General features: G+C 36.8%; 3 protein-coding genes across 7 annotated transcripts in view; 2 read left to right on the top strand and 1 right to left on the bottom strand.

Annotated features, from left to right (window-relative positions):
* Positions 1–12,864, top strand: part of LOC107793927 (zinc protease PQQL-like) — a 13,360-nt gene extending 496 nt beyond the window's left edge. Inside the window, 21 exon segments of the mRNA XM_016616376.2 lie at positions 2,593–2,716; positions 2,718–2,840; positions 2,916–3,041; positions 3,832–3,969; positions 4,414–4,548; positions 4,647–4,904; positions 4,970–5,107; positions 5,258–5,327; positions 5,483–5,696; positions 6,891–6,996; positions 7,525–7,758; positions 8,831–8,995; positions 9,086–9,235; positions 9,316–9,407; positions 9,881–9,962; positions 10,054–10,137; positions 10,217–10,333; positions 10,407–10,517; positions 10,720–10,800; positions 11,656–11,850; positions 12,380–12,864. Of these exon segments, the coding sequence (XP_016471862.2) occupies positions 2,593–2,716; positions 2,718–2,840; positions 2,916–3,041; positions 3,832–3,969; positions 4,414–4,548; positions 4,647–4,904; positions 4,970–5,107; positions 5,258–5,327; positions 5,483–5,696; positions 6,891–6,996; positions 7,525–7,758; positions 8,831–8,995; positions 9,086–9,235; positions 9,316–9,407; positions 9,881–9,962; positions 10,054–10,137; positions 10,217–10,333; positions 10,407–10,517; positions 10,720–10,800; positions 11,656–11,850; positions 12,380–12,457 (2,821 nt within the window). The 3' untranslated portion in view covers positions 12,458–12,864.
* A 7,293-nt stretch (positions 12,865–20,157) lies between these two features.
* Positions 20,158–55,431, bottom strand: LOC107793926 (uncharacterized). Of its 5 annotated transcripts, XM_075220051.1 has the most exons (6): positions 55,224–55,430; positions 52,869–52,956; positions 23,719–23,812; positions 20,967–21,159; positions 20,795–20,897; positions 20,158–20,639 (listed from the first exon to the last, which is right to left on the bottom strand). In XM_075220051.1, exons 4-6 carry the CDS (start codon positions 21,084–21,086, stop codon positions 20,572–20,574), a joined length of 291 nt encoding a protein of 96 aa, XP_075076152.1. In that variant the 5' UTR covers positions 21,087–21,159; positions 23,719–23,812; positions 52,869–52,956; positions 55,224–55,430; the 3' UTR covers positions 20,158–20,571. The 5 variants fall into 5 exon arrangements, with proteins under 5 accessions (XP_075076152.1, XP_075076149.1, XP_075076150.1 ...); XM_075220048.1 differs by lacking the exon at positions 52,869–52,956 and having other exon boundaries at positions 20,967–21,178; positions 55,224–55,431; XM_075220049.1 differs by lacking the exon at positions 52,869–52,956 and having other exon boundaries at positions 20,722–20,897; positions 55,224–55,429.
* Positions 55,432–59,748: 4,317 nt separating this feature from the next.
* On the top strand, positions 59,749–61,911 carry LOC107794303 (large ribosomal subunit protein eL31). The gene is made up of 3 exons (XM_016616786.2): positions 59,749–59,868; positions 60,001–60,123; positions 61,421–61,911. Exons 2-3 carry the CDS (start codon positions 60,041–60,043, stop codon positions 61,698–61,700), a joined length of 363 nt encoding a protein of 120 aa, XP_016472272.1. The 5' UTR covers positions 59,749–59,868; positions 60,001–60,040; the 3' UTR covers positions 61,701–61,911.
* The last annotated feature ends 10,178 nt before the right edge of the window (positions 61,912–72,089 follow it).

Below are 72,089 nucleotides of genomic sequence, written 5' to 3'. Positions count from 1 at the left end.
GCATCTTTCGGAAACAACCTCTCTACCTCCCATGGGTAGGGGTATCGTCTGCGCACACACTAGCCTCCCCAAACCTCACTTGTGGGGTTTGTTGTTGTTGTTGTTGTCTAAATTACCGGAGCTAATGCCAACCCCTATGAACAATATTATATTGGATTAAGTTATGCAAACTGACACCGTAAATAATACACTATGGAGTCGTTTGGTTCACTTACTATACAGGGGGCTTATAATGCAGGCATTTTCCATGCTATGACTAATAATGCAGAGATTGTTATGCGGTGATTAATAATGAAGGGATGGTTATATATGAAATACTTACTTTAAAAGGACGTTTTTGTCTTTAAATAATTTGACCCCGACATTGCTAATATGCATATTCTTATTCAACATTCGCTCCTGCATAAAATGATACCTACATTCCTGCAAAACTTATTACGTATATCATTTAATACCATCAACCAAACTCTCCATTAGAGTTATACGGAGATTATTATTCTTTATGTGGCCAACCAAACACTATGTTATCTTATGCATAAGTTTATGGCGGGATCGATTATTCCAATACATCAACCAAACTACTTCTATCAGTGTATCAGTATAGTGTAACTAACATGTTATAGCATGTTAATTACTGCATTTTATAAATCTAGTAACATAATAATGGTAAAATCATTTGCACATTCAGTGTACAGAAAGTAAACCCTGTTAAGTCTTGCTATTTCAGGAGAGCATAAAGCTAACTGCTTTTATTGCTTTGAGACTTTTTCAACCAAGATAAAATCGGAAGGAGCTTTCGATCTATATATCTCACAAGTAAGGGGTAGTGCAACTAATCCGTAGTGGCATATGAGAAGTTATAGTTCTTGGTAAATTAGCTATAGATAATGGTTAAAAAGGAATGCTAGTACGTTGCAGCTTGCTTGATTGTTACTCAACCATTTTGTATCACTCTGGCACGGGAGACCTCTCTGGTTGTTAAATCGCCCGCATATCATGCTACATAAAGAAAAACTCGACCTAGTATCACCAAGAAGTTGCATAGTCAAAATTGACCCCAAAATTCTTTGTGCAGTCTTGCAAATATTAACTCCAATCTGACCCTCGGGGATTTCTCGGTTATCAAAATATAAAAGTTAAATCCAGTCTGGTGTTTCTGTATACTGTATTGGCTGCCACCACTAGGCTGTGGGCTTTTTCTAATTTCAAACAGCAATGTGCAAGCATAGAGTGATTCGGCTGAAAATTAGGGTAGAAAATTGTGTTATCACGTTCAATTATTTGAAAGTTAACTTGTGTGCTGTTAAATTTTGAAGTGCTATTTGTGATATACTCTATGACTAGGATACACCTAGATGTGTTGACTTGCTTAATGAATAATTTGTCCTTTAATATTGTCTTTGAGGTATCGTGTTCGTCACTGATGAGAAAGAAATCATATAGATTAAAAAAAAAACATAATAAGGCAGCTGAACTGCATATCTTTTCATTCTTGTCACTTACTTTTTCCTTAACTACTTGCACAAGTCCTTTTTCCCCTTTCTATGGTAACTACTCCCTCTGTTTCAATATACGTGATGTAGTTTGACTCGGCATCGAGTTTAAGAAAAATAATTAGACTTTTGAAACTTGTGGTCTTAAATGCTTAAAGGTAAAAGCTTTGTGGGGGTGGGCCATAACATTTGTATAGTTATAAGAGCTTCTCATTAGGGTAAAATTGGTAAAATGAAAAGTTTAAAGTTAAATTGTTTCCAAATATAGAAATATGTCATTCTTTTTGAAATGGATTAATAAAGAAAGTGTGTCTTATAAATTGAAATGGAGGGATACTACTTTAACAAGTTTGTCCGTTTCTGCTGATTCAAGCCTCATAGAGCACTTGATGGAACTGATATCCCGACACCCCGGGAAAAAAAACGAGAAAGAAATGCACATCATGGGACATCAAAATTAGGTCCCATAATTTATTAAAAGAAAAGCAACAGAACTTCTATTGGGAAGAAAATTGCTCGACTCTAGAACAATTTCGAGACGGCAATATTGTAGAATCACATTCGTTTGCTAGTAAATGAAGAGGAGGACCTGTGATTTTCTCAAAAGGAGGAATACCTGTTATTGGTTGGTGTTGCAAATACTTCTTCACTTAACTGATAAAGGGACCAGGATATTCAAAATGAATTGCGTAAGCATGAACGGTATCCTATAAGATTTTGAAGGGAAATAATTTTCTGGGGACACGATGCGAGGGAACTCTACAAGCATGATTATGTATGTGTTGAGAGAAAAAGTGTGGGAGGAAAATTAGGAATGAAATTGAAGTTACTGACATTCTCAACTGAGCTATCAAAAACTTGCCTTTAAGTGTTTACTCTTATTTTTGATAAGTAGCACTTGCCTCTGTAAGTGTGAACTTCCATGCCCTTGAGTATTTCCTTAGCTTGTTTGATTTTCTCTTCGGCAGTGGTTTGACATTGACTTTGCTTCATTGTTGCCTATTTAAGCAGTGCCTTCTTCCTTTACGATAGCTGACGTGCTAACTCCTTAAGGGATAGTTGACGTGCTAATTAAGTTCAAGGTCTTAATTCATGGCAGCTCAGTTTTAGAAGAAGAGGAGGAACGTGGAGTTGCTCACATAGTTGAGCATCTTGCTTTTAGTGCCACAGAGAAATACACAAATCATGATATTGTCAAGTTTCTAGAGAGTATTGGGGCAGAAGTTTGGTGCTTGCCAGAATGCAATGACTTCTGCTGATGAAACTGTTTATGAGCTATTTGTCCCTGTAGACAAACCTGAACTATTGTCTCAAGCGATCTCGGTGTTGGCTGAGTTCAGTTCAGAGGTGCTTCTAGTGCCTTTCTAGTTGTACTATCATTTAGATCATATCAAGTTTTCTTATTTACTTTGCCACGTATAGGTCAGAGTGTCACCTGATGACTTGGAAAAGGAAAGAGGAGCAGTAATGGAAGAGTATAGAGGAACCAGGAATGCCAATGGAAGGATGCAGGATGCCCACTGGGTTCTCATGATGGAAGGTTCAAAGGTAACTTTCCTAGTTCTTCTTTGTCCTTTTGTCCGCTGATCCACAGTGATTTTTCTGTGAATGCACTGTACTAAGGAGAAACATAAGGCACAATAAGATGGCTATTTATATTACATTGGCTTTTAACAAGATAGAAATGAATTCATATAAAGGTATGTGCTGTTTTCATTTTTCTATATTTTATTTTATTGTTGTTTGTAATAAGAAAATAGTACTATGAGTTTTTTTTTATTTGGTTTCGGGTCAAGCATTGTTCATGAATTGAAGAACTCATGAATACATGATAAAATAATTGAAAGAGCTCATATCTTGACATTGAAGCTGCTAATTTGTGTTAGCCCAGGCGTGGACCTACCCCCTGTTGTTTTGGTTGCACATCGACGAAAAAGTTGAATTTCATAAAAACCAGCGAACATCAAGGCTGAATAGACCCACTTTTAAACTGCCAAACTCATCTTTACACTTCCTAAAACTTAATCATTCCAATATAGCTCCCTTTTTGGTCCTGTGTGATAAAACTGTGCATATTTGGTAAATTTTCTTCTCTCTCCATTTATACATTTAATGCTAGACTAGTAAAGACAAAATGTCACAACTTTTTTGTGATTTAATAAGAAATATTGGTTATTAAGCGGTAGTAATTGGTTTCCTTTATGTTCAAAAGTATAATAGAATCCTGAGCTTCAGTGTGAAGTTTCTTAAACGCCAATTGCTTTAGTTGCTGATTTTAAACCATGTTGGAGTTATTTCCTCAACTGAATGCCCTCCTCCTGATCTCCTTCTTAATTAGTATGCTGAGCGGCTGCCTATTGGACTCGAGAGGGTGATCCGAACAGTTTCTCCTCAGACGGTGAAGCAATTTTACAGGAAGTGGTACCATTTGCAGAATATGGCTGTGATTGCTGTTGGGGACTTTCCTGACACGCAGGTTCGAAGACTGTTATTGTCCCCTTCCTGAAATACTGCATGTTTTCTAATTGTATGTCCCAATTAATCTGATATATTTCCATCAATGGCAATATCAATCATGCAACTCATTGTTGCGATATATGTTTATATATAACTTTAGGATTATCACATCATTACACACCCAAATTGTGTTGGATCTATTTCTCAATTTCTCGACATCATAGAATTTCTCTAATCGTTAATCATCATAATAAACAATTCAAAATCATTTCTCAGTTTCTGACGTAGTCAAAGGGGATAAACAATACATGCTATCTTTGTGATCTGATCTTACACTGCTGCCCAAGACTTTAGTGGATCGACTCACAAATGAGATGGAGTCAAACTAAATCTTATTTTTACATAAAGTTTTGGAGTTAAGACTCTATCGACTATATTAGCCGCTTGTCTTTATCTGTGACAGAGTGTTGTTGAGTTGATAAAAGCCCACTTTGGACATAAGATTTCAGCAGTTGATCCTCCTCTTTTACCATACTATTCGGTTCCATCACACAATGAACCACGATTTTCATGCTTTGTGGAATCCGAGGCAGCTGGGGTTAGTATTCTGCAGATCTTTCATCAATCTCAGCAGTACATTGTGCCTTTTGCTCTGGATTTCCTTTAAGACATTTCTTTTGAAATGGGTTGTAACAGTCAGCGGTGATGATTAGCTGCAAAATGCCTGTGGAAGAGCTTAGGACTGTGAAAGATTACCGGGAATTGCTCACTGAATCCATGTTTTTCCATGCTCTAAACCAGAGATTTTTTAAAATATCTCGTAAGAAAGATCCTCCTTATTATTCTTGTTCGGCTGCAGCAGATATCCTAGTTCGTCCGGTTAAGGCCTACATTATGACATCATCCTGTAAAGAGAAGGGGACTGTCGAGGCCTTAGAATCCATGCTTACTGAGGTGTGCATCCACATCCGTATGAATTATATTCTGCTTTCTAGCTGTTTCTGATACCTTGGTTCCAGGTTGCTAGAGTAAGAATTCATGGCTTTTCTGAACGTGAAATATCTGTTGTTCGGGCTTTGCTGATGTCAGAGATTGAATCTGCATATTTGGAGCGAGATCAAATGCAATCAACCAGCTTACGTGATGAATATTTGCAGGTACATAAAAATTACTTTCCTCCCTTTCCCTCAAGTTGCTTTACACCAAAGCTCAAGTTCAGTTGGGTGAAACAAAGCGTATATAAAATTTTGTAAAAGCTGAATATACCTGTTACACAATGAGGCTCAAGTGATGTTTTTGCTTTGTAGCATTTTCTTCGAAATGAACCCGTTGTTGGGATTGAGTATGAGGCACAGCTCCAGAAAACTCTGCTACCCCGTGAGTGTCCGCTAGTGTTTCTTTTTCATTTATGAGTTTTTATATTTCTGAACAGTGTTATATGCTGGAGGGGAAAAGAAACGAAAGAGACTTTTGTTATCATTTCACCAGGTGAAGGGAATCTTAATATTGCTAAATCTTTTTTGATTGAATAGATATTTCAGCATCTGAGGTGTCCAAATACTGTGAGAAGTTTCAGACTTCAAGTAGCTGCGTTATAAAAACAATTGAGCCCCGAGCAACTGCTGCAGTGGATGATTTGAAAGCTGTCGTAGTGAGGATCAATTCTCTTGAAAGAGAAAAAAGCCTTCCTCCTTGGGATGACGAAAACATCCCTGAAGAAATTGTCTGTGCGAAACCAAATCCAGGGTAACATATGTCACATTTAACGTTCATAATCTCTTACATACCTACTGCATGTGTGATGGAAAACGTGTGGCAACTCAATATATTGTTTAAACATGTGGATACTATAAAATTTGAAATGCAGTTCATTGGTGTTTATGCCTTTGTTTTGCTTTTGATACTTGTAATGTGATCTGCAAGGCAATGCGTCATTCTTAGCAGATGTCCGTTGATAACTTTTTCTCTGGCGCTATTTGCTACTATGCTCTTTAAATAAAATAAGCATGTGTATTTTGGAGAAACTATCATTTCTTCTTCCCAAATAGAGATCAAATGCTGGACGGTTAAGCATGACCAATGAGTTGTGACATAATGTTCACATTGTATGCTTATATATTTTACTAAGGCATATGGTGAGGCCCGTGTCTTAATCTTGTGTTTTCCAGGCACACATTGACTTCTATTAAATATTTTTAGCTCACAGAAACATCTTAACTGAACTTTGTCCCTAATATTTTTGGCTATTTTTTAATAAATAAGTTAAAATTGTGTCTTAATTATGTAAAAGAAGTGTCTTTTTCATGCAATTATTCTAACTGGCTATGACTTTCTCGCAAACTAGGTTTTTGAGTAATATTTATGACTAGGATGTCAAAGAGAACTATTGAGCCTGACCTATTCCCAAAAAAGAGCAAGAAGAATAAAGTAATAGAAGAACTATTGTGCAATGAGCTACTGTAGTGATCCATTGTATGTTCAAGGCAAAAAAGAGTATGTTCGTATCATCGGTTGTTACTTCATTTATCTGCATCCTTTGCACTCTCAGATTTTTTACTAAGTGGGATTAATTCACTTTCCTGAATTAGTCTTTGAGACTGTAAGTATTCTTAAAGGTAAAAGACCAAATAGGAAATATCTGTTGTTCCACCTACATCTAAAGTAAATACTCTATGATGATAGTTACCTGCAAAGAGAGCAACACTACCTTTGTACCTATAATACTATTACCAGAAGCCCGGATGATTTTCTCTAAGCAGACAATTTGCTCTCACTGACTTAGAATAGGCACCTTCTGTCACTCCAACATTTTCCTTAACATTTTCCTTAGACTTGGTCATCAGGTTTACGGATGTGCTCACTGAAAGCAATCATGTGGCAGTTTCTGTCTCATTTTTGTAATGATGTATGCTGAAACTGATCCCAAATTTCTTGTTTCAGGCATATAGTACAGCAGCTTGAATATTCCACTATTGGAGCTACTGAGTTGATTTTATCAAATGGAATGCGAGTGTGCTATAAATCTACTGACTTCCTTGATGACCAGGTAAAAATTTCCTATGCATGGAGGTTAAGCTGGAGAGTTTTTTGTGAATTTCCTATGCAGCGGTCTCTCTGTCTTATTTCTGTTTGGAGATACAGTTCCTCATCATCTTTCCTTTGGGCTTCTGTCATAGACTAGTGAACAAATGCTGCAGATAATCATTCTTGTTGTTGAAGATGGTACTTTGGTAATAAAATACCTTGTGGATACTCATGAAACATAAGAAATACTGTTTTGGCTGCTGCCTTTAAAGAGGGAATAATAACGTGCCACAGCAGACGTTTTTGTTTTCTTTCTAGTTACTAGGATGATCTTCTGCTTTCTTTACCAATCCAAACTTTCTATCCAAGATTCCTATGAGTTATGAAAACTAGCTTTTATTGCTCACTAAAGAGATTCCTCTTTTTTATTTTAAAGATATTCATTTAAAAAAACCCACCTCTTGGAATAGTAATTCTGAGAAAACACATTGTTTTTTGGGTCTAAGTTGATGCGGTACTTGTTATTCGTATTAACATCTTGTTTAAATAGGTTTTATTCACAGGGTTCTCATATGGTGGTTTGTCTGAACTCCCGGAAAGTGAATACTTTTCATGTTCAATGGGTTCAACCATTGCTGGAGAAATTGGTATATTTGGTTACAGACCAACAATACTCATGGATATGCTTGCTGGAAAAAGAGCAGAAGTTGGTACAAAACTTGGAGCTTATATGAGAACTTTTTCTGGTGATTGTTCACCTACGGACCTAGAAACTGCATTGCAGGTTAGATTTTTCTAGAAGTGCATGGGCATCTGATTTTGTTATCTATTACAGCTCTCTCTACATACATGTCTGTCTATGGTTATGTATATCATATAAGAAAACAAAAATCATTGCAACACTAAACGATAGATCCTCCATATGGGCTATGTCTCAAGGATAGATACTGCCAAATTGGGACGAGTTGGTTGGATTCTATAAAGAATTGAGCGAGCTTTAAGATTATGAAGATTCTTAGAATCCTTTGCAAATGATTCATGAAGATTCCTATTCAAAGAGCAGTTAGAAAATTATCTTGATTGAGTATTCTCTACGTCCATGAAGTAACAATATTACATGGTATTGTGCGGGGTTGTCCTATAAGAGTATGAATCTTGTCATCACCTAAATATTGGAGTTCGGATATACTAATAGATTACGAGTATGGGTGTTGCTAGAGCTAAACTTTTCGTAAAACTCCTAAAACATAGAGCTTATGAAATGTAGCTATAAAATAAATATCATGTGATGGTTGATCTCACTCCAAATCTTCCCGGAGTGAACCCATATGTTTCTTTAACTTTGTTTCAAGTGAGCGCTATTAATGAAATTTCAACAACATTGAAGCAGAAACAAGCAACAATGGCAGACAGCACGTCTGCCATCTGCCCATGGTGGTTTACTTCCAGTAAGAGTGGCTATTCCTAAGTCAGAATATTTTTAGAGAACTACCTATCAGAATTGTGGTCCTCTCAGATTTTCAAAATAAGTGCGCTCAGCTATTGAGTAGCTGTGAACGTCAATGGTCGGAATTTCAAATTGAAGCTACTTCTAACATTTACTGTTTTGTAAATTTAGTTGAAAACCAGTTTCTTTTGGTGACTTTTCATGGAAAGTTCTTTCCCATCTATTGCAAAATATTATTTTTACATAATAGTAGAAAAATTCTTTAAATATAAATAGTGAAAAATAATAGTATTAAAAAAGAACATTACTTTAATTAAGAAATTGTGAAGTGGCTGTTTGGTCCTTAACCTTAATTTCGTTTGTGCTACTTGTATGTGATGTTTACCTCTTGCCTTCTGCGACTTCTCAGCTTGTATATCAACTTTTCACAACAACCGTTGAGCCAGGGGAAGAAGATGTCAAAATAGTGATGCAAATGGCAGAAGAAGCCATACGTGCTCAGGAGAGAGATCCTTACACTGCATTCGCGAACCGAGTGAGAGAGCTCAATTATGGGAACTCCTACTTCTTCAGGGTAAGATGACTTTCGATCTGCATAGTCAACTTTGTAGTGCCGGACTGCCGGGTGTATTCATGAGTTACATAGTTGCGTATTGTCTTGCAGCCGATCAAATTTGGTGACCTTCGAAAAGTCAACCCATATAAAGCTTGTGAATATTTCAATAGTTGCTTCAAGGACCCCTCAACTTTTACAGTGGTGATTGTTGGGAATATTGACCCTTCTATAGCATGTCCGTTGATGTTACAGTACTTGGTAGGTACTACACTTTCTAATGGTGTTGGGCCCTAGCACTATTTAGCGTTTCTGTCATTAGTTTCTTCTTCACTATGCAGGGTGGAATTCCAAGACCTCCTGAACCAGTTCTACATTTCAGCCGTGATGACCTCAAAGGCTTGCCTTTCCAATTTCCTACGACAATAACTAGGTAATCTCAGTGTTATTTTCTCTCCAATTAATAATTTACTAAGCTATTCTCTTTCTCTTAATGAAGCTGAAGAAGCTGATTGATTGCAGGATCCCTTAGCTTCAATGATTTTTCCGTTACACCTTGCCCCTTTTCATTGTTCATTTTTTACCCCTGATGCCTTGGATTTTTGAGTTGGGGGTTTGGTGAGGGAGTCCTAATGATATGATTTCTATTATATTGGTTTTCAGAAACTAGCAAATTATACACACACAGAGGCACATACACACTCTCATGCACATACACAAAGTTGGTTGCACTTTGTCATAACTCATTACCATCACCCCAAAAAAAACAAGAAGGAAAGATTCCAACTTGACTAGGGCCCCCAGTGTTACTGTTCATTTCCTTCTATGTGATAAACTATTGAAGTTCTATGATGTCCTTGATGTGCTAAGACTCATCCCCATTTAACGCGTTGCATGTGATTGTAGAGAAGTTGTTCGGAGCCCAATGGTGGAAGCACAATGTTCGGTGCAGTTATGTTTCCCTGTTGAGTTAAAGAATGAAAAAATGGTGTGTATTTTAGATACTTAAGAAAACTATTTCTTAAGCTTTTTACTTTTACACATACATTGACTTATACACTATCTCACCTTATTTACAGATGGAAGATGTTCATTTTGTTGGATTCTTGAGCAAGCTTCTGGAAACAAAGATAGTACAGGTTCTCCGCTTCAAGTATGGACAGGTGTGTTCTTGAGTAGTCTGTCAGATTTTCTTTAATGCATTTTGATAAGTTGTTATTCTTGGAACTCTTTGTGCCTTAGATTTATTCTGCTGGAGTTTCCGTCTTTCTTGGTGGCAATAAGCCTTCCAGACTTGGCAATATCCGTGGAGATATTAGTATAAATTTCTCCTGTGATCCAGACATTTCATCGACACTGGTATGTTTGCAAATTTTGATCCGCATGTTACAGGAAAAGGTTACAAAGCCTAACATCACAAATTTTTGACAAGGTTGATCTTGCTTTGGACGAAATATTACATCTTCAAGAGGAAGGACCTTCAAATGACGATGTTATGGCCGTACTAGAAATCGAGCAAAGGGCACATGAAAATGGGTTACAGGTGATGTTTACTGGAATCTTCCTCTCAGAGGCTCAAAGTTTCATTTGATTGCTAACATTATGAGAAGACAGCTATGAAATGTTGCATATTCTAATTCATAGTACTAAAGTTCTAAATTTCTGCTTATTGAATATCTTCTATTACCTAAACCTTAAGTTGAATATCCATTTGATCCGCTGCTGATTCCTGTTTGCTCTTTCAGGAGAATTACTATTGGTTAGATAGAATATTGCGTAGCTACCAGTCACGGATCTATTCTGGCGACGTTGGTAATTCCTTTGAGGTTAGTTTTTAGTTCAGTGCTTGTACAATTCTTTAAAAGCAGTCTGCTCCTCTTACTTAAAAACAAATGCAGTCTGTTCCTTGTTCCTCATGCATGTCGAACTTATTCCATTATATGTCATCTAACGCCTATCTGAAATTAAAAAAAACGCTAGTCATTTTGGGATTGTAGACTAGTGCGCCGGATATGCACAAACAATTGTAAATCGGGGTTTCCTCAAAAAATTTGGTTCCACTTGGTGGTATATGTGTTATACGCATCTAAAGAGTTTGAACCAACATGCTCATGAATATTCTCTAGTTTGACTCCTTTTTATTTTTGTGCTCCTGGTTTTTCCTTCTGTGAAAAAAGGGGAAGAGCGAATATGCCAAAGTACCTTTATTATATCACCGTGGTGTCCAGGCCAGCGTGTGGCGCACCTCGACTTATTCCATGGGGTACCTGATACCTCCCACCAGCACAGGTACCGGGTAACTTTGTCCGCCAAGAATTGGACAGATAAGAAGAAATCACCTAGTGTTTTGCTTCCGCTAGGATGAGATTTGAACCCGAAACCTCATGGTTCTCAACCCACTTCATTGATCACTAGGCCACACCCTTGTGTGCAATATGCCAAAGTACCTTGTCCAAAAAAAAAAAAAAAAGAATATGTCAAAGTCAAAGATAAGGAGCTGTTTGGAAATTTTACATCCAACAAAGTAAATGTTATACTCTCATTCTGTAAAAGCTCCCTCTACTTCTCTGCCACAGTCAGACTGCATTTGCTATATAGTTCTTCCATGGAACTGTAATTTCAATTAAGTATAGAGATCCTATGAGATGACGTCTTTCTAATTGCTTAAAGCTCTTATGCAGGTCCAAGATGCTGCACGGTCCAAAGTGAGAAGTATCTTGACACCATTAACTGCCCAACTAGCCTTGCAAAGAATTCTGCCATTTCCTTGTAAAAAGCAGTATACTGTAGTAATTTTGATGCCTCAGGCATCACGTATAAAAAAATTGAAGTCATTGATGCAGTCAGTATCCAAGAGTTATTCAAGAGATGCAAAGGTTAGTCTCATGTAGTTCTCATCTTTCCTCTTCCGGCATCATGATCTAGTGGATGTGAATCTTTATACTTGCTTCCCTCTTCAAATGACCCTTGCCACGAAAAGAAAGAAGTCAAGAATCTAATCCCATCCCCCCCCGCGGCCCGCGAAAAGCTACATATACGTTAATCTTTTGTGCCTATTCCTGTGTAACACTGACAGTCCACTTACGTTGTTTCAGTGTCCGAGGCATTGTACTCTATGCTTGCACAATATTCCAGTAATATGGATTAATAAACATAAACTGATAAACATGTTGTAGTGTCTTTGTCTAATATATTCAAGTTACGTGCAATCTAAATCTATGTCTAGTAGCACTGAGATTGTTAAGCATGCATGAATATAAAATTGACTCCTAGATTTCTTGCCTTGTATAGCCTGACAGTCTTCTCAATGTGTGCTCTATACATCCATTAGCGTTCATCCTTGTAACTTCATTGTTCACTCTCCTTTTTATATACTGTTACTTTATATCTTTCCTACTATTTCAGATATTGGCTGGAATTGCTGGTGTAACAGTTTTGTCCCTCAGTTTATGGAAATACTCCCGAAGTACACTGAAATCGTAGTAGAGATCTTTGCTGAAATAGAACTTGGAGGAAACTGTTGCTCAAGGGCGCTGTGTTCGTCCACTTATCCAACCCAACAATAGTACAGTCAAATGGATTGCATGAGAGATATCATTGAATTCTTTGCCAAAAGATCTGATCGTACTCAGCTCTGGCCTCCTTGTACCATAGATAGATGCGCCATTATTATCAGCAAGTGTTACAAATGTTAGGTTGTGCCAAGACTAAGAAGCTTAGAAAGTTGATAATTCGTTGTGCTTGTACTAATGTATTAACATTAGGTTGTGCCAAGATTAATAAGCTTAAAAAATTGATGATTCATTGTGCTTGTACTAATATATGAACAAAGTATCTTCTATGGTTTGATCCTTACCTTATTATTGAGAAAGTATAAGGTTTATTTTTCCTCCTTGGGCTACGTGCTATTTTTCGGCTCTTTGGTTTGGAGATTCCCATTTTCATTCTTCTTTCAGTCGTTGCTTTGGTAGCAATGGAATTTGAATGTGTAGGATCCCGCAGGAGGACAACCTGCAGCGAAGCAACGTTCGAACGTAGTATTCTGCTACTATACGGGGGTTGCGTAAAAATTGTGTGATTATTTTTACACTACTACATCAACTAAAAGATAACTATATGAAACCATTAGCGAAATTTGTTACCTAGAAAAACAAAGAGGGTAACTTGCTGCAACCTTGTTAGTTGTTACAATATTCAATAGTACAAAAGTTCTTACAATGTTTGTGCATGTATATAAAAGTCATAATTCTTTGGAATGGTTACTGATGATTCAAATAACATATTCTAACTAATCTGAGATTGAGCTATAGTTGTTATTGTTGTTGAAAGAATAATCCAAAGACTGAACGGGTGATGTTAAGGAAAGTGTGGGTCTGGCTTAGAGACATCCAAGCTAAATGTTAAGGGAAATATGGTTTGGTCAGACATTAATTTGCAACTTTAGTCCATCAGTTATTGATAAATTTTGTTTTTGGTTCTCATTATATTTATCTAAATTTATTTCACCTTCATATTTTGAAGGTGACACTTTTGTGGCACTGTTAATTTTTTTTTTTATCCCAGTAATAGAAGATTTAAAATAAAGCTTGGTAATAGAATTTTAAAGCACAATCCTAACGATCGCCCGAATTTCTAGTCAAATTCGGGTTATCACTATATGGGTCAAAATTTCGAGGCGACGACGAGGAAGGCATTTCGAAGTTAAGCATGAGCAGGTGAGAATACAAGTTAGCAAGTTCATTGCTCGACCTCACTATGTGCGTGCCTTGTCACGAGCACCCTCGAACTCAACCTCAGTAACTCTCCCTGCCGCCATCAAGTCCCTAAATATGTCTAGCTGGGCCTTGACATCGATCCACTTCTCATACGAATCCCCCGCAACGTCAGGATAAGTGGAAGTGTGAGAGAAAGATGGTCGAGCCAATAGCTGCGTCTTTTCAGCCTCAAGAGCGGCAACCTGATCATTTAAATTCGAAACCTCTCCCTCAAGCTCGCCAACCCGCTCCTCAAGACTTGCCTCCCTAAGCACAGCCGCCTCCGCTTCACTTGCCCGTTCAAATTTGAGGACGCGGATGACCTCCTCTGATGTCGCCACCCTTGCCAAAGCCGTCATCCTGGCCTCCTCGTCTTTCCCCAACTCTGCCGTCTTTCCAATCAACTCATCACTCAAATCATCGGCCCTGGTCGAGCTCTGCTCAAGCTCGGCCCGCTGAGATGCCACTTGAGCCTGAAGATCGTCACACTCAGCCCTGACCCCCCTGCTTACCTCAAGCTCATCCTCCTTGGCTCTAAGCGCTCCCTCGAGCTCGCTACATTTGCCTATGACCCTCACGAGTTCATCGTCCTTCTGCCTCAACTCATCTCTAAGAGACTGGAAATTATCGTACGTGCAGAATCGGATGCATATCTCACGGTACTTGGCACGGTACTCGCGAAACTTCAAAACCATTTTCTTAGAAACCACCTTCCGCTTCTCCTCTCGGCGGGCGTTCTTGATCTCCAAAATGAGAGTCTAGTGAAAAAGGAAGAGCCAAAAAGAGTTATTAAAAACAAAAAGGAGAAATGACATAAGGTACAAGAACAAAAAAACAAAAAAAATACAAACTTACCCTCAAAGCCATTCCGGATATGCCTAACGACAAATTGGCATCCTTAAACGTCCGTAAAGTCATGTTCTCGGCGCTAGAGCAGAGAGGAACCAAAGAAGGAACTACGCTCTCTGTATTTACCAACAAGTCGAAGTTCAAGGGAATGACTATGGTACGAGTAGATCTCTCTGTCCTCACTTCTACCCGAGTAAACCCCTCATCGAACATCCGCACCTCTTCGGGATCGATGTCGGAATGGACTCATAGCCATCTATGACCACACCTTTCCCCTTCTTCTCGACAGAGGAAGGAACGTCGGCCTGCCCCGACGGCGACGGATCACTCCTCGGAATGACCTTGGCAGCCTCGGGTAAGGGAGCAATTTCTACATCTAAAGGGGGCGAAGTCTCAGTGTTCGAAGCCACGCCGCCCTCGGATGCGGTCGTGGCCAGCTCGGGATCACCCCTTGTTAACCCTTCACTTCCTCCTGTCTCACCGCCAACTTCTATTCTCTGACTTTTTAACGGAACTGCTTCCTCCTCGCTCGGCAACAACTCATCCACTAAGTGCAATATAAGAGAAGCCAGAGTCTCCACCGAAGTGCCTGCCGGGGTCTGAGAAGAAGCAACAATCAATACGGATTTGCTTGCAGTCGCAACGAGTAGAGACCCGGTCGATGCACCCGACTGACGAAAAGCGGGGATAGAAACCTTTACTCTTCTCGCAGCCCTCCGACTTGACAACAAAAACAGAAGTTAAAACTGACCCTACTACATGAAGGGGAGAAGTAAAGAAAAAAAAGGCCATGAAAGTCGAAGCAACAGAAGATCGAAATGAATAACTTATCGGTCGAAAGGTTTACGTCCAAACTTCTTATTGAATGACGACCATTCGCGAATCCCCAGAGTGTGGTAAAATTTGACTCACCCAGTCGCGAATGTCGACGACCAACGTAGGAGGCCTCTTCTTGGCTGCACAAAAGAGGAAGAAGAATGATTAAGTCACCAAAGAGAGACAACAAGCAATCAGTTAGCAATAACACTTACGGGCGAAGTTCCACGCCTCAGGGAATCCACTGGGGTTCGCTACCACGTGCTCGGTCTTAATGTAGAAGAAGTTAAACCAGACCCGACGATTTGCCTTATCGTTCATATTTACCACTAATCCCTTGGTCCTACAGTGGCGGAGGTGTATCATCGTACCTCGATGAAAGCTTGACGCGAAAAGGTGTAGCAGATGGCGGATGGAAATTCCATGGTTGGCCAGCTCCACGTACTTTATCAACATAAGGAAGAGTTTATAAATATAGGGGGAGAGCTGAGCCGGATAGATGTCGTAGTAGCGGCAGAATTCCTCCGCAAACGGGGGAAGAGGAAGAGAATAGCTCACTTGGAACGGGTACGCGTAAAATGCGCAATACCCAGGATGATGAATATGGATCACGTTGTTCCCAGCTGGGACCATATCGATGTGAGCAGGGATGTTGTACTTGGCCCAAAGCTCGGTAAAATGGGCTACATCCATCTCGCACTTCATAGGCTCAGGCTCGTCCGCAGGTGACTTCGACAGTGATAACAACCTCATCATCGTGAGGGGGCATTCTCACTGCTAGTGGAGTTGGTTTAGGAATCCTATCAGAAACAAGAGGGGTTAACCATTTTTATTAGTTGCAAATGCAGAAGATACAAACAGAAAGAGGTAGAAGTAGCAGAAATCGCTTAAATCAGAAAGGAGAACAAAGCTGAGAAAATGGAAGCAACGGGAGCGAGAATACAGGAAGAATAAGGGAGGAAAATATGCAAATTCAAATGCTAGAAAACATAAATGATCATACAAGGGGTTCCCAATCCCTATTTATAGAGAACACAGACACCCCAATCGATAAAATCAACCACCGATACACAAAGATCGAAACGATAGGGGAACGGGAGTCTATGCACCGTATCGAGAAGATGCATAATAATGACGGATGATGATGTGACGTCAGTCTAAACCAATGTCACGATAAGCTATGTCCTGCAAAGCGCCACATTACCATCTCGACCGTGATCTTTACTACTTGACCTGCCCATCTTAATTTCTCGACTGCGACTAATGAAGTCCGCTCACCGAGGTCGATCAAAAGACAACCTCGATAAACGGAAGGACTAACTGTATAGGTCAAAATCTGACTAAGGGAATCTGGCACGAGGAGAAATTACTAAGATGTGATTAGGCCGAGGTCGAATGAAAGGTTAATGGAATTTACTGCCAAGCTGTTGGTTATGGCCGATGTCAAAGTTTACGTCAGCAGTAACAATTAGTTTTGTAATAGGATATTTAGGAGAATATTCCATTGAATATTCCCTGTACTTGTATTTTAGGTCAGATTAGGAGCATGTCCCATATAAATAGAAAGGTAGAACGAAGATAAGAGGCATGTATTATTCTGTATGATAAGAACTCTCTTGAAAAGTTGACTCTCTAGATAAATACAAATACTGCTTTTCCAAAGAGATTCGGTTCATTGTTTATTCTATACTTTCCACATCAGATCCGAGAAAGCCTCCAATATTCCCATAGTTGTTTGTCTTACATCATTGTGATCATAGGCTAAAAACTCGTATTTTAGTCGTTGTAACAACACTTTAATTATTGCATTTTACAAAAGTTTGAGCGTAAATGATAATGAATTGTACTAAGATCATATTTTATGCCTTGCAGGAAGCTAATCCGACTTAAGAAATAAATTTGGGATGAATTTGACTGATTTGGGGCTTTGAAGTTTGAGTGAAAGCTAAATAAATCAAGTCGAGATCGTGTTCGGGGGTCGCAAAGCAAGCCCGGATAGCAAAACAAATGAAAAATACAACAACACAAAAAAGTGCACTGCCGCGCCGCGGTAGTGTAAATATTTTCACTGCATTATTTTGCTCCGTTAAAATGCATTCTGCCTCTGTCCAATCTATGTACGCGCATCGCACGGGACACGCCGCGGGTGTGTAAAAATCACAAAATTATTCTATTTCCGACTAAAAAGGGCATACTTGTCAAAACCCCTTTCTACACGATTAAAAAGGCAAAAGCAGTGCCATTATTGGGGAGACTTGTTTTTGGAGAGAAAAAGGATAAGGAGATTCATCTTGAAGAAGAGAATCAAGGAGGAACATCAACTTGGAGCAAGGATTAAAAGAGTTTTTCTAAACCTTCTCCTAGTATTTACTCATATTATGTTTAAGATTTTTATTGTTGATGTTTGTATTATTATGAGTGGCTAAAATCTCAAATATTCTGGGGTTATGGGTGTTAGATGATTATGTTGTTTGAAACTTAGATTGATGATCTTGAAATTATCGCTAAGGGTTGTTTATTTGATTCTGCTGTTAATTATTTTACTGCGTAGCTAACAGTGAAATACTATTCACGAATCTTGAGTTAAACTTGAAAAAGAAAATTCCTGATTGTATATAGAATCAAATAGAGCAAGATCTGGATCCTGGGCATCGGGTGAAAGATTCGCGATTAAGATAGAACTATACTTAATTGCCTTGTTTGTTTGAGAAATAGGATTTGTAAATGCATTTGAGTTAATATTAATACCATAGAAATATAGGTATTAATTTAACTTGAATAGGCGCATAAGAAATCGACAGATTCTTATGGGTATTATTAACCCTATAATCAATAACCCAGATAATTCAATAAATCATTTTTAAGCTAAAAACGTAGCATGATCTCTAGCAAGCCCATAACCCCGGGATCTAGCAAGCCCATAACCCCGGGATATCTCTTTTATTAATTGTTAAAAGAAAAATTCATAAGTGGCGTAGTAACTTTGCGTTGTATTATTGTTTGTCTGCTAGTTAAATTGTAAATTGGTTATTTATGTATTTTGTGATGAATTAGCTTGAATCGATAATTGTTTGAGTTTGCATCAGTCGTTAAGTTCATCACAAGTCCTCGTAGGAACGATACTCTACTTATTACTATATTACTTGAAGATCGCGTACACTTGCGTGAGTGTTTTGGTCGCAACACATTGTCAGAAAGAGGAAGCATCCACCTCATTCAATATTGGGTGAATCATCCTCTCTATTTACATTTAATGCCATTTATTATTATTTATTGCTTATCATTATTCTCATTTCATTAATAACAGTAATATTTAATGTGTATTGCATTGAATCCACTTCGGCGTGGTTCCACGTTACCCGCATGAACCGATTTTAGATCTAAGGTCATTATCTTTAACTAGGATTAATCCCTTATCCTTTTATTTAATTAGTTTAACCAAAGATTTATATTTTTTGGTCAAACAATCACCATAACACACAAAATCCTGATGGCTGACCAGATATTTTTCAGTATTATGGCTGAAAATTCCGATGATAATTAGATTTTTTGGTGCTTCAAAATGCTGACCCCGACCTTTCAAAGTTCTGGCACTGGACTATTTCTCCATAAAAAATAATAATGGCAAAATGCCTTGGTACCCCCCTAAACTTGTCTGGAATTATTAGTTTCCTCCCTAAACTATCTCTAGTTCGAATTACCCCCCTACACTAGGATAAGTAAATTTAACCCCCCCCCCTCCGCGGCTGCCACATGGCACGAGAAGTGATCTCATCAACGGCTATTATTTCACTTTTCCTCTTTATAAACTCCTCCATTGAAGCATAACTATTGCTCTTTCTTTTTGTAATATTCTTGATTTTCTTCTTTAATTGTTAAAGTTCTTAGTGATATTCTTGATTTTCATCCTAGTTTTTTCCAAGACATTGAAGATGAACCTACATTGTAAATGTGGGTATCCATCACATTTAAAAATTTCATGGTCAAATGACAATCCGGGAAGAAGATTTTTTGGTTGTAAAAACTATAAGGTATGATAAAGTAATGTTTAGAAGGTTTAAGTTGATTATAATTTATGTTGGGTTTGTTCTAGGTTTTTTTATTAAAAAAATTGATAGTTGTGTTTTTTGTGCATGTTAAAGATCGTAAGGCTTGTAATTTTTTTGAGTGGTATGAACCGAAATTTTCAAATCAAGCTAATATTGTTATTTTGGGTTTGTTGAAGAAGAGAAATAAATAAGAGCAAGAGCTGAAGTAGGGAAGAGCATTGAAGATTAGTCTATGTATTAGTGCAGTATGCAATGTGATATTGTATTTTCGTTGGTGTCCAATTTAATGTAATTTTAATTGGTGTCTATATATTTGATAAATAGTAGAATGAATTGTAATATTTAAAGCATAAGATATTATATGAGATGAATATTCCTATTTTTCATAATAATCACAATACTACTGTGTGGCCAAATGCTTTCTTTCCTTAGTTTATGGTTGTTACATAGACTGTCTTGATCGACCTTCCTTTACAAATTCTTTCAGTAACAATTGCGCCAACTGCACCTCGATAATATGCACTAGTCACTGCAGATAATTGGAAGATATGTTCTGGTAATTCACAGCCTAAAGTACACTTAGCACCAAACTCATATAATGCTTTTCTTTCTAAGATGTCCCAGAATGTTGTCACCTCTCCTAAAAACACACAAAGCCTTTTACTTTTCTTACATCTTACAAGAAAGAAATGTAAGATAGATACACGTTGTTTACAAAACTGGATAGCAACAAAAATCTGGACAATATCACAAAGAGCTGTTTACCAAAAAATTCGGACAGTTGCACAAAATACTACCGATATCGAACAGCTACACAAAATACTACCAGTATCACAAAAGAGCTGTTTACCAAAAAAATCGGACAACTACACAAAATACTACCATAAAGAAAGTTGTAATTATCTGATTACATACCAAACATACACCAAAAAAACTAACTTAATCATAGAACAAATCTATGTTGGTTCTTTGGATGGAGATTTTCCAGTTTGAGATGTTGTTTGAATCTTAATAGCTTTTGCTTTTTTTTTTTTGAAATCTATGCATAGTACTTTTTATTTGGAGTTGTCTTTGGCTAATAGCTGGCTTTCCTTTCCACTTCAAAGACTTGTTAGGCTTATACCCAGTATCACCTGTAACTTCTGCGGAATTTATCATTGTAGGTGTGGTAACTAATTTGCTGCATTGCAAACCTTGCTGTAATTATGAGAAAAATTTAAATATAACTCCAAAAGACAATGGAAGTAAAAAAGTGATAGTAAACTAGCAAAACACTTACATTAACACAACTATAACCAGTCTTAGATACAAATACACCATGCCCCACACAACTCTTGGACTCTTATACTTACTTCTGCTCGCTCTAGATTCACCTCCCTTGCTTGTAGATTCTTGTTGATTGTCAACACTTCTCTTTCTTGTACTTCCAGTAGATGACTGCTGGGTAGCATTATACTGACATATAACAAGTTAAAATACTAATATGTCAATAATTTAAATGTAAGTGGGGTATATAAAATTTACCTCTGTTGTAACACCTGTGTTTCCTGTGGATGCTGTTGTTCTTGTGGCTGATGTTGCTTCAGGCCTTGAAGGACAACTTCTTTTATTGTTTTTAATGGACTTGCAAATCGAGCATGTCATAGCTATTCCTCTTTTTGATAACTTTTCAACTCTTTTAATTTTTCCTTCCTCTTTTCTTCTATTCTTCTTTGGCCTGCCATGCATTTTTCTAACTGTAAGTGGATCAATCTTTGGATTTGATGTAGCTGGCCACATTATTATATTAGGAACAGGTTGTATGAAATTGGAATAAGCTTGCAAATATGTCTCCTTTCTGTACCATAATGCAATTGACTCAGATGCATCAATCATCCTAAACTGCATTGCTGTTATGACATGTGCACAAGGAATACCTTTCAATTGCCATGACCTGCAACTACAATATCCTCTTTCTAGGTGAACGATAAACTTAATTCTACCTTCCATAATTTCAAAGTCGTGCTCTCTATTCTAATGAATCTTACATTTCATTGACTTCTCCATATTAGTGTTGAAGTTCTTCAGTACCATTGGAGATATCTCATCTACCCAAGTTTCAACAAAGGCCCTTATCTTAGCTATCCTTATCATGACCTTGACTCTAATTTCTTCTGGCATTGACACAATTGTCTTGTGTCTAGCTCCCAATATTTAGGCATTAAAGCTTTCCGACATATTATTGTCCACACTGTCACATTTGGAGAATTTTTTGAAGTAGACTTTGCACCATCTTTCTTTGTTGTATGAAATAAGATCTTCAACAATATTGTAACCCAATGTATTTAATTCATCTAGCCTCTTTTTCATTTCGGCCTCATATGTTGCTCTAGCACAACTCCAAAACTTCTTCCTTCTCTCAATTCCCCTCCATTTTTTGACAAGTTTGACAGAATATACACATTTTGTGCTCACAAGCTGGAAATACTTCTTCAGCAGCACTAACCAAACCTTGAAAAATAAAAAGAAATAATAAATAGCAATACAAACACTAAAGGCAATAAATAACAGTATAGTATCATACCTTTTGCATGTCACTGATTATAGTGATCTCATTTCCATCTCTAAGCTGTAAGTCCTCTTGCAATATCCTCATAAACCATGTCCATGTTTCCTTTTTTTTCCAGTCCCAATAACGGCCCATGCTATGGAAAACATTTGGTTGTTTCCATCTTTAGTAACCGCAACTAATAATTGTCCTTTGCATATCCCCTTCAAAAAACAACCATCCAGTCCTATACATTTTCTGCATCCCTCCATGAATCCCCTCTTCATAGCAGTAAAGCATATATAGAAGCTTATAAACTCTTTCTTACCATCTTCTAAATTAGATACCTTAACTATACATGTGCTACTAGAATTTGTTTGTAGAAGCACATCTCAATAGTCAAAAAATCTACCAAACTCAACAATATGATCTCTCATGAATTCTTTCAAAATAATTTTTCTTGTCTTTAAACAAATAGCCTTACCCACATACACACCAAAGTCTTCCCTGACAAGATCTTGTATTCCCCACCCTTTAATGGTAGGTTGTGAAATAATCCTCTCCTTATAATGATTAGCTAGATATTTTGAATCGCAAAGAAAGTTGATGTTGGTCTTATGGCATTTATGTCTAGGATTATATGTCTTGATTGTGAAATTTGAACTCCTACCTTCCTTGCTAGCATATATCATCCAAGGACAACCATCTTTGCACTTCACCCTAACACTACTTGGTTCGTTCTTATATTTATCTAGTTGAACCCCTTTCTTTATAGCATACTTGGTTGAACCCCTTTCTTTACAACATACTTGGTCAAAGCCTCTCAGAACTCTTTCACATTTTCAAATACTTGACCAATCTCCCAAATAACTTTTTCACAAGAAGGATCATATACTACCATGTTACTCTTTCTCCTTAGCCTCAAGTGTTCTTCTACTACTTCATCATCACTAACAGTTTCACCTTCAGATTCACTAGCAAAGTTGTCAGCCTCTGATGAGTCATAATATGGCTCATCATCATCACCTCCCAATTTATCCTTTAGATTTTTTATTTCTTTATCAATATCATCATAACCTTCATCCAGTCCAGCCTCACTTAGAAACCCATCAGGTCTTTCTTTCCTATTTTTTTCTTTCCTTTTTTACTTTCTTAAGTTCTTCATGAACATCTTCCATAATCATCAGAAAGTTCAAATTCTTCCTTAGTGCCTGCATCTTCTTCAGAGGGTGTAATGGAATTGTTTAGATCTCCACTAGCAGAACCTTCTCTTTGGACATCACCATTGGAAACATATACTTCCTCTCTCATATTTTTTCCAGCCCTTTTAGAAGTATTTATAGAAGAAGGAAACTCTAGATCTAGATCTATAGTTAGAGTTGGTGCAATTATTGGTGGGTGTGGAATAAATAAATGTCACGACCCAAACAGATGGGCCGTGACGGGTGCCTGAGTACTAACTGTCAAACACCCCTAAGCATGCATCTAAGACATGAACCTAAATAACATCTGTTGCATTACGAAAATAACATACGTGAAGGAAACCTGCCATCAAGGCATATATACGTATACATGCAGAATGCAGTGGGCGAGCCGGCAAGGCTGCTATAGACAACTATACATCCAAAACTGAAAGCCGACAAGGCCACATATAACCCAACTAGACATACTGTCTACAGACCTCTAATAGAAACATAGTTGTACAAAGACGGGACTGAGCCACGTCATATATATATAAACGTATCTTACCAAAAACCAAAGCAGCTCTGGATCAAGTGAAGCACGCCAATTCTCGCTGATCAGGGATCCTAAGGAGGGGGTCCATCAGCTTGCCTACCTACACCTACAGGTATGGAATGCAGGCCCCGTGAAATAGGGCGTCAGTACAAAAAATGTACTAAGTATGTAAGACGTAAAAATTAGTACGTAAAAGACATAGATGAAACATGGAATAAGGAAACACATCTTTAAATCTGAATAACTTTGTAAATTCTGTAACATTTATAATGTCATGCACGTGCGTATAAATGTCGTGCCATGCATAGGTATAAGTGTACATAATATCATCAAATCTTTCAAAAAATGCTTCCCACGGAGTATTTGAACGGGCAAAAATCGCTCGTATCCGCTCACTTTATCTTTGCACGAAAACTCTTCGAGTTTCCGCACAAAGAGGGGCAGCTGTGAGCACGTGATTTTTGCCTTACGAAAAACTACTCCAAAATAAATCAAAAAATAAATTAAATTTCTTTTACTGTGCAATTTTTGAATTTGCGTGATGTTTGTTAAATATTTGTCTTATATCCGTAAATATTTACTTTGTCATAACAAAATGAAAATAAAAATAAAAATATATGTTGCATGCATATCTAGGATTTGATTATGCATTTAATAATTGATTCAAAAAATAAAATCACAAAAATATGTGTCTGTTCTAGTTTTAATATTTCAATGTGTGATTAATGTGTTGTCTATGTATTAATAGGTAATTTATCTTTGTAAGGGTAATTTTATTTTTATAATTTTTAGGAATTTAATTAGAAAATAAAAGAATGGGAAATGATAAAAAAACGGACATGGGCCAAAGATTTTTTTTAAAATAAAAATCAGGCCCAATCACGCAAAGGACCCGGTCCATGTCAACCAGTCCCATACGGGACTCAAACGACGTCGCTTCTGGATTTTTAATCTGGGCCGTTGATTCATTGCAATCAAACGGTCCAGTTCAGCCCCTGCATAAATGAAACGACGACGTTTAGGGCAACTAGATCTGAACCGTTCGTTTATCTTGATCCCACGGTCTTAAAAACTCACCCAGACCCGATCCGTTTCAACCCCGGGTTGACCCCTTTCCTGAACTTAGACCAAACGACAACGTTTGGTTAAGTGGATTGATCTCAACCGTGCATCTTAATTGATCCAACGGATGAGATCAATCCACCCCACCCCTATATAAGGACCAAACCCCTACCCCGGCCCCTAACTTAACACCCCCCTCCTCTCACTGTTCATCATCGTTCCCAAACCAAACCCCTAACCCTAGCCGCCCTAGAATCCCACCGCCTGAAACCCGGCGGCATCAACACCGCCGGTCACCAAACTAACACCCTAGAACCCCCTGAACATCCTCTACACAAATCTGACCTTAGTTTCCTTCGAATCAGACCCCAACTCTTCGAATACTAAATCGAAGGTGGGTCTGAAAACTCAAACCTTTCCAATGACTTCCAAAATAACACCATAGTATCCCCTAGCATGCCTCGTTATGGATCTGAAGTTTGTTTGGTTCGAATCCCCTCAGAACTCTTCGAATCTTCTTTTGAAGGTTCGAATAAAAAATGAACTCACTCAGATTCCGTTCAAATTAACACCAAATGACCCTTAGGCTTCCCTCACCCTTGTGTCATCTTTGGTTCCCTTCGAATCTGCCCAGAAATGTTCGGATTTAAGATCCAAGAACCTGAAACCCTAAAAATTTTCCAATCTTGGAATTTTTCCGATTCGAGTGAAGGATTGAGGTCCAAGATACTTTAATCGAGGTATTCTCAACTGAGAATACTTCGAATAAAGTCTGTTCAGCCTCAAAAATGTCCGAATTCAAGTTGAGTCTGTGTCTGAATAAATTTGAAGATTCAGAGGTATTTTTTCTATTTCTTTTATGTATTCTACGTGTATTTTATTTTTGTTTCATTAGTCTGTGTAATTTTCCCATCTTTTTTTGTTATACTGTCTTATACTCGTCTATATGATCAAAATATGAAACTGTTTCTGTTGGTTGTGATTATTTACAATGTGAGTAATCGACTCGATTAAGTTCGTCGATTAGTTATATTATGAATTCTCATTTATGATAATACTGATTGAAACAATCTGTTTCTGTTTTTATGGACTGTTTGTTGACAGATGTTATAGATAATCATTTTTAATTAATACTCGTCAGTTAAATCATCCTGGTTTATATGAATCTGTCAAAATAAATGCTGTATATATGTTATTGTCTGAACATTAAGTTTCAGGGCATTGTCAATATATTGACAATGCTCCTGTGTTTGTTTGATTTTAGTTCAAAGTTGAAGTTCAGTATAATTTGTTATGTTGAAATTCAGTATAATGTTGTTGAGATGTTAAGTAAATTCAATTTCACAATTGTTGGGTAGATACAACTGTGTTAGGAACTTAAGAGAATTGGTATTAGCTGTTTTAAATCAGGTTGATAATTAGGTTTGAACAGATTTTTAAATCTGTTTCATAATAGATTCTGATCTTGTATTAATGGGCAGTAATAACAGTAGGATTTCAGGGCATTTCTGGGAATGAAACAGTAAAAAAATAGTGTTAGTGCTAGTGTGCTGGAAGTGGAGTGTTAGTGGTTGTTAATCTAATAGGATAATACGAAACCAAAGGAAGTGGAGGGGCTGAAAATAAAGTAAAGGTATCCTTAGTGCTGTTTGAATGAGAAAAAGCAGTTCAGTGGCAGATTTTAAGGGAAAATCTGCCTTAGATAACAAAAAGGGGGTCCAGGCAGCACTTAAAAAGAAAGGGACAGACATGTATAAATACAGGAAGCAAACAGATTTTTAGGAGGGAGAGTTTGAAAAGAAAGACAAGTTGAGATCTAATTTTTGAAGGCATTAGAGAGAAATCTGAAAATAGAGAGAGATACATTGAGAAAAATCAGAAATAGAAATCTGAAAAAAAGAGGAAGAGAACAGAAAAGAAACAGAAAAAATGAGAATACACACCTATACGCACAATCTGAAACAGATATAGAAACAAAAAAGAAAATCAGAAACATACTTTTCTTTGGATCTGTCCGGGTCTGTTTGTTTGATATTACTTGGATTAAATCTGAAAGTTTTCCCAAAAATCCTGTTACTGTGCATCTGGGCTCCTCGGATCCTATTATTGTTCAAATCTGCTGAATGCTGATATATTCGGATGACTTTGTTGTTGCTATTACTACTGAAATTTACTCCTTCTACCTCCATTTCCAGGTACATACCTTTTAAACTCATGTTGTGAAAAGCTTCAACACGGCAAATAAATGAAGTTTTGGAGTTATAATTCTGCTTTTTACTCATCTAAGTCCTGTAGTTTAAATTTCAGTTTTATTTCGTGTTGGTTAACTAGTAGTGAATTCAATACGATGGCTATAAGTTAATTGTCTTGTTTTGAAATTCGTATAAAAGTTTGTAATAATGTTGTCCATTTCGAAATCTCATTAGTATAGTTATATTTGAATTGTCAAAATAGAGAACATGGCAGAAAGTTAGCCATTATTTAAACTTTATGGTATTGTTAGTTAGGTATAGCATAATATGGAAATATCAAGGAAAAATACGTTATCAGTTTATTTTATTAGTTAAGTTAGTTGTTGTTTAAAGCTAGATGATATTGGTTGCAATTTACTCTATATTTTGGCATAACAATGGTTATGTTTATAATCAATAGTTGAAAGATGCATTAGTAAAATCCGCTATGTTCACAATGTCAAAATATGACAAATAATATTGTATGCAATATCATTTTATTAAGTTAACAGGTAGACTTGTTCTCTTTCTCAATAACAAATGGCTTAGGAATTTATACAATGCGAAAGTTGGTGTTTAGCAATAATCCACATAGATTGAGAACAAAAAAATTGGTTTGATTAAGTATATCTTGAATTCAATCAATAGCAATCAATCAAAATAATTAGGCCTATTAGATTTGGAACAAGCAATGTGGAAAGAGATTAGATTTATAATGTGTAACAAGTTTAAGACTGTAAAAATAACATTTGTTGCAAATAAAATAACGAGAATTCTTCGAAAATATCATTTCCTTTCAAGAATTGAATTTTTTAAGATTCATGAGCTATTCACCTTTTGAGTATACATATGTTGTATTTTAAAAAATAGTGTTAATCATATGTTTATTCCTTTCTTTGGATTTGAATAGCTTGGAGGAATATAATTCATACGAAAAAAAATAAATATAATTCGTAATAAACTTTTAATAAATTGTGAATTCTTTTCAAGAATTTAAGGGTACCTTAAATGGAGATTTATCATGATTTTACATAAAATGTATAGATATAATAAACAATTTGTGGAAAATCCATAATACCATTACAAATATTTTGCGCGATTAGGGATGCGTTCGCGTAACCTGATTATATTTTTAAAAGCAAATTCGGATTATGCGTTCGCGCAATTTCGATCAAATATTTAATAAAAGGGATTTATCCAAGGATGTTAAAATAATTTCATATGACCCGAAATGCGCAGATCACTGTTTAATCATACAAGGGCGACAGTGTTTTTAATGTTATTTCTAACTTCGAACATATGATTTTTTTTAATAAAAATATAAAAAATATTATCAACTTTTTGTGTACACGTATGCGTGACACGATTCTCTGCAATTATAAAAGGTATATAATACGAATATACGTACGCGTAATTCGTTTATATAATTGTAAACAATAAATAAAATCGGTAACAAAATCATGCAATAAAAATGTATTTAGTAAAATCAAGATAATTAAGCCAAGAATAAAAACAGTTGAGCGACCGTGCTAGAACCACGGAATTCGGAAATGCCTAACACCTTCTTCCGGATTAACAGAATTCCTTACTCAGGATTTCTGGTTCGTAGAATAATAAACAGAGTCATATTCTCCTCGATTCAGGGATTAAAACTGGTGACTTGGGACGCCTTAAAATTCACAGGTGGCGACTCTGAAACAAATAAACAAATCCCGTTTCGACTGTCCTTCAATTGGAGAAAAACTCCCCACGCGCCCCGAGGGCGCGGTAAAATGGAGGTGCGACAGCTCTGGCGACTCTGCTGGGGAGAAAAGTGAAACCCAGAACCACTGGTTCAGGGTTTAAGAATTCAAGCTTAAAATAACTGTTATAATTGGCTTTATTTATTATCTGATTTTTACATGATATATGCTCAATATGCTAAATGAAATTTTTACTGCTTTAATATTATTTGAATTATGCATATACAATTGCTACGAAACCTCCCTCTTTTTGAGTCTTCTAAATTTATGGTGCACACGTGCGCGTGGCCCACCTTTCTGTTAAAGTCATACCAAATAAGACGAAGTTGGGACAAGTAACTAGGCCGGGTAGACTTTCGTGCTCCCGGTACGTTGCCCCCGCTTCGGCTCAAACTGTCCGTTTGGGTAAGCCAGGTTTAGAACAATCAACCTCAGGTTTTTCACTTAGAATAACTCAGCCATGTACCGGATCCGTAGTAGGAACGTATATTTGCATCATGTACATTTGGCCTTGGAGACTCAACGCAGGGGTTGGGTCTGTCTAGGACAGGTGAACCCGAAATAAAAAGTCCATCATGATGCATCCTACTTGCTACTTCTGCATTCATTTGCCTCGAACATGCTTGTTGACCAGCTTAAATGAAATCATGGTGAGAAGAGAGGAATAAAATGGGTTGTTTTACAAATTTCAAAAAAAGAAAAATAGTTTTAAATCTTGAAATAAAGGTATTTAATAAATAAAAAAAATTTGAAAATGATTTTTTTAGTATAAATTTTCAAAATGAATTTTGACTTTATTAAAATTAAATTTCAGATACAAAATGAGCACCACACAAAGCCCCTCATCCACGAGTACAGAAGAATTTCTATTTCAGCTTCAAATGTGGTGGTATGATTTAGGCGAAGATGGTCAAAAATGGGTCGTCAAGCATTTGGGAAATCTCACGGACATTATGAAAGTTAAACCCCGTGATGATCTGATTGCGGCGTTAGTAACTTTTTGGGACCCTGTTCACAATGTCTTTCGTTTCTCTGACTTCGAGCTTACTCCTACATTAGAGGAGATAGCTGGATATGCTGGTTTTGACGGAAGTCTAAGAAATCAAAGCTTGATATTCACAAAGGCTCTTTCGGTACATCGATTCTTCGGTCTTCTGAACATCAGCAGTCAAATCAGGAAAAACAATGTCATCAATGGATGTTGTTCCTTCAACTTTTTGTATTCAAGGTTCGGAAAGTCAGATGGGTTCGAAATTCATGAGAAAGGCCTTACTAACAAGCAAAACAAAGACACTTGGCAGATTCATCGTCGCTTTGCCTTCATGGTGGCTTTTCTAGGAGTCATGGTCTTCCCAAACAAAGAGCGAACAATTGATATTCGCACCGCGAAAGTTGTGCAAATCCTCACCACCAAAGAAAATCACACCCTTATCCCCATCATTCTATCAGATATTTATCGGGCTTTGACTTTAAGTAAATCAGGAGCAAAAGTCTTCGAAGGATGCAAAATTTTTTGCAAATATGGGTGATGGAACATCTCCAACAACAGCCCAAGATCATACAGTATGGGTCAAACAATGATAATTGCATCGAGAGCTATGAGGAAAGAACAAAAAATTATCAGGCTCCAGAAGGGATAGAAGCATGGGTATCTCATCTAAAGGCTTTAACGGCAAATCAGATTGAATGGACTTTGGGATGGCTCCCGATGAGGGAAGTAATACACATGTCAACCTCAAATAGTTATCTACTACTATTGGGATTGAGAAGCATTCAGCCGTATGCGCCACTAAGAGTCCTAAGGCAATTAGGGAGATATCAAGTAGTTCCTGATGATGAAGATTTGAGTATGCAAGTAATCGAATTACACCCAGAAGCCACTATTCCCGAGGCTCTACTTCAGCAGATGTGGAATGGATGTCGATACTTGAAAAGTGATACTCAAGTCCCAGCCACTACAAAGGGTGAGATAAATCCTGGATATGCAAGGTGGTTTGAAAAACGGTCTCGCGTGGATGATGTACCAGAGCTTGAGCTAAGAAGGCCAACAAAAAGACCCCATGTTCAAGACTTCAATGATAAAATCCAAGAGCGGTTGATCTGGGGAGAAAAGGAAAAAGGGTACAAAGCAACTATCCATGCCCTAAAAGAAAATCTGAGAAGCCTCAGTTTGGAGAAAGATTTGCAAGCACAAGAAGCCGAAGGCAAGAAGAAGAGTCTAGCTTGTGAGAATGAAAATCTTCATGCTCGATTCCAAAGAATGAAAAGAGTTTCTGAAACACCAAAGAGGAGCTGGAAGGATCAAAAAACCATCGCCAATCTTTTTGAAAGAATGCAAGATTATGATTCTATTCTTGCAGAAAACGAAAGGGCATTGAGCAAAGCAAAAGAAAGGATCCAGCAATTAAACGAAGAAGCCAGATCTAATAAGGAACGCCAAGATAGGCAATCCAAAAAAGACAGGGCACAAATCCACGACCTGGCAGTCTACACTTCTCAAAGTTACGTCAACTGCCAAGGAATGGATTATGAAAGGTTTACAGAGCATGCACCCACTTTTGCTCGTCATCTAGCAATGGAGTTGGAAAGGATGTATCGTACGCTGGGAGGCCATCCAGGTCAAGCCCCACATTGAGCAGATAATCCAATAATTGACGACAAAAGTGGAAAGTGGGGAATGTTGTGAGATGTTAAGAGTTGTATCTTGTATTTTTATTTAAGTATGTGTGTTTCAAATCATTTTCTTAAAGTTTTCAAATGTAATTCCATCTTTGTATAATGAATAAAAGTGATTGCCTTTAGTCCGAACTACGCAAGGTCTGATTCATGCGGGGGCATGATACGTAGGCAATCTCTATAGGATTCGACCACCACAATAAAAGATATATATAATAAATAAAAGTGAATAACAATAAAAATTTCAAGAAAGCTGGGACGACACAAGCAGCCGAGCAAATGCATAATAGAAAAGGATTATTTGTCTAGGAGCATTGCATCTCAACGTATGATTATATATGTGTTAAACTCTCAAAACTAACAAGTTTGTTCATTTCCAGAATTCAAGCAGTTAGTTTCTCTAAAGAGTATACTGGCATATTATCACTATCACACAAGATCAAAAGGACCAATACCCGAAAGTATGTCTATCCCAGATGTTGACACAGGTATGGAGCTAGAGGAGATGGATGTCGGGAAAATGAAAGAAGAGATGTTTAAACTCAAGCAGCAAATGGCTGAGATGTACCAAGCCTGGTCTACAGGACAGTTACCCCCATCTTACCCAAATAACCCTGCTCCATCAATGACCCAAACTCAGGATAATATTACCACTGAATTATCCCCAAACTTCCCCATTTACCAGCATTACCGAGGCACCACATCTCAGACACCACAGTCTCCACCTCCGAAACCAGTTCCATACTTTCCTCCACCTATGACTCCTGTTTTTGTAGCACCTCCCCCTGCTACATTTCACAAATCTCCTAGTGAGCCTACATTCCAAGCCCAGGACAACCAATATTACCCCCCGGAGCCTACCCTCAAAGCCTCCGAAATTAATTCAACTGCTCCTCGTTTTGATCTCCCAACCGAAATTGACAAGCCAGCCAAAAATGCTGAGCAAGAAGAGATGTTCAGGAAGGTCAAGAGTTTGGAACAATCGTTCAGAGACATGCGAGGATTAGGTGGGCAAGTCAGTGTAGCATACAAAGATTTGTGCTTATTCCCCAATGTAAAATTACCAGTTGGCTTAAAGATGCCCAAATTTGACCTATACAATGGGCACGGCGACCCAGTAGCCCACTTAAGGGGTTTCTGTAGCAAGATGCGAGGAGCTGGGGGAAAGGATGAATTATTGATGGCTTACTTCAGTCAAAGTTTAAGCGGATCAGCTTTGGAGTGGTATACACGCCAGGACCATGGGAGATGGTACACCTGGGATGACCTGGCACAGGCATTCGCATACCATTTCCAATACAATCTGGAAATCATCCCAGATCGATTATCTTTGACAAAATTTGAGAAGAAACACAATGAAAGTTTCAGAGAGTATGGTTTTCGGTGGAGAGAACAGGCAACACGAGTGGATCCTCCTATGAAGGAGAGTGAAATGGTAGACTACTTCCTCCAAGCCTTGGAACCAACTTACTATGCCCATCTAGTTTCAGCGGTTGGGAAATCATTCAACGAAGTGGTGAAGATGGGAGGTATGGTGGAAGAAGGCCTCAAGACAAATAAAATCATGAGCTATTCAGCGATTAAGGCGACTACTCAAGCCATTCAAGGCGGGGTAGGAGGAATCGGAAGAAAGAAGAGGGAGGAAGCAGCGGTAGTAGATTCAGGAATTTGGTCGAGACCCAGAGGTTCACCACTTTACTATAATCAACAACGACCTCGCCAATCAGCTTACCACCACGATCCATCCCAACACTACTATCACCCTTCAGAGCCTCATTTTTCCATTAACCATGCTCAAGCATACAATCAGTCACATGTTCACACCAATTGGCGTGCTCCTGCCCTACCAAGTACTTACCCACGAGCCTATCCCGGACCAGGTTTCAGGCCTAGGCCAACATTCAGGGGGAAAGGGAACAGAAAAAGAAAACTTACACTCCATTGGGAGAGTCTTACACTAGTCTGTTCCACAGGCTGAGACAGTTGGACATGCTAAGACCAATACAATCCAAGCTGCCCAATCCTCCTCCAAAGAATCTGGATTACACCATTAGCTGTGAATATTGCTCCGGGGCACCAGGCCATGATACGGAGAAATGCTGGCATTTGAAAAATGCAATACAAGAGCTGATTGATACTAATAAAATCGAGGTTCAAACCCCCGAAGCTCCCAATATCAATAGAAATCCAATGCCAGCCCATCAAGAGGCCAATATGATAGAAATCATACAAGTTGATGGGGAGACAAAGAAGCCGTCACAAACTGTCATGATGATCAAGTCTCATGAAGCCAAGCCAGATAAGCAATTAACAGAGGAGAAGCCGGTACCTAAGCAGAACAGAAATGGTGATGAACCATCTATGATAGTCGAGGAGGGATCATCGAGCAAAGTTGCCGCAAAACAAGAAAGGCCGAAAGTGATAGTACCAGGGGTTGTTGACAAACCCATTGTATTCGTGGAAGGAGCCCGTACAGATCGGGTTATTATCGCACCTGTAATCCAGCTGCCGGTCATCAACAACAAAGCCATCCCATGGAACTACGAACGGGTGACTGTAATGTACAAAGGAAAAGAAGTCAAGGAAGAAGTGTGTGAGGTGCAAGGCTTGACTCGTTCAGGAAGATGTTTTACGCCCGAAGAGTTAAGAAAAACTAAAAACAATCCAACACCAATAAAGAGAGCTGTGACGGAAGAAGAGGCGGAAGAGTTTTTAAGAAAAATGAAACTCCATGATTATTCTGTTGTGGATCAATTAAAGAAGACGCCCGCTCAAATTTCATTGTTGTCATTATTGATTCATTCAGAGGAGCACCGTCTGGCTTTGATGAAAATCCTGAATGAGGCTCGTGTTCCTGAAAAGATCTCCGTAAATCATTTAGGAAGAATAGCCAACAGAATCTTTGAGACAAACAGAATTACATTTGCTGATGATGAATTACCTGTGGAAGGTACTGAGCACAACAGAGCTCTTTACCTCACCGTGAAATGTGAAAACTCCGTAGTAACCCGGGTATTGGTTGACAATGGGTCAAGTGCAAATATCTGCCCTCTCTCCACTTTAAGCAAATTAAAAATTAAAGAGGAGAGGATCCAGAAGAATAGTATCTGCGTACGGGGGTTTGACGGTGGAAGCAGAGATTCATTTGGCGACATAGTGTTGGAACTAACAATAGGGCCAGTTGAATTCACAATGGGATTTCAAGTGTTGGACATAACTGTCTCTTACAACTTGTTGTTGGGCCGACCATGGATCCATGCTGCTAAAGCAGTCCCGTCAACACTACATCAGGTTGTCAAGTTTGAATGGGATCATCAAGAAATAGTTGTACATGGGGAAGAAAGTTTAAATGCTCGCAGCAGTACCATTGTACCGGTCGAGGGAACAGAAAATGACCAGGGACCATGGCAAGTATCCGACACAGTGTCGGTAGAGAAAATTCCAGAGGGGAAATACCTTCCGAATCCAAAGATATCCTCTACATCAGTCATGATAGCTTATGAAATGTTAAAGAATGGTTTTATAACCGGCAAAGGCCAGGGCTTATCTTTGCAAGGAATTATACAACCAGTATCTCTCCCCGAGAACTGGGGAATATTCGGTTTGGGGTTCATACCCACCGTAAATGACGTGATAAAGGCCAGAAAGCTGAAACATAAGGCATGGGATCTTCCAAACCAGTCCCACCTCTATCAAAGTCTTTTGTCAAGATCGGTGCTAAAAATCGCCCGATAACAACAATTCCTAAATCCCGGGTCAATCCTGAGGAGGAATTAATTGAAAGATTCGAGAAATTGTTCGATGATGTGAATATGTTGGAACACGGAGGAGGGTGTAGCAACGCAGAAGTTCAATTCGTTGGGCCAGAAACAAAGCTTAATAATTGGAAAGCCACTCCTCTCCCCATTCGAAAGGAGTCTTGGTAGTTTATTTTGATTTTCTTTCAAGTTTGTTTGGGTTACTTCAGGGTTGTAATCCCAAAGCTTATCTTACAGTTTGTTTGAAGTGTGCAAAACCTTGTTATCTTTCATCATCCAATAAAAAGCAGTTTCCTTTTTATTATCATTCCTGATAGTTTTCTTTTCTTTTTCCTGTACAGTTCTTTTTACGCTGGCTCTAGTGATATGGCATGCATGAGGAATCCTCAGCCCAGTCTTAAAAATCAATCTGGTTTGGAAATATTAATTCAAGAAATATATTGTGATTATGAATCAGAATATGATGAAGATGAGGTTTTTGAAGAGATTAGTAAAGAGTTAATTCACTTTGAGGAAAAAATCAAACCTAACTTGAGTGATACCGAGGACATCAATATAGGGGACACGAGTAATATCCGAGAAACTAAAATAAGTGTCCATCTGGAACCAAAGATCCGAGAGGATTTAATTAAAGCACTCATAGAATTCAAAGATGTTTTTGCATGGTCGTATGACGACATGCCGGGCCTGAGCACTGATTTAGTGGTTCACAAATTGCCCATCGATCCAACGGTGCCTCCTGTCAAGCAAAGGCTGAGAAAATTCAAGCCTGATATAAGTGTGAGAATTAAGGAAGAAATCACCAAACAATTGGAAGCAAAGGTCATTCGAGTCACTCGATATCCTGTTTGGTTAGCTAATATCGTTCTTGTGCCAAAGAAAGACGGCAAAATTAGAGTATGCGTCGACTACCGCAATCTCAACAAAGCCAGTCCGAAGGATAATTTTCCATTACCCAATATCCATATTTTGATCGATAATTGTGCCAAGCATGATATAGGGTCTTTCGTGGATTGTTATGCTGGGTATCATCAAATTCTAATGGATGAAGAAGATGCAGAAAAGACGGCATTCATCACACCATGGGGAACTTATTGCTACCGGGTAATGCCATTCGGTTTGAAGAACGCCGGAGCAACCTACATGAGAGCGATGACCACAGTGTTTCATGATATGATACACAAGGAGATTGAGGTATACGTGAACGATGTGATCATAAAATCAAAGCATCAGGCCGACCACGTTGGGGATTTGAGGAAGTTCTTCTTAAGACTTCGCAGGTACAACCTCAAGCTTAACCCTGCCAAATGCGCATTTGGAGTTCCATCTGGAAAGTTGCTGGGATTCATAGTCAGTCGGCGAGGCATCGAGCTAGACCCATCAAAAATCAAAGCCATCCAAGAATTGCCACCTCCAAAGAACAAAACTGAAGTAATGAGTTTGTTGGGAAGGTTAAATTACATCAGCAGGTTTATTGCTCAGCTCACAACAACCTGTGAACCAATTTTCAAATTGTTGAAAAAGGATGCTGCGGTCAAATGGACCGATGAGTGTTAAGAAGCGTTTGATAAGATAAAAGGGTACTTGTCAAACCCACCCGTGTTGGTCCCGCCAGAGCCAGGAAGACCTTTGATTCTTTACTTGACAGTCTTGGAAAATTCATTTGGTTGTGTATTGGGGCAACATGACCTCACTGGCAGAAAAGAACAGGTCATCTATTACCTTAGCAAGAAATTCACAACCTATGAGGTTAAGTATACTCATCTGGAAAAGACATGTTGCGCCCTGACTTGGGTAGCTCAAAAGTTGAAACACTATTTGTCGTCCTATACTACTTACCTCATTTCTCGTCTGGATCCATTGAAATATATTTTTCAAAAGCCTATGCCAACGAGAAGACTTGCAAAGTGGCAGATATTGCTCACAGAATTTGACATCATCTATGTGACTCGGACTGCAATGAAAGCCCAAGCACTGGCTGATCATTTAGCCGAAAACCCGGTCGATGAGGAATACGAGCCGTTGAAAACCTATTTTCCTGATGAAGAAACAATGCATATCGATGAGGTGGAGCGAATTGAAAAACCTGGCTGGAAACTTTTCTTTGATGGAGCCGCTAACATGAAAGGAGTCGGGATAGGAGCTGTAATCATTTCTGAAACAGGGCATCACTATCCTGTTACGGCTCAATTGCGATTTTATTGCACCAATAATATGGCTGAATATGAAGCTTGCATTTTGGGGTTAAGGCTAGCCGCAGACATGGGTATCCGAGAAATCTTAGTCATGGGAGATTCGGATCTTTTGATACATCAAATTCAAGGAGAATGGGAAACCCGAGACTTGAAGCTCATACCATACCGACAATGTCTACATGATCTTTGTCAGCGGTTTCAATCAGTGGAATTCTGGCATATTCCGAGGATCCGTAATGAGGTTGCCGATGCATTGGCTACTTTGGCATCAATGTTGCACCATCCAGACAAAGCTTATGTGGATCCACTACATATTCGAGTCCACGACCAGCACGCTTATTGCAATATGGTCGAAGAAGAATTTGATGGTGAACCATGGTTCCACGACATCAAGGAGTATATCAGGATGGGGATATATCCCGCACAAGCCACAGGAGATCAAAAGAGGACCATTAGGCGATTGGAAAATGGATTCTTCTTAAGCGGAGGAGTTTTGTATAAAAGAACACCAGATCTTGGATTATTAAGATGCATAGATGCCAGACAAGCTACAACTGTCATGTCTGAAGTACATTCGGGAGTCTGCGGACCCCACATGAGTGGATATGTGTTGGCAAAGAAAATCCTCCGAGCTGGTTACTATTGGCTTACCATGGAACGAGATTGTATCAGTTTTGTGCGCAAGTGTCATCAATGCCAAATACACAGAGATTTGATTCATTCTCCACCGTCCGAATTGCACACAATGTCGGCACCATGGCCCTTCGTTGCTTGGGGCATGGATGTGATTGGACCGATTGAGCCAGCAGCATCCAATGGGCACAGGTTCATTCTGGTAGCTATTGATTATTTTACCAAATGGGTTGAGGCCAAGACATTCAAATCAGTGACCAAGAAAGCTGTGGTCGATTTTGTCCACTCAAATATCATATGTCCATTCGGAATCCCAAAGGTGATCATCACAGATAACGCTGCTAATCTTAAAAGCAACTTAATGAAGGAAGTATGTCAACAGTTTAAGGTTACACATCGCAACTCTACCCCATATCGGCCCAAGGCGAATGGAGTAGTAGAGGCAGCCAACAAAAACATAAAGAAGATACTTCGGAAAATGGTAGAAGGTTCAAAACAATGGCATGAAAAATTACCATTTGAATTATTGGGATATCGTACTACTGTGCGCACTTCAGTAGGAGCAACTCCTTATTTGTTGGTATATGGCACTGAAGCAGTAATTCCTGCAGAAGTTGAGATTCCTTCCCTTCGGATCATCGCCGAAGCAAAGATTGATGATGATGAATGGGTCAAAACCCGTCTGGAACAGTTGAACTTGATTGATGAAAAACGATTGGCCGCAGTATGTCATGGTCAATTATATCAAAGAAGAATAGAAAGAGCATACAACAAAAAGGTGCGTCCACGGAAGTTTGAAGTGGGTCAGCATGTGCTGAAACGTATTCTTCCACATCAGGTTGAGGCGAAAGGCAAATTTGCCCCGAATTGGCAAGGACCATTCATTGTGACCAGAGTATTTTTGAATGGTGCACTATGCTTAACAGATATTGAAGGCAAATGCATAGACATGGCGATCAATTCTGACGTGGTAAAGAGATATTACGCATAACTTTTTGAATGTTTGTATTTAGCATTATTTCGAAGATTGGAATGACAAAGGCAATTTATTCTGCTATCCAAACACTATACCCTTTGTTTCCCCTTTGAGCCATACTTGTTTCTTTCCTACCCTCTCTTGGAATCAATAAAAAAAAATCATCACTATTATCTAGTGAACTACGTTTGACCTGATTCCTCAAAAAAGGATACGTAGGCGCCTCACGGCTCGGTCATAGGGCGCACAATACACATAATGTGCACAAAAAGAAGCATCAAGCGACCCCAATAAAAAAACTGGGGCAAAGAATTGTATTGGAAATAAGAAAAGATTCCAAGAGTTGTAATTTTAAACCCATACCAAAGCTATTTAGCTTTTAATACCTTTTCCATTTTTTAACCCCATACCAGAAAGACCTTTCGATCAATCTTAGAAAAATGCTAAGACAAGCAAATGAAGATGATTCATAACACTGTGGTACAAACAAGAAAAGAAAGTAAAAATAAGAGAGTCTTATAGGTGAAAACCCACACGGGCACCATAAGACGACGGAAGTTGAGAGAAAAGTAAAAATGAGAGAGTCTTATTGGTGAAAACCTTCGTAGGCACCATAAGGCGAAAAGGAAGTGAGAAATGAACAAATGAGGAAGGTTTATCGGCGAAAACTCTGCGAGATATTGCAAGTCCAACAGGTCTGTGAAATGAAAAATGAAGTTGGATTATGGAAATTTTGGGGAAAACGAAAATGAGACAATTGAAAGGAGATTGATTAAAATACTGGGTTGATTAATCCGAAATGCATACCCTGATCATTGGTGCCAGTAACTCCAATCAGATAAGTTTTTATTCTTTCTCCAACAGTCATCCAAACTTGGATTTTTCTTTTCATTCTATAATTGTCGAAATCAGCGTGTTTCGTCACTAATAATCTTACTTTTCTAAAGCTTTGAGATAAGTTTTATTCCAAATAAATAAGAAGGAATGTCAAGGTATACTACCAAGATTCAAGGTTACATGATGCAAAATACGGCCATGAAAGGCGGGAGATAAAAAGATATGGGTGTAAGAAAAGTGAAATCAAAAGTGGATCAGCAAAGTCAGAAGGGACATATAATTACAGTTACATACAGAGGGGAATCCTATAGTCAAGGATCAATTACAAGGACAAAACAGTCTTTTTCAACCATTCCAAGGCAATAAAAAGAGACGAAGAGAAGCCTCACCATCGGCAAGAATACCCCAATTAACCACCCTACTTTAAACTAACGAAGTTTTCTTTGATTTAAAACAGGGGCAAAGACAATATTTGTGTCAGGAAATACCTGGTAGAGAATTAAAGAAGTCAGACGTCCACCTGGAGAATGAGGATGGAGAATTAAAGAAGTCAGGCGTCCACCTGGAGAATGAGGATGAGAATTAAAGAAGTCAGGCGTCCACCTGGAGAATGAGGATAAGAAATTAAGAAGAATTCAGGCGTCTACCTGGAGAATAAGGACAAAGAATTGAAGAATTCAGGCGTCCACCTGGAGAATGAGGACAAAGATTTGAAGAAATCAGGTGTCCACCTGGAGAATGAGGATAAGAAATTAAAAAGAAATCAGGCGTCCACCTGGAGAATGAGGATGAGAAAAGAAGAAGTCAGGCGTCCACCTGGAGAATGAGGATGAAGAATTAAAGAAGTCAGGCGTCCACCTGGAGAATGAGGATGGAGAATTAAAGAAGTCAGGCGTCCACCTGGAGAATGAGGATGAGAATTAAAGAAGTCAGGCGTCCACCTGGAGAATGAGGATGAAGAATTGAAGAAGAATTCAGGCGTCCACCTGGAGAATGAGGACAAAGAATTGAAGAATTCAGGCATCCACCTGGAGAATGAGGACAAAGATTTGAAGAAATCAGGCGTCCACCTGGAGAATGAGGATAAGAAATTAAAAAGAAATCAGGCGTCCACCTGGAGAATGAGGATGAGAAAAGAAGAAGTCAGGCGTCCACCTGGAGAATGAGGATGAAGAATTAAAGAAGTCAGGCGTCCACCTGGAGAATGAGGATGGAGAATTAAAGAAGTCAGGCGTCCACCTGGAGAATGAGGATGAGAATTAAAGAAGTCAGGCGTCCACCTGGAGAATGAGGATGAAGAATTGAAGAAGTCAGGCGTCCACCTGGAGAATGAGGACAAAGAATTGAAGAATTTAGGTGTCTACCTGGAGAATGAGGACAAAAATTTGAAGAAATCAGGCGTCCACCTGGAGAATGAGGATAAGAAATTAAAAAGAAATCAGGCGTCCACCTGGAGAATGAGGATGAGAAAAGAAGAAGTCAGGAGTCCACCTGGAGAATGAGGATGAAGAATTAAAGAAGTTAGGCGTCCACCTGGAGAATGAGGATGAGAAAAGAAGAAGTCAGGCGTCCACCTGGAGAATGAGGATGAAGAATTAAAGAAGTCAGGCGTCCACCTGGAGAATGAGGATGGAGAATTAAAGAAGTCAGGCGTCCACCTGGAGAATGAGGATGAGAATTAAAGAAGTCAGGCGTCCACCTGGAGAATGAGGATGAAGAATTGAAGAAGTCAGACGTCCACCTGGAGAATGAGGACAAAGAATTGAAGAAGTCAGGCGTCCACCTGGAGAATGAGGATGAAGAATTGAAGAAATCAGGCGTCCACCTGGAGAATGAGGATGAGAATTAAAGAAGTCAGGCGTCCACCTGGAGAATGAGGATGAGAAAAGAAGAAGTCAGGCGTCCACCTGGAGAATGAGGATGAAGAATTAAAGAAGTCAGGCGTCCACCTGGAGAATGAGGATGAAGAATTAAAGAAGTCAGGCGTCCACCTGGAGAATGGGGATGAGAAAAGAAGAAGTCAGGCGTCCACCTGGAGAATGAGGATGAGAAATAAAGAAGTCAGGCATCCACCTGGAGAATGAGGATGAAGAATTAAAGAAGTCAGGCGTCCACCTAGAGAATGAGGATGAGAATTAAAGAAGTCAGGCGTCCACCTGGAGAATGAGGATGAAGAATTGAAGAAGTCAGGCGTCCACCTGGAGAATGAGGACAAAGAATTGAAGAATTCAGGCGTCCACCTGGAGAATGAGGACAAAGAATTGAAGAAATCAGGCGTCCACCTGGAGAATGAGGATAAGAAATTAAAAAGAAATCAGGTGTCCACCTGGAGAATGAGGATGAGAATTGAAGAAGTCAGGCGTCCACCTGGAGAATGAGGATAAGAATTGAAGAAGTCAGGCGTCCACCTGAAGAATGAGGATGAGAATTGAAGAAGTCAGGCGTCCACCTGGAGAATGAGGATGAGAATTGAAGAAGTCAGGCGTCCACCTGGAGAATGAGGATAAGAATTGAAGAAGTCAGGCGTCCACCTGGAGAATGAGGATGAAGAATTAAAGAAGTCAGGCGTCCACCTGGAGAACGAGGATGAGAATTGAAAAGTCAGGCATCCACCTGGAGAATGAGGATGAAGAAGTTAAAAAGAAGTCAGGCGTCCACCTGGACGAGGATGAAGAAAGAAAAGAAGCAGTCAGGCACCCACCTGGAGAACAAGGAAATACAATTGAAGTATTGAAGTCAAAAGCCTGCTTATATGAGAAAGGAGCACACTTAGAATCAATAAAGCAGAGGAGTCCAATAAAATCCCCAGCAAGAAACAACAAGAGTTCCAAACAGATGAAGAAAATACGGGACACAATGAAAAGGAAACGGAATAAGTCAAATGCCCAAGAATCACCAAGATATCAAGACAACAAGAAACACAAGGGCATGATCTAGATAAGATTTTTATAATTCATGTACCATAGTCTAGTTTAGCTTTTTTGTATTTCCTTTGAAGTAAGGTGTAATAAGGAGGTCAACAAGCAGTAAAAACAGCACGAAGCAGCAGTAACATCACAGTCCCACGGTAGTCCCAGCTACCCAAAACTTCCCGAACTACATTGACCTGATTCCTTTATAGCCAAGGATATGTAGGAAACCTTTGAAGCAGAGGTTCGGTCAAATCTTTCAAAAATGCTTCCCACGGAGTATTTGAACGGGCAAAAATCGCTCGTATCCGCTCACTTTATCTTTGCACGAAAACTCTTCGAGTTTCCGCACAAAGAGGGGCAGCTGTGAGCACGTGATTTTTGCCTTACGAAAAACTACTCCAAAATAAATCAAAAAATAAATTAAATTTCTTTTACTGTGCAATTTTTGAATTTGCGTGATGTTTGTTAAATATTTGTCTTATATCCGTAAATGTTTACTTTGTCATAACAAAATGAAAATAAAAATAAAAATATATGTTGCATGCATATCTAGGATTTGATTATGCATTTAATAATTGATTCAAAAAATAAAATCACAAAAATATGTGTCTGTTCTAGTTTTAATATTTCAATGTGTGATTAATGTGTTGTCTATGTATTAATAGGTAATTTATCTTTGTAAGAGTAATTTTATTTTTATAATATTTAGGAATTTAACAATTAGGAATTTAATTAGAAAATAAAAGAATGGGAAATGATAAAAAAACGGACCTGGGCCAAAGATTTTTTTTAAAACAAAAATCAGGCCCAATCACGCAAAGGACCCGGTCCATGTCAACCAGTCCCATACGGGACTCAAACGACGTCGCTTCTGGATTTTTAATCTGGGCCGTTGATTCATTGCAATCAAACGGTCCAGTTCAGCCCCTGCATAAATGAAACGACGACGTTTAGGGCAACTAGATCTGAACCGTTCGTTTATCTTGATCCCACGGTCTTAAAAACTCACCCAGACCCGATCCGTTTCAACCCCGGGTTGACCCCTTTCCTGAACTTAGACCAAACGACAACGTTTGGTTAAGTGGATTGATCTCAACCGTGCATCTTAATTGATCCAACGGATGAGATCAATCCACCCCATCCCTATATAAGGACCAAACCCCTACCCCGACCCCTAACTTAACACCCCCCCTCCTCTTACTGTTCATCATCGTTCCCAAACCAAACCCCTAACCCTAGCTGCCCTAGAATCCCACCGCCTGAAACCCGGAGGCATCAACACCGCCGGTCACCAAACTAACACCCTAGAACCCCCTGAACATCCTCTACACAAATCTGACCTTAGTTTCCTTCGAATCAGACCCCAACTCTTCGAATACTAAATCGAAGGTGGGTCTGAAAACTCAAACCTTTCCAATGGCTTCCAAAATAACACCATAGTATCCCCTAGCATGCCTCGTTATGGATCTGAAGTTTGTTTGGTTCGAATCCCCTCAGAACTCTTCGAATCTTCTTTTGAAGGTTCGAATCAAAAATGAACTCACTCAGATTACTTTCAAATTAACACCAAATGACCCTTAGGCTTCCCTCACCCTTGTGTCACCTTTGGTTCCCTTCGAATCAGCCCAGAAATGTTCGGATTTAAGATCCAAGAACTTGAAACCCTAAAAATTTTCCAATCTTGGAATTTTTCCGATTCGAGTGAAGGATTGAGGTCCAAGAGACTTTAATCGAGGTATTCTCAACTGAGAATACTTCGAATAAAGTCTGTTCAGCCTAAAAAATGTCCGAATTCAAGTTGAGTCTGTGTCTGAATAAATTTGAAGATTCAGAGGTATTTTTTCTATTTCTTTTGTGTATTCTACGTGTATTTTATGTTTGTTTCATTAGTCTGTGTAATTTTCCCATCTTTTATTGTTATACTGTCTCATACTCGTCTATATGATCAAAATATGAAACTGTTTCTGTTGGTTGTGATTATTTACAATGTGAGTAATCGACTCGATTAAGTTCGTCGATTAGTTATATTATGAATTCTCATTTATGATAATACTGATTGAAACAATCTGTTTCTGTTTTTATGGACTGTTTGTTGACAGATGTTATAGATAATCATTTTTAATTAATACTCGTCAGTTAAATCATCCTGGTTTATATGAATCTGTCAAAATAAATGCTGTATATATGTTATTGTCTGAACATTAAGTTTCAGGGCATTGTCAATATATTGACAATGCTCCTGTGTTTGTTTGATTTTAGTTCAAAGTTGAAGTTCAGTATAATTTGTTATGTTGAAATTCAGTATAATGTTGTTGAGATGTTAGGTAAATTCAATTTCACAATTGTTGGGTAGATACAACTGTGTTAGGAACTTAAGAGAATTGGTATTAGCTGTTTTAAATCAGGTTGATAATTAGGTTTGAACAGATTTTTAAATCTGTTTCATAATAGATTCTGATCTTGTATTAATGGGCAGTAATAACAGTAGGATTTCAGGGCATTTCTGGGAATGAAACAGTAAAAAATAGTGTTAGTGCTAGTGTGCTGGAAGTGGAGTGTTAGTGGTTGTTAATCTAATAGATAATAGGAAACCAAAGGAAGTGGAGGGGCTGAAAATAAAGTAAAGGTATCCTTAGTGCTGTTTGAATAAGAAAAAGCAGTTAAGTGGCAGATTTTAAGGGAAAATCTGCCTTAGATAACAAAAAGGGGGTCCAGGCAGCACTTAAAAAGAAAGGGACAGACCTGTATAAATACAGGAAGCAAACAGATTTTTAGGAGGGGATCCGAGAGAGAGTTTGAAAAGAAAGACAAGTTGAGATCTAATTTTTGAAGGCATTAGAGAGAAATCTGAAAATAGAGAGAGATACATTGAGAAAAATCAGAAATAGAAATCTGAAAAAAGAGGAAGAGAACAGAAAAGAAACAGAAAAAATGAGAATACACACCTATACGCACAATCTGAAACAGATATAGAAACAGAAAAGAAAATCAGAAACATACTTTTCTTTGGATCTGTCCGGGTCTGTTTGTTACTTCGAACATATGATTTTTTTTAATAAAAATATAAAAATATTATCAACTTTTTGTGTACACGTATGCGTGACACGATTCTCTGCAATTATAAAAGGTATATAATACGAATATACGTACGCGTAATTCGTTTATATAATTGTAAACAATAAATAAAATCGGTAACAAAATCATGCAATAAAAATGTATTTAGTAAAATCAAGATAATTAAGCCAAGAATAAAAACAGTTGAGCGACCGTGCTAGAACCACGGAATTCGGAAATACCTAACACCTTCTTCCGGATTAACAGAATTCCTTACTCAGGATTTCTGGTTCGTAGAATAATAAACAGAGTCATATTCTCCTCCATTCAGGGATTAAAACTGGTGACTTGGGACGCCTTAAAATTCCCAGGTGGCGACTCTGAAACAAATAAACAAATACCGTTTCGACTGTCCTTCAATTGGAGAAAAACTCCCCACGCGCCCCGAGGGCGCGGTAAAATGGAGGTGCGACAACGCTTATATAACGCCATCTGGTCATGGGTCAATGCACATGTATAAATGAGTGAAATGCATGAAAAATTCGTAAAAATCTCAATATTCCTTCCGGATAAACTTTTCCAACTGCGTATTATTCTGAGACCCATAAACAGAAGATAATAATAATTCTCATGGAAAATCAAGAATACAGATACCCCTACTATTTCTATGAATAGAGTAATTTATAGAAATTGTGTATTTGCTCGTTTCTTCAGTATAATTTGGATCATGCCAAAAGAAAGAAGGGAAAGCCTTAACATACTTGTTTCTTGAATTATTTGAACGAAATTTGCCTCTGCTCCTTAGAAATTCATGGACGAAAACTTGTTTTTGGTTCTTAAAAATTTTGGAACGAAGTATAACAATTTTGGTTCCTTGAGAATTTGAGAGAAAACGTATCTGTTTCTTGCTTTTTGAACTTATACATTCTTGGTTTCAAGTCTTATTCAAGACTTATGGATAAGACTTTACAAGTCTTACTTAAGACTTACCTTTAACTTTACACATTCTTGTCTTTGTGGATAAGACTTTACAAGTCTTATTTAAGACTTATCTTCAAGATACCTATACATGTATTAACGAATCATCCTTCCTAATTATTGGCCTTGTGCCACGTGGGAGGGTCGTATAATTTATAATTTTTATCCACATATTAGTTAACTAGGTAATGTCATGTTACCCGATAATTAATCAATTACCCGTATAATTTAAAAATTATCCCAAATTACTTAAAATTCTATTTATTTCTAAAATACTTCATATATACTTTATATATATACTACCATGTTCATATGGTACCTTGCATGGTACTAGTTCATAATTATCGGGTATTATGCTCGACCCGTATTTTATTTCAAATTGGCCACTTTCAACGAAACTCATTTTCTTTAATCCGTGTACCCCTTTATTATTCATAACACTTATTTATTGCTTGTTATAAATAGCGTAAGTACGTTAATGTCAAGATGATCTCATCCCCGAGTCTACGTCGGTTAACTGAAAACGAAATTTTAATGTACGAAAATCGCGAGATGTAACATCCTTCCCCTCTTAGAAACATTCGTCCTCGAATATTCAACTCCCCGTGTTCTGTATAACTTTGGCAGGGTCGCCTTTGTAACAACACCATTACCAATTCTCCTTGTAGAGGCTTAATAACCCAACGCCACACAGGACCACAATTATGAATAACGACCATGGCCTCACACGACCAATGACAATAGCCAATAAATGAATTTGTACACGTACCTTATGATTATGACGTCTCAGTCGGATCCTTCTATGGGGGAAGAAATAAATAGGGATATCTAGACTTCATGTTTTTCTTGGCCTCCCAAGTCATTTCTTCCATATTGTTGTTCCTCCAAAGTACTTTTACGGAGGCTACCTCCTTATTCCGTAGCTTGTGGATTTGTCGGTCTAGAATGGCAACCGGAATTTCCTCATATGATAAGTCCTTTGTAATCTGTACATCATTCGTGGGCACCACTTGGGTAGGATCGCCAATGCACTTTCGTAACATAGATACGTGAAAAATCAGATGGAAAGACTCTAATTCTGAGGGCAATTCTAACTCATAAGCTACTTGGCCCACTATCTGAATGATCCTATAAGGCCCAATATACCGTGGGATAAGTTTTCCTTTCTTGCCAAACCTCATCACACCCTTCATAGGTGACACCTTTAAGAATACCCAGTCATCAACCCCGAACTCTAAATCTCGATGCCGCACGTCAGAATATGACTTCTGATGATTCTGAGCTGTTAACAGTCGATCCCGGATAAGCTTTACTTTTTCTAGGGCTTGCTGAACCAGGTCTGGCACGTGTAATCCAGATTCTCCAACATCAAACCACCCTATAAGCAACCTACACTTCCATCGTAAAGAGCTTCGTATGGAGTCATCTGAATACTGGAATGGTAACTATTATTATATGCAAACTTAATAAGCGGCATATGATCATCCCAGCTACCTTTGAAGTCTATTACACAAGCTCGTAACATATCCTCCAGTATTTGAATAGTACGTTCAGCCTGTCCGTCTGTCTAGAGATGAAATATTGTACTAAGACTTACTTGAGTCCCCAATCCTTTTTGGAAGGACCTCCAGAAGTTAGCTGTAAATTGAGCTCCTCTATATGAGATAATAGATACAGGGACACCATACAGTCATACTATCTCCTTGATATAAAGCCTCGCATAATCCTCTGAGGAATATGTAGTTCTAACGGGCAGAAAATGGGCTGACTTTGTAAGTCTATCAATAATCACCCATATCGAATCGAACTTACGCTGGGTACGAGGTAAGACTACGATGAAGTCTATATTGATTACTTCCCATTTCCAAGTCGGAATCTCCATAGCTTGCAATAACCCACCGGGTTTCTGATGCTCGATTTTAACCTGCTGACAGTTAGGATACTGAGCAACAAACTTTGCTATATCCTTTTTCATTTCGTCCCACAAATACACTTCCCTGATATTATGATACATCTTTGTTGCCCCTGGATGGATATAATTACGAGAATAGTGAGTTTCTCCCATAACCTGCCGATGCAACCCTACAATATTAGGCACACATAATCACCCTTGATATCTGAGGATCCCATCTTCAGTAATTTCAAATGGTGTTTTCTCCTTCTGAAGAGTGATATCCCTATAATGAATTAGCACATGATCCTCGTTCTAGCGTTCCTTTACTTCAGTTGTTAAAGAGGATGTTGCCGTATCCTAAAGAGTAATTCCAACGTCACCTGAGTCTAGTATCCGAACTCCAAGACTAGCTAGCTAATGAAACTCATGGGCTATTCCCCTCTTTTCTAGCTGTAAATACGACATGCTACCCATAGACCTACGGCTAAGGGCGTCGACTACTACATTCGCCTTCCCCGGGTGGTATAAAATATCAACCATCTCCTTTGATGTAGATTCAATTCCTTTTGCTTGAAGATGTACTGGAGGCTCTTATGATCTGTATAGATATCAACATGAATGCCATACAAGTAGTGCCTTTACATCTTTAGTGCATGAATCACCGCGACTAACTCTAAACCATGGGTCGGGTAGTTCTTCTCGTGCTTTCTTAGTTGTCTAGAAGCATAAGGCACAACCTTACTATGCTGCATCAGCACACAACCTAATCCAATGCCTGAAGTGTCACAATAGATCACATAACCATCGGTCCCTTCTAGAAGCGTTAGAACTGGTGCTGACGTTAATCTGTCCTTTAATGCCTGGAAACTCCGTTCGCAAGTATCATTCAATTGAAACTTTGCTCCCTTCTGAGTCAACTTTGTCAAAGGTGCCGAAAGGGAAGAAAATCCTTCCACAAATCTTTTGTAATAACCTGCCAAATCGAGAAAGCTACGAACCTTCATCTGTGTTGTGGGTCTAGGCCAAGTCTTTACTGCCTCAATCTTTTGTGTGTCCACCCAGATACCTTCACCCGAAATAACATGCCCAAGGAAAGCTACAAAGTTCAACCAGAATTCACATTTAGAAAATTTTGCATACAATTTTCCTTCTTGTAGAACTCTGAGCACAGTACGCAAATGATCAACATGCTCATCCTCTGAACGAGAATACACCAATATATCGTCAATAAATACAATTACGAACAGATCTAAAAAGGTCTGAACACAAGGTTCATCAAATCCATGAATACTGCTAGGGCATTAGTCAGACCGAATGACATAACTCAAAACTCAAAGTGCCCATATCTAGTCCTGAATGTTGTCTTCGGAATATTTTCATCCTTAACCTTTACCTGATGGTACCCAGACCTCAAGTCTATCTTTAAAAAATACTTAGCACCTTACAACTGATCAAATAAATCATCAATTCTCGGGGGCGGGTATTTATTCTTGATCGTCACCTTATTCAGCTGCCTATAATCAATAAACATTCGTAAGGAACCATCTTTCTTTCTCACAAACAAAATAGGTGCTCCCCACGGTGACGTACTAGGTTTGATAAAGCCCTTTTCAAGTAAGTCCGTTAGTTGTTCTTTTAATTTTTTCAGCTCTGTGGGGGCCATTCTATAGGGAGGAATAGATATTAGGTGAGTATATGGTAGTAGGTCAATAGAAAACTCAATTTCTCGCTCTGGCGGGAGACTCGGAAGCTCATCGGGAAAAACATCAGGAAACTCATTCACCACAGAGATGGACTGAATGGTTGGTGACTCCACTTCCACATCCTGAACCCGAACTAAGTGATAAATACAACCCCTTTTTATCAACTTCCTTGCCTTGAGGTAGGAAATAAATTTTCCTCTCGACGACGCCGTATTACCTTTCCATTCCAAAATAGGCTCCCCTGGAAATTGAAAATGGACTATCTTTGCTCTACAATCAACGTTGGCATGACAAGAAGCCAACCAATCCATACCCATTATAACATCAAATTCTACAATATCTAACTCGATTAAGTCTGCTACGATAGATCGACCATGAACTACTATTATACAACCCCTATATACTTGCTTAGCTATCACCGAGTCCCCAATAGGTGTAGATACCTCAAAAGGTTTAACCAATTTAGGTTTTATTCCAAACTTACCAGCAACTAGCAGAGTAACTATGATAAGGTGGAACTTGGGTCAATCAGTGCATGTACACCGTATGAGGAAACTGATAATATACCTGCAACAACATCAGACAATGACTTCTGGTCCTGTCGTCCTGCCAATACATAAATGCGGTTCTAAGGGCTGCTCGAGCTAGATGCTCCGCCTCTGCCTCTACCATGACTCATTGGTGCTTGGGGACCTTGCCCAGGGGACGTACTAATGATAACGAACCAGCTACAGATCTCGCTAGCTGAGCTATGCTTGCATTACCTCTCATCGGACAATCCCTCATAACGTGGCCCGGATAACCACAAGTATAACAAATACCTAATCCCATACGGCATAATCTGGTATGCTGCTTACCACATTGAGTACATCGTGGCAAGGGCGGCCTCATCTGATTTGACTCACCCCTATACTGAGAATTTGAGGCCCTGAAATTCTGGCCAAACCCTGAATATGTAGAACAATCAAATCTCTTACCGCCCAATTGAGGGGGCACGCTAGTCGAGGGTTGGGATAGATACCTCGAGTACTGCTGCCTCTGACCACCTAGAAACTCACCAGAAGGACCCGAAGACCTCACTCTCTTATCTGGGCCCTATCATGCTCACGATCGGCCTTCTGCTTCTGTTTACGCTCCTCTACACCCTGAGCGTATGCCTGAATACGAGAAATATCCATGTCAGGCTGAAGTGAGACCGATATACAATCGTTAAGCAAGTAAGGCTCTAATCTCATCACGAACCGGTGAACCCGATCCTCCATCTTAGATACAATAGTGGGAGCATACCTAGCCAACGAATCAAATTGAAGACCGTACTCCCAAACACTCATGTTACCCTGTCGAAGGGTCAAGAACCGATCAACTCTGGCTCTCCTAAGCTCTGGTGGATGATAATGACAAAGAAAAGCTTCTGTAAACTTCTGCCATACTGTTAGAGGGGAATCCTCACCTCTGGACAATTCTCAAGACTCGTACCAATTAACTGTAACATCTCGGAGTCTATAGGAAGCTAGCTCAACTAACTCAGTCGCAGTGGCCTTCATTACCCGTAACGTCCTCTACACTTTATCAATAAATACCTGAGGGTCCTCATTTGGATCTGCTCCAGTGAATACCGGAGGGTCTAAATTAATAAAGTCACGAACCTTCGCACTCACGGACCTATCTGCGTGACCAATACCTATTTCCTGATGTCGAGCCTGTGCAGCTACTAATCGGGTCAATAACTGAATAACATCTATCATCTCCTGAATCGGCGCATCCAGCTGAGGTGCTGAATGTACAAGGGCCGGCGTTGGAGCTGGTGCTCCTCGGAGCTCTTCTGGAAAGGGCGGGGTATGTGAAGTTTGAGATGGAACCTCACCATAAGACTCTCCCCGAGCCCTAGTAACTCATGGCGCTCGACTAGTAGTTTCACCAGCCACGAGCTTTCCCTTCTGGGCGGTCGTACTCTTTGGAGGCATCGCTAAAAATATAACATATCGTTAGGAACATGAATTCTTGTATCGCACGATCTAAGATAAAAAGAGAGGATAACATCTTATATGTCCTGTAGCCTCTTGTTTATAAGTATGGTGCACGACACACCCATAAACAAGACTCTACTAGACACAGTCTGTAGACAACCCTAGGACAAAACTGCTCTGATACCATTTTTGTCACGACCCAAATCGATAGGCCGCGACGGGTGCCTGAGTACTACCTGTCAAACACCCCTAAACATGCGTCTAAGATATGAACCTGAATAATATCTGTTGCATTACGAAAATAACATACGTGAAGGAAACCTTCTATCAAGGCCAACAAGGAATATGTACGTATACATGCAGAATATAGTGGGAGAGCCGGCAAGGCTGCTATAGACAACTATACATCCAAAACTGAAAGCCGACAAGGCCACACACAACCTAACTAGACATATTGTCTACAGAACTCTAATGGAAACATAATTGTATAAAGACAGGACTAAGCCACGTCATACCCATATATATATATATAAACATATCGTACCAAAATCAAAAGCAGCTCCAGATCGAGTGGAGCATGCCAACTCTCGCTGATCAGGGATCCTAAGGAGAGGGACCGTCAGCTTATGTACCTGCACTTGCGGGCATGGAACGCAGGTCCCGTGAAATAGGGCATCAGTATGAAAAATCTATTGAGATGTAAGACGTGAAAATTAGCACATAAAAGACATAAATGAAACATGGAATAAGGAAACACATCTTTAAATCTGAATAACTTTGTAAATTCTGTAACATTTATAATGTCATGCATGTGCGTATAAATGTCGTGTCATGCATATGTATAAGTGTACATAATATCATCAAGCCACTGAGGGCATCCCATCATATTGTCTCGGCCACTGTGGGCAACATCATCAACATATACCAGCTGATCAGGTGGTGGTGCGTATATAACGCTGTAACCTTTTCCCATATCCCATATACATATATACGCGTATATAACGACATCTGGTCGTGGGTCAATGCACATGTATAAATGACTGAAATGCATGAAAAATACATAAAATCTCAATATTCCTTCCGAATAAACTTTTCCAACTACGTATTATTCTGAGACCCATGAACAGAAGATAATAATAATTCTCATGGGGAATCAAGAATACAGACACCCCTACTATTTCTATGAATAGAGTAATTTATAGAAATTGTGTATTTGCTCGTTTCTTCAGTATAATTTGGACTATGCCAAAAGAAAGAAGGGAGGGCCTTAACATACCCGTTTCTTGAATTATTTGAACGAAATTTGCCTTTGCTCCTTAGAAATTCATGGACGAAAACTTGTTTCTGGTTCTTAAAAATTTTGGAACGAAATAGAACAATTTTGGTTCCTTGAGAATTTGAGAGAAAATGTTTCTGTTTCTTGCCTTTTGAACTTATACATTCATGGTTTCAAGTCTTATTCAAGACTTATGGATAAGACTTTATAAGTCTTGCTTAAGACTTACCTTTAACTTTACACGTTCTTGTCTTTGTGGATAAGATTTTACAAGTATTATTTAAGACTTATCTTCAAGATACCTATACACATATTAATGAATCATCCTTCCTAATTAGTGGCCTTGTGCCACGTGGGAGGGTGGTATAATTTATAATTTTTATCCACTTATTAGTTAACTGGGTAATGTCTTGTTATCCGGTAATTAATCAATTACCCGCATAATTTAAAAATTTACCCCAAATTACTTAAAATTCTATTTATTTCTAAAATACTTCATATATACTTTATATATATACTACCATGGTCATATGGTACCTTGAATGGTACTAGTTCATAATTATCGGGTATTATCGCTCGACCCGTATTTTATTCCAAATTGGCCACTTCCAACGAAACTCTTTTTCTTTAATCCGTGTACTCCTTTATTCTTCATAACACTTATTTATCGCTTGTTATAAATAGAGTAAGTACGTTAACGTCAAGATGATCTCATCCCCGAGTCTACGTCGGTTAACTGGAAATGAAATTTTAACGTACGAAAATCGCGAGATGTAACAATAAAGGCTCAAATTCCCTGTTGCCCCCATTTATATTAGTTAATTCACTACCACCTCCTTTTTCCCCATTCACATGATGACCAACATGCCCCACATCCTCAAAATTAGAGTCATTGCAGATAAATATATCTATGTATCCACATCATTAAACAATACTCCAAGGTCTAATAAATCCTTGTCTTTCTCTAGTTTTATCAATTTACCACCCTTAGAAGGTGCAATATAAGTGGTTTTCAATTTAGTAACCCCAAATTTTTTTGCAATATCTACTAATTCAGGGATAGATAAGTGATCAAAATCAACATTGAAGGAATTCTCAGTCCTACCTCCAACAAAAACTGGCCCTACTTCACTTACCAACGTTACATCAATTTTCCATCTAAAATTAAAGTACTTAGAAGCCATGGGACAACCTACAACCATATACATAATTAATCAATATTTAACTTCTAAAATTAATAGTACCATGTTGTAACATCTTAAAAAAATGCTGGATACAATAAAATACAGAAAAAGATTCACTTTTACATAAAATAATCCACCAACAATGAGATAAACTAAAATAGCAGAAGAATCTTGCAATACCTTCAAAATAACTAAAATAATCCGAATAACATTTAATGAGACAATTCCAAAATATAAAAAATAAAAATTCCTAAATTTTTGTAAGTTATTACAGAAAACCCTACACTCTATGCATGCAAAAAATCACTGATTTTACACCTAAAAAATTCAATTTTGAAAGCCTTAAGTCAACAAAATAGAAGATAGAAAGCAAACCGATATTCATCTCTGTTATATATCACAAAACCCTAATCGAAAAGTAAAACTTGAAATCACTAACCTTTTGGTTTTGTCTGTTTGAAATAGTTGGAGAAGATCACTGAAAAAGCTTGATTACTGGAAAAGAAACCACAAATGATGAGAAATACACCACAATATAAGTCTTATTTTACGCTATTAGAGAGGCTTTGGGTGAGGCTTTTGAGACTTTTTTTTTAGAGAGAAGGGTTTAGAGAAAATGTTTTAATGTGTCAAGGCAAAATGTTTTAACGTATTGCTGCCTTTTACCTTATCTTCATTTTTTCCCTTTTTTTTTCTTTAGTTATTAGTATAAAATTTTAATATCATTTTATTTTCCTACGTGGAGTACAAATTGTCCAGATGTAATGTCCGTGCATACACTTAACAAGGTGTATGAAACCCGGGGGGGTTTTAAAATTCACTTATCCTAGTGTAGGGGGTAATTCGAACTAGGGAGGAAACTAATAGCATCGGATAAGACTACGTCACCTAAATCAACAAAAAAATTCCCCACAAGTTTAGGGGGGTACTAAGGCATTTTGCCAATAATAATTAATGGAGTTAAAATATGCACGATGGTGTTAGAAAAGATCCATCCAGCGCAATTTTCAGTATTTTGAGAAATTTACAAACATGGATCATCCATTAGCATATGAGAAAATGACCCTCTATAGCCCTTGAAAATTTGATTAGCCCATATTTTCTCTCACGGACCCGAAATAGCCTTTAGGCCTAATCTATTGACAAATTATAGCCATTATTTCCAATGCACTTCTTCCCTTCCCAATGTACTTTTCAACCTACTCCCCTTCCCCCCTCTCTTTCTCTTCTCATCTTCTCCCTTCTTCAATATACCAGTGACTTCCATCTTTCTTTCCCTCTATTTTTATCTTTTCCCTTCTTCACTCTCTCCTTTTTTTCTTTTTTATTTTCTTCTTCCATAGCGACACCAACATACATCTTTTTCAAACTTCTCTTTTTTTCTTTAAGATCTCCTCCTCCTTTATTTAGATGCAAAAATATGTACCTTCTTGAGTAATTTCCCACAAAAGTCTGGCGGTGGTTGCCGCTTTCTTTGCTTTCTGTCCACTTTCAGATATAATATTACATGATTTTTTTGGATGATTTTGCAACAAGATCAAAAATGGAGAAAATAAAATAGCCACGGTCGGAGAAAAGATTTTTTCCGACCAAGTTCACTGTCCTCCATTACCATCAATGCTCCTTTATTTATACATTGTGTAATCAGTGTATAATAATGATATAATATGGTGTATAATCAATGTGTATACATTGTACACTAATGATACATTTATTATGCAAAATTGGGCGTAAAAGATTACCGTGGCTAAATTGAGTGTTGAGAATATTATATAATATATATATATATATATATATATATATATATATATATATATATTATGTATGTACATTTATATAAAAGGTGTATCTACACTAATATAATACATATAATTTTTTATACAAATTCAATGTTAATATAATTTTGTATATATTTTCTATATAAAGTATATAATAGTATATATACATTTATTATACACGTATTATATAAAACTGGCCGTGTAAGATTACAATGGGTACATTGAGTGTTATGAATATTGTATATAATGTGTATATATTATGTATGCACATTTATATGAAAGGTGTATCTACACTTATATAATACATATACACTTTTTATACAAATTCAATATTCATATAATTTTGTATATAAAGCATATAATAGTAAATAATGTATATATGCAGTGCACATAGAATTTACAATTGTAGATAAAGTAAATAATTAATATATTTTCCTTATATAAAATGTATAATTTTTCTCTCATAAATACTCTCAATCTTTCTTTCTTTTTCTCTTTAGATATTATTTCTTTCTATTCAATTTGTCTGTTTATACTGCCTTTTGTGTTTTTTTCTTTTCAATCTTTTCCCCCCTCTTTTAGTTCTTAATTCTTTAGGTTTGATAATGGAATTGGGGTGGATGAGGCTGGTCCAGGGGTGCGTGAGTCTGCTTTTTGATGATCTATTATTTTTGGGATGTGGGTAGATGGTGTGGTGGCAGCAGTGCATGGATGTGGTAGCTGTGCCATGGCGGTAGCGACATCTGTGCAATAGTGGCAGGGCAATGGTGAAGCTTTTTTGTGTGGATGTCTGATAGATGGTGGAAAAGAAAAATATATGCGGTGTGGTTGGTGGAATTTGGACTGACCATTCTAATATCTTTTAGGCTACTAGATGTATTTGAAATTGGAAAATTTTCGTTCCTATACCATATAGGAAACTATATTACCAAATATGTTCATAGTTTGCATATTACCCTTCATGCTAATAATAGTTCTACATAATATAGACAATGCATTAAATAAGGAATCATTTTAGTTGTAGGCTTCCTTATTTAGGCGCGCTAAAATTGGGGGATTAAATATTCTTCTAGATCTTCCACAACGCAAATCATGCACATTAATCTTCTTCGTCAGTTTCGTTTCAAATTTAGCGTCTCTACTTTTTCGATACATTGTGTTTCAAACATTTTTTCTGATTTCACAAATCAAAAACGACTAAATCTTCTATAATTCTTCTACATCAAATGCAGTTATGTCCAAATTTCAGTAATACAAAGCAAAGAAAAGAACAACAATTCCACCATTGACAACCATTAAAAAGCTTTGAATTCAAAATTGCGTTTTTAAAAATCATTATTTGTTTCGATTGGATGTTGTTGCAAATAATTGGGAATATGGTTTGGAGTTTATATCTCAATTTTGAGGGGTTTTGGTGAACATTAGACTTGGTTTTGGCTGAATTTCGGATTGAAACTCGAAGAAGAAGAAGAAGAAGAAGAAGACATGACATACATTATGTTGCAGAAATTGTAGAAAAATTGTATTCTGTTGTTTATTTTTTTTTCTTTTTTTTTTCATTTAATTATTGTATGAAAGTTGAACAATATTGTATAAAAATTATATTTAAGTGGTATTATATTATAGTTGTATATAACTTAGTAGAAATAATTTATGAAAATTGTACATAATTTGTAGATAAGTTGTATAATATATAATTAATTGTTTGAAAATTATTTTTACTATATATAAATCAGATACAAAATATACAAAAGATATATTGTATAAATTTTGTATAAAATTTGTATGTAAATTTTATGTTATTGTAGTTATATTTTACTGGGTGAAAATAATGTGTGAAAGTTGTAGAAAATTGTAGATAAGTTGTATTCCTCTATAATGGGAGATGTTGACATATCAAGTAACTTTAGTGTTGCAGATGAACATGCATGAAAATAAAGTTAAATTCTGTTATGAACAGTTTGTAGAAATTTTGTAGATAATTTATAGAAACATTGAAATTCTGTATTTTCATATTAATTTTTCAAATGATATGCAGTTTTATTGTAGAATAAATGTAGAAAACAAGCCATTGTGAGTCTTATTTGACTCATTCCTCACATTCAACCTATTCTACAAATTCACGCCTCTTTAAATACAATACAACCATACTTTCTTGAATTTAAAGTTACCAATATATAAAACTTAAAAAACATCTTCTCCTCTGCACAAGTTAGCTCCAAAATAGACGAAGTGAAATAACAAGCTCCCTTCAAACCTTTTAACACAAAAATATAGAAGCTCAAAAATAAATAAACAACAGTCTACAATTTTTCTACAATTGCTGCAATATAATGTATGTCATGTCTTCTTCTTCTTCTTCTTCTTCTTCTTCTTCTTCTTCTTCTTCTTCTTCTTCTTCTTCTTCTTCTTCTTCTTCTTCGAGTTTCAATTCAGCCAAAACCAAGTTTAATCTTCACCAAAACCCCTCAAAATTGAGATATAAACTCCAAACCATATTCCCAATTATTTACAACAACACCCATTCCAAACAAATAATGATTCTTGAAAACCCAAATATGAATTCAAAGCTTCAAAGCTTTTTAATGGCTGTCAATGGTGGAATTGCTGCTCTCTTTTTCTTTTCTCTTATTTTACTGAAGGAACCCAAAATCATAACCATCAAATCGACCAGGCTTGTGCTCATCTTCCCCGGGCACAAAAACATTGGGACAAGATTGTAGAGGTGCCTATAATGCACTGGCTATGGAAGAAATAATGGGATTTTGATACAGAAATTATGGGCGTGGGAGGGAAATATGGGTGAAGGTGTGAGAATTGGAGAGAGAAACGTGGGGGGAGTGGTATTAGAAGGAATATACGGTACCATTAAATTAAGAGGGTAATTAATACCCTTAAAAACCACTAATGGTATATAAATGATAATTAGGTATACTAAATGTAATTATATCAAACTTTAAACATTGATGGTAATATAGTTTCCTATATGACATAGAAATATAAAAATTCCTTTGAAATTTTGTGGCTACAAGATGATATAAGTTTGCAGCGAGTGGCTACAAATGTATTTTGCTCTTAGCATATTAGGCTGCAGTTTAGATTTTAAGCCCAGAGCAACATGGGCTTGAAGAACTACATTAGCCTTTAGGCCCAGCCCAATGTATTCATTAGCGAATTATAAGACAGCCCCTTAGATAGCCCAAAATTACGATTATACCACTCTAGGGTTTTAATTAGCTCCCCACATATTATTACTTCCATCTTCTCTGCTTTTCGGCACCTCGCGCCTCCTGCCTTCAAACCCTAGTAATCTCTCTCTCTCTCTCGTTCTATTTTTCTCTATATTTAACGAAGAAATGTAAATGTAGAAGAACTCATTGATGATATTTCATTACAGATCTGAAATTGATTAAAAGGATTTTGTTTGTTTAATTGCAGGAACGGTTAGTTTGTAGAAGTAAAAAAAAGGGGAAAGAAAATGGTGGAAAAAACAAAAGGAAGAAAAGAAGAAGTGGTTACCAGAGAGTACACCATTAATCTCCACAAGCGCTTGCATAGCTGGTAAAATCTTCTTTACCTTGTATCGATTGATTTGTTTATTTTGTTTGTGTAATTGTATTGCAAGTATTGGTTTGTATAATTGAATAAGTAGCTGGTTTTTTGTTAAATGTTGTTCTTTTTATACCAGTGTGGGACTTAGACATATTAACCGTGAGTTGCTAAACTTTATGATATGTATCTTAATTAATGACCTCTAAGTCTAGGTGATGAGTGTATATGGTTTCAGCTATCAATCAAGTTTTTGTTCAATGCGTACTAAACGAACTACTACTCCCTCTATCTCATTTTAACTGTCGCTTAGCTCTTTTTACGTCCATTAAGAAAATAATAAATACAAGTTTTAATTTACTAATTTACCCCTATTAAATGCTATTTGAGAATTGAGCATTGTTAAAAAGAATTAGTTTTCATTAATATTGAGGGTATAGTTTGAAACAATTAACAAATTTTGTTGAAGTCCTAAAGTTAAAATTACTTTGGGGCAATTCTTTTGAGCTAAAGTGATAGTTAAATGGGATGGAGGGAGTATTGTTCTACTCGCCTAGAAATGCACAGGGAAACTGCAAGGTAGTAGATGGAGTGAGATACAGGAATAGGGTGGAAGCTGCCTAAGGCTTAATTAAGTAGATTTTTCTAGGACTAGGGGCTAAAAAAATGTTATTATGTTGTAGTTGTGGGTATTTAGGAGTATTTGATGTTCACTTGGTATTGTCATAGTGAAACTCTTCATCTTCTATTGAGTGACCTATCGAGTTGTGCCCTAAATTGTTTCATCATGGAGTTAGAATACAGCATGGTTTCCGTTTCTTTAAGTTTTTTATTTATATTTATGGCATATGACACTAGGTTATTTATTTATTTGATTACGGTAGAAACATGGTTGGCTGAATAATATAACAAATTTGAGACCAATCACTTCCTTATTGGTTCCTATCCGACATTCTTTCATTATTTTCTGCCGTTACAGAATTGCTTTATAGAACTCCTTCTATTTGCTAATGGAATTGATAATAAATTTGGGGTCAAATCACTTCCTTCTATCGGCCTCATGGTCAGATCATTACTTAATGTGTTCCTTTTTGGCCTTTATCCACTTGGGTTCCCTTTCAGATACATGAGTTAATATTTTGGTGTTGCTCCCGTCGTCGTAACTTGTTTGAGGGGATTTGGACATGAAGTGTAACCAAAGTCTTGTATTACTGAGACCTTCTTGCCTTGTTGGCAGATTTATTGATTACCGTTTCATATAGGTTTTATTGATGTTGTCTAACTTTTGGCTGTTATATTTGTTTAATAGCACATTCAAGAAGAAGGCCCCAACAGCCATCAAGGAGATCCGGAAGTTTGCCCAGAAAGCTATGGGCACAAAGGATGTCAGAGTTGACGTGAAGCTGAACAAGCAGATCTGGAGCAGGGGCATCAGAAGTGTCCCAAGGCGTGTCAGAGTCCGTATTGCTCGCAAGAGGAATGATGATGAGGACGCAAAGGAGGAGCTCTACTCTCTGGTTACTGTTGCAGAAATCCCAGCGGAGGGATTGAAGGGTCTTGGCACCAAGATCATTGAGGATGAAGATTAAACTGTCATTTTCAGTTAAGAATGACACTTTCATGTTTTTTGTGATCCTTTTTAGTGTTAAAAAACAGCGCAGTTTTGTGACGATACTGTCTTTTCGTGCATCCAAGTTCTCACATGACATTATGCTATTCATATCTTCTGTTTCTCAGGATTTCTCATGGATTAACTCTCTTTAATCATATTACATAGCACGCTGCGCTTGTTGTTTGCCACTTGGTTTGTAGTTTATGTTTTCTTTGGTCTAGAACAGACTCTAAAGTAGAGTCTAAATTAATGTTTCCTCTGTTTCAACATAGATGAGGTAGTTTGACTCGTCACGGAGTTTAAAAAAAGTAGATTTAAAACTTGTAATCTTAAAAGCTTAAGGGGTAAAAGTTTTGTGGCCCATGACATTTGTGTGGTTATAAAAGTTTCTCATTAAGGGTAAAATGGGTAAAATGAAGAGTTTAAAGTTAAATTATTTTTAAATTTAGAAATATGTCATTTATTTTGGAACATATTAAAAAGTACTCATCTAATTTGAAAAGGAAAGTACCTAAAAGAAGAAATGAGGTAAACAAGACATCTTAAAAGCCTCAAGTTTCCTAAATTTCAAAATGAAAGACATCTCCGCTGATGAATGCTGGACTTTGTTCTTAGCTAAGAGATTATATTTTAAGACATTTTCTCTCTATGTCACATTAGGTCTACAACATTCCTTTATACTCTCTTCATTTTATTATATGTGTACCTATTATTTTTTAGTCCATGTTAGAAAGGATGATTGTTTTTCATATTTGAAAATAATTTACTTTTATCCAATGATTTATAGTCACATAAAATGTATATGCCTTATTTATACCACAAGTTCAAAAGTTTTTTTTTCCCCTTATATTCCGTGCTAAGTTAAATAGGTTCACGTAGTTGAAATGGAGCAAGTATCATTTTTGAATCCTCATTTTATGCATGAATTGTTCACGGAAATTTATTTATGCAATATCAGCATCAACATTGTCGAAAACTAAGCTTAGCACAAAGCTGATGTAAGCAAATTACTGGAAAGCTCGCAAAAGTTGCACGGAAAATTAAACGCTATTCCATTGTAAAAGTTACAACACAATTTTTACCTCATTTTTGGTCTTTAGGGACAACTTACTCCAACTATTCTTCCATTTTTTTCCTCAAACTTTTTTATATTCTTTTTTCTCTTCTATATTATATTATTATCTTTCATTTCAATTTTATTTTGTGAGATAATTATATATTTTTTGTACAATTATAACTTATAATAAATTAACTTAGAATGTTACATAAAAATAATAAAAGCACAAAAATTAATTTATCAAAATTATACACCAAAGTTAAGATGTAAAATTAATATTATAAAGACATTACATAAACATAATTAGATATATATAAAGAGATAAATTAAAAGATTAAATAATAAAATAATAATAAAAAAGTGATGAATAGTAATGGGGGAGATGAGTAGTGTACCCCATATTTGAGAGAACACTATTCATCCTCCATTTAATGGGGGAGGGCCCTAAAAATTGCCCCGTTACGGGGAAGGGGGTAAGGTTGGAGATAGCCTTAATAATGCTTCAATCAACTGTTTAATACTGCTACACTAGACATATTTTGCATTTTGCACCTTGTTAATAAAGAAAACATATTGACTTTCACAGCCGCAGGGCAAAATGCCTTCACTATTTTAAGTTATACTAAACTTTGTCCTTTCTCAGCTAAGAAATTGCCCTAAACATGAAAAAGCAAACTATAGAAAAACAAGACATCCTTCTCAAAAAAGAAAAACAAGACACAGTTTTTCAGTCATACTTCATCTAATATTAATTAATGTGTTGCCGATTCGTCAATCCAGTAACCTTATTGTTGCATTTCGGGCATAATACCACGCAGTGGCGAATTCAGGATTTTGTGCAAGCAGATTCAATCTTAGAAGTACATAACTTTAGTCGTAAAATAGTAGTTGTCAAGTGGATTCAAATAGAATATTTGTATAAAATTTACGCAGTTTTAATCGTAATTTATACATATACACAGTATTATCTTTCGATAAAACGGGTTCCGTTGAACCCGCTTGCCACCACGTGCGTCCGCCACTGAAGGGACGGGAGGAATGTCATCCTTCCATTTTAAATCCCCATCAGTAAATCCAAGTAGCAACGTGAGTGTATAATGTGTACGCACGATAATTCCAAAAACCCCTCAAAGAGTTGAATTGCATAATTAGGAATGACAGACGGTGCGGGGCGGGTTCTATCTTAACCCGCAAAATTTTAGCCCGCCCCGCGTAGCATTTAAACCTGCACCACTAAAATCACCGCCCCGCCCTGCCCTGTAAATTTTTTTCTTTAAATTTGTCTGTTTTTGTTTTGTTGCTTTTCAATTATATTTATGTCATTGCCAGTCCCCTTTTCAATTGTTTTTTATATTGCTAATTTAAATCTTTCTCTCCCGCAGGTGACGTATTATTTGTTATTTGTCAAAATAGTACTTGATGACTTGATGTTTATAAACTTCGGACAATAATGGGAGAGCCTGACCTATTTTTTGATACTAGTCTTATGGTACACTTAAAACGCGTGTATTTAAATCAGTAAATATAGGATCTTTTAGAAAATTATGTTTTACTATTAAATATAGTATGTTTGTATTATAAAATAAAAATTATTTTATACTCCTTAAAATATATATAGTTTTAGTTGAAAAGGCTTATCTATAAAATTTTCCATGTTAATTTTTCTATCTTATTTTTATTTTTTTCATCCCAAATACTATTCTTATGCAAACAAATTTAGGCATCCTAAGAGTTTTGTCAACTTGAAAATAATTTTAATTATACGATGAATTTAACAAATAATTGAATTGGATTTTTTGACTTAACTATTTGGCCTTGATATTAAAAGAACTAATTTATTTTTTGTTGATTCAAATTCTTAATATTAGCTCATCCCAAATTTTCGATATTTAATTGTAACATGAAAGAGATTACAATTATGTGTCGTTCAAATATGAAAATAATTATATAAGGTAATTAAAATTTAATTATTTAAAGTATTGTGAATGCTAAAAGTTTCTACACCGTTCAAATAAAATTTATTTTTATAAGAATATAAATATATTACATTAAAACTTGTAATTTAGTTATAAAATAAAATAAAACAAAAAGTATAATTAATTTCCTTAAATGATAATTATTTATCCTATTTAGTTATTCAATAAGAAGAAGAAAATCCATTATGTAAGTGTTCAATAATCTTCGTAAATATATAACTTAAAATTGATTCCAGTTATAATGTAATTATTTCAAGTTCACAAGTTATCATGCTTCTTTTAAAGTTTAAGCAAGAAAATATAATCATTAAACATTTAAGATTTTTGTTTTGAAAAATTGTATATTCTTAAGTTCATTCTAAAAGACAATGTTAGATAAATATAACAATATCGACTCGTACATTACTTAATATGTTAATTTAATCAGATATTATATTGATGGAAGAAAAATATTGAACTGTAATTGAAGAGATCTAGTTTAAATTGTTTAATAATTTATTTTTTGAAAATCGTAAAATTATGCTTAAAGACTGTTTCAAAGTAGAAAATGGTGAATTCCATTACCATGTCAAGATCGGAATAAATATATTACCATGTAAAGGTGGCCGATATGCTTTAAAGTTTAAACCTTATTATTTGGATATAAATTTTAAAAAATTCTTGTGGTTCATTGTTATAATGCTTTTGCATTAAATATACAATTTTGTGGGTTAATCTACTTTTTGCCAATTTATATAAGGTAAGATTCACATACAAATTCCTAAATATTAGAAATTCTTACATAATTCAAACAAGGAAAGATTTAATAACTAAAATTATAGGATTTTAGAATCCTATATATTAGGAAAACAATAGTATTACTATTTTTTCCAATGTAAAATGAATTTTAAAATCACACAAATATTGTTAAACTATGTGACTGAATTATAAAATAATTTTTTTAAAAAAGCACAAGCTCTTAATAATAATGAATATAGTCATATTTACCCGACATAATAAAAAAAATTATGTCATGTAAGAGTATTTTAGTGTCTTATCATAACTTTAACATATATGAGTTATGCATTTGCTTTAGTAGTTGAATAATATGACGACTTGCATTCAAATATTATGCAACAACCATGCTCTTAAAATTAATTATGTTAGTTTAAATACCTATTAGTATGAATTTCATCTTATTTCTAGTGGAACTCAAATTGAAAAATACGGAAAATAATGAGATAAATTATTAGATTTAGTTATCATACAAAAAAATTAATTGGATGGGTACTGTCTGTATCTAACTAAGTTTTTTCTTGAAAGAAAACAATGATTGTCACAAAAATTAAGGTAGAGAATTAACGTTGATTACTATTTTATCTAACATGAAGTATTTTGTAATGTAATATAATTCTCAAAAGGTGTAAAAGTTTGTAATCATTACAATAGTGTTTAAAATATTTATTTTTATTTGTATACATATTTTAAGATATTTTATTGAGTTATGATATAAAATTATAGTTAATTGATTAAAATTATTTGTTAGTAATATTATAAACTAACATTGTACTTGAGTTCAACTGATTGAATCTTAATTAAAAAGAAGATTGATGTTCTCTTTTATAACGTGAATTGGCGTTGTATAATCGTAATGTTGATACCGATATTTGTCACGAATTTATTGTTACAAATTAAAGAGAATAATTTAGTAAGATAAACTTTTAATTGACTTTGAAATTTTAAATATTATAATATCCTGCATAGTTTGAGTAAGAAAAGACATAATAAATAAATTTTTATTGATTTGAAAGTTAGAGATATTAGAAAAAAATTACCGCAATTATTCTAATGTTTTATCACATTTGAATATTTGGTACCAAAATGCTAAACTTCTTCCTCTTCAATTATTTTCTTAATTTTAATTAACAGATAAGTAAGAAAACAGTTGAAAACAATTTTCGGTATGCACTTCTTCAAACTGTGATAATATCTTGATTGACTTTATATAATCATTAACAATTAAAAATAATATATCATTTATTTGGATTCAATAAATAAGACATCATGTTACTTGATTATTATATTTAAAAAATAAACGTAAACCTTTATACTGTTATGGAGTAAAATATGTTCCTTTCCATTGAAAAGTAATGTCTACCTTTCTTTTATTGGTTATTAAATAAATTTTTTAATTTTAATATATCTTTTAATTTATTTTACTCCAAGCATTTCAAATGGAAATGGAAGAAAGAGTGAAAATTTTCTATTTGGTATGAGAATACTTAAACCAAAGCGTGTTTGTGCATAGTTGGAACAAGTAAAAGTTTAATATGAAAAAATTTAGTTGATTTCAAATTCTTAAATATTTAGGATTCTTACATAATTTAAATAAGGAAATAGATTCAATAGTAAAGATTATAGTTGGTTTGAAAGTCCTAAATATTAGAAAAATAACTAAAAGACTTTTTTGTCTAATGTAAATTCTATTTTTAGAGGGTGAAAAAGGCGAACGATATTTTGCTAAGGTCCTTCGTGCTTTTAATATAGTATATATAGAAGATATAGATTGTGATATTAGAAAATAAGAAATAGAAATTGTAATAGAGTATGCACACGAAATTGTAATAGGTTCTTGACCACTTTAACCGTCTGCCTAAAGCTGAATACATAGAGTGCGCATATTAATTAGGAATTGAATCGAGGGTACTAAGGGGTCGTTTGGTTGGAAAGAAGTTATCCCGAGATTAGTTATCCTATTTTTCCATAGGGATAAAAAACACTACATTTCCGGAATAACTAATCCCGGGATTAGTTATACTGTAATTTTATCACAACCAAACATAAGATAAATTCATCTCAAGTTTAATTCCAGGATTAATTATTCCTTATCCCTCGTACCAGACGAGCCCTAACAGTTTCTTTTAACACATGAACAATATTGAGCAAGTATTAGAATAGTAGACCTCTATTTTGGAGTTCAATTTTGCTGACTATACTTTTAGCAAAGCAATAAAATTGTATGCACATAGACATCAACTCCAGAATGCCATCTTGATATGTGACTACTCATTTCATCAGTCTCTCCTAACAACAAAGAAATGAAGAATGTGTCATACTCTTATAAAAGTTCAAGTACTATACCAGTCTTGATTTATCAAAATACCAATTAGGATTTATCCCACTAATAATTTTCTTCATTGAAAGCAAAAGAGAGAAAACTGAATGTTGGCTAAGCAATCTACAACTAAACTCAAATTATACAACCACAAAAAATTGTATTAACGCCCACTTGAATCCGGCTCTTCTTCTTCGTCAAGTAATGTTGGACATGAAACTTTGTCAAACACTTGAAGTCAAACTTGAAAACAAAAGTATATAATATTAAAATTGAGAACTATTATTACCAACAAATCACTGAGAAAAATACTTACCATTTATTTCGTTCAGCAACCAAGTGCGAGCACACATCGAAGCTTCCAAAGTAGTAGGATGAAGTCTACTATGATGCGGACTAATCAACCTCCCACTAGTGCTAAATGCGAATTCTGAAGCAACGGTAGAGACATGAATGACTAAGAGGTCACGAGCCATCTTTTGCAAAGTAATTTGTTTTAATCCATTTGTCTTCCACCAACTTAAGCTAGCTGTCAAATAATGGTGTACGACGTAAGATGCTTTCTTCTAAATACACATCCAGTTCTGATCTTGTGTCCACGTTCGCCCTACTCGAAGCGACAAATCTATCAGAAGTAGACACTCGATCACTAATCACTATTAGCAACACCAACAACTTCATTAGATGCTTAAAATGACCCATGTGAATCAAGTGCTCTGCTTTTATATTCTTGAAAAAGATCAAAACAATAGTTTCGAACTTCTTAAAGTTTATCCAAAGCTTCTTCACCATAAATTTGTGCAAGATAAAATTCTACCAACTTCATCTTATTTCTCGATTAAAAAATAGTAGCTACACCTATCGAAAAACGCATATCATCCCAATATTTTTTAAATTTCAACAACATTGACGTTTCCATAGAACTAATCAAAGGATTTAAACTTTTTACCCAAGCTTCGAGTTCTAGCTTAATATCACAAATTTTTGAATTGAGCTGAAGTTGGATATTGACTCCCCGAAAATTGTTCAGTGATATGATAAAAGAGCTTCAACTTTACAAACTTCTTGTGCCGCACTCCATTGCCCTTCAGTTGGAAAGCAACGATGATTGATGTCATCTATACTCAACTTTGTAAATACCTCTTTGTAATTCAGGGCTGTCCTCAACATTAAATATGTTGAGTTCCAAGAGTGGGGCGATCAACTCTTTTGTACAAGAAATATGTAGCAATCATGCAGCTTCTTCAAATCTTTCAATTCTGCTTGAAAACCCTATCTAGTATAAGACATTATTACGCACATTACTAATTCTATCTTCTATCACCTTTAACCCTTCATGCACAATTCAATTCAAGATGTGTGTGGCACATTGCACATGCAATACTCGACCCATCAATAATAAATCTCTTTTACAAAGTTTCTCATCTAGCAAGATTTCATCATAGCATTGTTTGTGATCGAATTATCAACTGTAACTGTTGATATTCTTCTCTCAATATTCCACTCTAACAAGCAATTAAGTAACGCACTACGTAAAGTATTCTTATCATGTGGAGCAGGAATATAAATAAAGCTCAGAATATGACTCTGAAGCCTTCATGAATCATCAATAAAATGTGTTGTAATAGCCATAAACCCTTTCTTGGTATTTCTGAGGTACACATATTAACTGTTATTGTAATTTACTTCTGTGTTTTTTCAACAACTTAGAAGTTTTTGCTTTCAAATTATCAAAAATCTTTAAAATATTATTCTTGATTGTGTTCCTAGACATCATTTTAAATAATGGTTGGAGACTAGCAATAAATTTCCTAAATCTCACATGATCGACGATGGACAAAGGGTACTCATGCAAAATGACGGCATGAGCAAGTTCTGTGCGTGAAACTTCTTGATCAAAATAATGTTGTTGGCTAACATTTTCACCTCCCAAACTATCCTCATCTCTAAGTTAGTTGGCTTCTCGCGATATCTATGAAAATGATCCCACATAGATGATGCTCCATAGTTTCTTGTTAATTTAATACGAGTATTACAATACATACAAATACCGAAGCGAACACCATCAATCATCATCGGAGTGAAATGTTTCCATGCTTTAGAAATAATTTTTTCCCCAGTTTCATCAATAACTTCAGTAGTAACTTCATCAGACTGCATAAGTCCTTGACTCTCAATCTCAATGGGAAAAGTACTTGAAGATGAACCTACTGGATTCTCTTCATTTTGAGACTCCATACTTTCCTACATAAAGTCAGCCAAAGAAATATGAAGTGGAGAATGCAGATACGTAACTTAGCAAAGTATTAGCTAACTGCAACTTAACAAAGTGTTCAGTCAAAAATGACCCCAATTCAGTACTGTACTTTAGCAAAGTGTTCCAGCATTTCTTGTCTTTTTTGTCTATGGTTGAATTTACACTTAGTCAAATGACGTGGGGAAAATAAGTAATATGAATCCAAAAATCCCATTTGTTTTTAGGTACTTAATCAACATACGACAATGCTTTAACAGTGACCAGATTCTTATGACTGTGTGAAAATGAAAGATGCTTTTAATTCATCAATCAATAAGATTCCCAATCGAAGGAAAATATAAGAAAAATAAAAATAGTGTGCTTATCGACATCGTTGTCTTTGCCTTTCCATTTATATTGCACAAGAAGAAAATTTCAGTAAAAAATAGAGGCAAGACGCATAAAGTAGAGATTAGAGAGTCAGTATTACCTGAGATAAGAGAAAGAGATTGTAAGAGAGCAGGGAAAGTTGAGCTGCGATAGTGGCATGTTGATTAGAGAAATTTTAGGTTGTAGACTTTAGTTTGTGAGCTGCGATTGCCGGCCAAACAGTAGAGATGACGTTTTTGTGTTTTAGCTAGGTTTTAGTCCAAAAATTTATATCCTAGACCCGAGCTCCGCCCCGCCCCGCCCCCGCATAAATTTTTTTAAAAATATTTGCACCCGCCCCACACCCGTAAACACTGTAACCCGCCCTGCCCTGCCCCGCCCCTGCGCCATTGCCATCCCTGTGCGAAATGACAACACTGTTGGGATAAAAAATAATCTCGCCCAGGAATAATATCCACAACAAATAATAATAATAACACAAGAGAGTAACAATGACACCAAATATTTTAGCGGGATAAAATACAATACCCGAGTGGAGCAATATTACTACTATAATATTACAACTCAGTAGTGTCAAGAGACTACTACAACTTTGAAAGAAATAACACTATTTATTTAAAACACATCACTACAATATTACTACCACTCACTAGTTATCACACAGACCACAATCTGTGGATTACTCTCACTGCTTTATGCTTCTCTCGTTATTTTGGTGTGTATCAAAAGAGAAATGGAGCCTGCTATTTATAGAAGATCAGAATGGTTTATTCACTATAATTTGCAGTACAAATTACCATCGGTCAAAACATGTGTTTGTGACTTTTGAAATTTGGCAACTTTTTCTAGCCGCCCAACTTGGAAAATCTTTCCAGCTACCCTATTTGACTTCCGCAACTTTTTCATCTTTTTTCTTTGTTTCATCTTTTTTATGGGTCCTACAAATCTCTCCCTTAATTTTGATTTTTCTTCTTCATTCCAATTCTTGATCTCAATCTTTGAAAATCTTCAAACTTAAGAGGCTTTGTGAAGATATCTGCAACTTGATCATGAGACTTCACATATTTGAGCCCGACTTCCTTCTTGGCAATGCACTCTCTGATGAAATGATACCTTGTATCTATATGCTTGCTTCGATCATGAAATACCGGATTCTTGGCGAGTGCCTGTGCAGATCTGTTATCAATACAAATTTCTGTAGCTTCCATTTGTGGCAAATTGAGCTCTTTCAATAATCTCCTTAGCCAAATAACATGACAGGTACATGATGTTGCTGCGATATATTCGGATTCACAAGTCGAGAGAGTAACAATGGACTGTTTCTTTGAACTCCAAGAAATAACAGAATCACCCAAAAAAATACAAAACCAGTTGTACTTTTTCTATCTTCAATATCTCCCGCATAATCACTATCACAAAATCTCACAAGGTTGAAATCATTAGAAGAAGAATAAAATAACCCAAAATCGATCGTACCTTTTAGGTAACGAAGAATTCTTCTAGTGTCCTTTAAGTGAGTAGAGGTAGGAGCCTCCATGAAGCGACTTACTACTCCAACTGCAAAAAGTATATCCGGTCTGGTACAAGTCAAGTACCTCAAACTTCCCACAAGA

The sequence above is a fragment of the Nicotiana tabacum genome, chromosome 8 (assembly GCF_000715075.1).
Source record: "Nicotiana tabacum cultivar K326 chromosome 8, ASM71507v2, whole genome shotgun sequence".
NCBI classification, from domain to species: Eukaryota; Viridiplantae; Streptophyta; class Magnoliopsida; order Solanales; family Solanaceae; genus Nicotiana; species Nicotiana tabacum.
This window is presented reverse-complemented; position numbering and strand designations above follow the sequence as displayed.

Excerpts from the sequence above, each read along its gene's own strand:
- LOC107794303 (XM_016616786.2), top strand. The coding sequence starts at position 60,041 with ATGGTGGAAAAAACAAAAGGAAGAAAAGAAGAAGTGGTTACCAGAGAG. Across the intron at positions 60,124-61,420 it reads CACAAGCGCTTGCATAGCTG|CACATTCAAGAAGAAGGCCC; the intron begins GTAAAATCTTCT and ends TTTGTTTAATAG.
- LOC107793926 (XM_016616374.2), bottom strand. The coding sequence starts at position 21,170 with ATGCATGGCAGGCCAAAGAAGAATAGAAGAAAAGAGGAAGGAAAAATT. Across the intron at positions 20,898-20,966 it reads ACACAGGTGTTACAACAGAG|TATAATGCTACCCAGCAGTC; the intron begins GTAAATTTTATA and ends GTTATATGTCAG. Across the intron at positions 20,640-20,721 it reads CTGGTTATAGTTGTGTTAAT|CAAGGTTTGCAATGCAGCAA; the intron begins GTAAGTGTTTTG and ends TCATAATTACAG.